The sequence below is a fragment of the Aythya ferina genome (genome assembly GCF_964211825.1).
Source record: "Aythya ferina genome assembly, chromosome: 13".
NCBI classification, from domain to species: Eukaryota; Metazoa; Chordata; class Aves; order Anseriformes; family Anatidae; genus Aythya; species Aythya ferina.
In genome coordinates, this window is record NC_140311.1 from 9,064,420 (window position 1) to 9,134,742 (window position 70,323).

The 70,323-nt window shown below is 38.5% G+C and overlaps 2 protein-coding genes across 9 annotated transcripts in view; both read left to right on the forward strand.

The window, feature by feature from the left end:
• The first annotated feature begins 2,208 nt into the window (after positions 1 to 2,208).
• On the forward strand, positions 2,209 to 38,429 carry LRCH2 (leucine rich repeats and calponin homology domain containing 2). Of its 7 annotated transcripts, none has more exons than XM_084535199.1 (22): positions 2,211 to 2,527; positions 15,396 to 15,540; positions 16,369 to 16,495; positions 17,794 to 17,899; positions 17,987 to 18,123; positions 18,333 to 18,466; positions 19,940 to 20,030; positions 21,094 to 21,205; positions 21,515 to 21,612; positions 21,718 to 21,785; positions 21,985 to 22,089; positions 23,934 to 24,011; positions 26,540 to 26,608; positions 28,392 to 28,440; positions 29,005 to 29,121; positions 31,407 to 31,451; positions 31,898 to 31,948; positions 33,063 to 33,120; positions 34,874 to 34,986; positions 36,143 to 36,280; positions 36,578 to 36,655; positions 37,853 to 38,429. In XM_084535199.1, exons 1-22 carry the CDS (start codon positions 2,242 to 2,244, stop codon positions 37,970 to 37,972), a joined length of 2,325 nt encoding a protein of 774 aa, XP_084391325.1. In that variant the 5' UTR covers positions 2,211 to 2,241; the 3' UTR covers positions 37,973 to 38,429. The 7 variants fall into 7 exon arrangements, with proteins under 7 accessions (XP_084391327.1, XP_084391325.1, XP_084391326.1 ...); XM_084535200.1 differs by having other exon boundaries at positions 19,943 to 20,030; XM_084535201.1 differs by lacking the exon at positions 31,898 to 31,948 and having other exon boundaries at positions 2,209 to 2,527.
• Positions 38,430 to 54,347: 15,918 nt separating this feature from the next.
• IL13RA2 (interleukin 13 receptor subunit alpha 2) overlaps positions 54,348 to 70,323 on the forward strand; it is a 22,091-nt gene continuing 6,115 nt past the window's right edge. Inside the window, exons 1-5 of one of the 2 annotated variants that reach the window (XM_084534191.1) lie at positions 54,352 to 54,665; positions 62,581 to 62,685; positions 63,720 to 63,877; positions 67,401 to 67,552; positions 69,664 to 69,817. In XM_084534191.1, the coding sequence (XP_084390317.1) occupies positions 63,796 to 63,877; positions 67,401 to 67,552; positions 69,664 to 69,817 (388 nt within the window). In that variant the 5' untranslated portion in view covers positions 54,352 to 54,665; positions 62,581 to 62,685; positions 63,720 to 63,795. Of the gene's footprint in view, positions 54,666 to 62,580; positions 62,686 to 63,719; positions 63,878 to 67,400; positions 67,553 to 69,663; positions 69,818 to 70,323 lie in introns of both variants that reach the window. The other variant, XM_084534192.1, reaches the window with a different exon arrangement.

Sequence of the window (70,323 nt, forward strand, 5' to 3'; positions counted from 1 at the left end):
TGCTACGAAAAAGTTTCAGTTGTGGTTTCTGGCCTGTTTTATTGGACACTTTAATGCATTTAAAGGAGTGAGCAAGTGCCTGAAGAAGCTCAGTGAGTTTGGTGTGCTTCTGAGTAGGAACACCTGCAGACACAGTGAATACTGTGTTAAAGATAAAGAGGTCCCTCATAAGCGAGAACTCCAGCATAACTAAATGGTGACTCGAGTTCTCTGACGATTTGTCAGACCCATTTCTTCAAAATGAAACATCCCCTTTCCTCTTCCTGACGTTGCAGAGATCAGTTCGGCTTTAAATAGCAGGCAGCTGTGTGATGTGGCTAAAAGGGAGGACAGCAGAATGGCAAATCTGAGCTGGCCCTGTGCCAAACCATCAGCTTTGCAAACTCAGAGCAGCTATTTCTAACGTTTAGTTGCTGGGGCTGGCTCCTGGCTGATGCTCCGATTCACTCCTGCCAACTGCAGAGCAGAGCCACTGCACCTCCTGCTCCACGTCTGCAGGGAAAACCATCAAACACACTTGGCCCACCATCAGCCACAGGGTTTGTCAACCTCCACCCTCTCTGGTTGGCAACCCGGCTGAATGCAGCAGTCCACAGTTTTTCTACAAGTTTGTCTAACTTTCCTGCTGTGAACCCAGGGAATGATTTGCTTTTTCAGGACAAGAGCAGAGGCTCATCGCAGGCGGACTCATAGGTAGATACTCAGCTGTAAGATTTAATCCCACGCTCCACAAAAGCATCCACATGCTCCACAAAAGCTGAAGGAAGCAGCCAGCCACAATATTTACAGGTGACAATGGGAACCCTTCCCCCGCCACACATTAATTTTGCACAGTGGCCTCTTTTGCTGGAAAACCAATCTATTTGCAGTGACACAGGGATCCCAGAGTCCGTACAATCCTGCACCAAAGAATTAAATCCTTCACTCTTCAGTACCTTCTTCCTGATCCTGGCTAATTCAGTTCATTTGAATTTTGGCCAGATATCGCCCACGGAATATTACAGGGCTGTTCCTCCTTTGACTAATAATGGCTCAGCTGTCTCTCATTGACATATTGCTGACTGAAGGCTATAGTCTCTTCCATCCTGCTTATAAGAGGAATTTCCCTTAGATCCCCAAATTAGTCATGATGCATGCATGCACGAAAAAAAATCCATTTAAGGACTGGCAGGAGGATCAAAGCATAAAAGCTGATTCTGCTTATCAAACCCATAGCAAATGCATTAAAATGCGGGTCTCTGAGCCTTTCTTTACCGTTTCTTAATGATGACTCTAGAGTAATTTCTGACAGATAAATATGCAGCACGTAACGAGCGCAGATCACATGGTAACACAGCTAATTAATCTCCCAGAGTGTTCCAGCAGTCAGGCAGCCCCTCATTAACGTAGCAGGGCCCAGGACACGGCGGCCAGCTCATTTAGGGAAGCCTAAATGCTCTCTGCTCGGCTTCCCCATTTTGAGGCAGGCGCGTGAGGCTCGCAGAAGCGCTCCCCAACCCCTGCGGGGGCCACAACCCTCTCCCCTTTGTTCTGCCATGCCAATTCCTCAGTCATTTTTGTTTTATTTTGTTTTATTTTGCTATTTTATTTTATTTTTTTCTGCATTTTTTTTTCCACGCCACTCCGGCGGACGTGCGGTCACGGCCAGCCTCGCCTCCTTGCTGGCTTCCTCCGCAGATGCTCGGCCCGGCCGGGACGCCCCTTTAACCGGAGGGCGCCATCGGTGACCGCCGGTGCCACAGCCACGACCGGCGCCAAACGGCTCCCGGTACCGAAAGGCTTCCCTGAAAGGGTTCCCGGTACCGAAAGCAGCTGGCCTGACCCAGGACACGGCGCAGCCCCCGCCCCGGGGCCCATCCGGACACCCGAGGCGCCCCCAAACCCGGCCCCGCCGCAGCCCCGCGGGCGGCGGGCCCCGGAGCCCCCCCCCCACACCCCGCGTGCTGCCGCCGCCGCCGCCGCCACTCGCCCCGCCCCCTCGGCCCCTCATTGGCGAGCACCGCCTCGGGGAGCCACGCCCCTCCCCTCCTCGCCGCCGCGGATTGGCGAGGACGGACGAGGAGCGCGGCGAGGCCACGCCCCCCTCTCCAGCCGCCCCCCCCCATCTCCCTCTCCCGCGGCCCCCCCCCCTCCGCTCCTTTCCTTCTACCCCCTGCGGGCCCGCTGGCGCCTGCGCAGTGGCGTGGCGGCGGCGGGCGGCCCCGCTGTTGTTATTGTGGGGCTGGGCTGCGCCGCGCGAAGATGGCGGCCGGGCAGGGGGGCGGCGGCGGCGGCAACGGCAACGGGAACGGGAACGGCAACGGCAACGGGAACGGTCCGGGGGGGCTGGGGATCCCCGCTCACCTCACGCTCTCCTTCTCGGCCGGGCCGCACTGGGGCGCGGCCACCCTGCCGCAGCCGCACACGGTGCGCAGCCTGGACCGGGCCCTGGAGGAGGCGGGCAGCTCGGGCATCCTCTGCCTCAGCGGGAGGAAGCTCCGCGACTTCCCCGGCAGCGGCTACGACCTCAGCGACACCACGCAAGCAGGTGTGGGGCTGGGGGGGGGCGGTGGGGCCGGCTCCTGCCGCGGGGCGGCCCCGTGGTGGTGGCGGCGGGGAGCGGCCTGCGAGGGGTGGGGGCGGCGGTGGTGGTGGTGGGGGGGGTGGGGGCTGCGATCCGTGCTGGGAGCCCCGTGCCCGGCCTGCAGGCAGGGCTCTGAGGGGAGGTGAGCTCGGAGAGGTTTCCCTGCGAGCCGCTGGAGAAGCAGATCTTGCGTGGTTTTTTTTCTTTTTTTTTTTTTCTTTTTTTTTTTTTTTTTCGCAGAGGTTTTGTTGTCAGGTTTTGGCTGGGTTTATGCGCTGCTGGAAAGGCAGCGTTCTGAGTTAACGTGCTAGAGCAAAATGTTAATGAGAGGTCTGGCATCTTTTGTTCAGGAGGAGCGGTGGCTTTCCCGAGCGTTGTCGAGGCGAATCAATGCCTTGCGTGATTTTGTTTGGTTTGTGGGTTTTCTTTCCCCATAGGTTACGAATAGCCGGGTTATTGTTTTGGATACGAGACTGCCTATTGTGGCACCTTATCCATCTCTGACAGTGCTGTGCTCCTGCTCTACCAAATACTCGTTCTGTTGGTCTTTGTTGTGGGCTGCAGTTTGTGCAGAGTTAAATAGCGATGTACTTGCTCTCCTGCGATATATTTGGTTGCGTAGGGTGTAGAATTTGTGATGGACTGATTTATAAAATTCAATTCCCATATCCTGTACCAAGCCTGCTAATGGCTTGTAGGATATTAGTGTTTTATTCTCTCTCTTTTTTTTTTTTTTTTTCCCCCTCTGGCACGTGTGATGCATCCCTACGTGCAGTGCAGAATAGGGATAGGTAAAAGTGTGTTATGTCATAATGGAAGCACCACATTAAATTAAAAACAATTGTTATTTCGTGGAACCTGTTTCCATGTAATAGCATAAAAAATTATGCAGCACCATAGTAGACCGATTCACTGTATAAATATTCAATAGTTAAAGCTTTAAAATCAGATGTTGCATATAGGGAATATTATTAAAAGGAATTTTTATGTAACCTGAAGCAGGTGCATCGAGGATCCATATTTTGTTTGCTTCTTATTAATTCAAGTTGTAACTGTGTTTAATTCTTAGCTTTGTTTTGAATTCCATCACATTTGAGTAAAAGCTGTCTGCAGTGCTATTATCTTTATCTTTTCGAATGTAGTAGAGCCCAGTCACCACCATCAGGATTCGACCTTCATCATGAAAGATGTTGTGTGAAAATGTTTAAAGGCAGCCTCTGACAAAAATAGCCATAGTGCATGTTGTTCTTTAAGCACTTATTTAAATACTTGATGTGTGTCTATGCAAAAACCTTCTCATAATGATGATTTATTATAGTACTTATGAATTAATTAAATGGAATATGAATTTTAGAGGCCTTGCAAAAACTTGCTTGTAAACAAAAGATTTGTAGTCCTTATTTTGACCTTATCTGTGGACTTTTTTTTTTTTTTTTTTTTTTTGGTGAGTGAGTAAATGGTATTCTGTTGGTGAATCTATGGCATCCTTTACAGTGTCAGTATGGCATAGAGCTTTTGATGTAGGATCAACTACTATCTTGTAGGCATTTGTTTACTGGCATTTTTCACAGTTACTGCTGTTTCGTGCCACAATATACCCATGAATAAGGTTATGGATATATGCTGAAACAAGGGGGGATAGGGACCTTGGGTCAAAAAGATTTGCTGTGTTTCACTTTCAGTTCTAAATTGGTGACTCTCTGAAATTCAGTTCTGTGATACTTGAAGCAAACACTAAAAAAAAAAAAAAAGTATATAATATCTCTCACATACAAACCTAGATACAGTTTCTTTTCCATATCACAAGCCTGAATGCAGCAGGTTCTGCAGTGTCACTGTAAATCCAGAATATTCTGCTTTAGCATCAGTAAAATCAACCCTAGAAATAACTTCCTGTTGCTGAAGTAAAAACACTACAGTTTTATATGTATACACACACGCATGCTTCTTAAAGCACAACTGCTGTTATCATCAAAAATACCCTTGGATTGGAGGTGGTTTTTTTCTTTTTTTTTAGGCTTGGCCATATTTTATATCTAACTTATGTAATGGTTTACCAGTACATAATTGGCAAATAATATAATACATTTTTGGCATCGTAATTTATGTGACAAAGCTTACTGCTGAACTAGAAGCATATAAACAGTATCTGTCGGGTTAGCTCTGGCCTTATGTTTGTCATATCTTTTGTTAACTGTGAATTTGCATTGCAACTCTTTGGCAAAAATACTTTTATTTTCTGGTTTGCTAGAATTTTTCATCTGGCTGTTCAAACAAGTCTTGTGCAGCTGTTAAATGAACTTCTTGGGGGAGAAAAAAATCAGTTGCAAGATATCAAGAGGTGTATGAATATTCCAATCACTTTATTAACGTGTGTAATTTTGCTTCTTGCTGTGTGAACAACATTAAGCCCCTGGCAGTTAAGTAATTGAGTAATCACATCAATGTAATCACTGTCTGCTTAGCTGAAGAGATGTGTTTTCTGTTCCGTTTCTTCTTGTAGTTAGGTTCCTGTGCTATATGGCCATCCTAACTCAAGTCAACCAATGCCTTCGGAAATTTCCTTACTTTTTTTGTGAGCAGTTGGCAGTACAAGGTATTGGACTGACAGGAAAAAAAAAATTGCTCTGTGTGAATATACTGGTGCCATCAGGCTTACTCGTGGCTTTGTCACAAGAAACTTGAGTCCCTGTTTTTAATTTTAAGGGAACCTCCAAGCAATTATGAGTAGTTGAGTGATTGCCTGTTACATTAACCTGAAATTTCTTCTTTGTTACCACCTGCCGCCTTTTCATGTAGCTGAGGAGTAACACCAGTATATTCCAAGTCTGACTTGAGAATGAGCCCTCCTGTCACGGTTAATAACAATTTCACCACCATGGACCAAGTTCCCACATTGTGATTCCTCCATGGGTGTGCTGGGGGTATGGTGTAAGGGGAATCATGCTTCTTTATGATGCCATTGCGTATACTAAGGGCATGACTGTTTTTTTACCTTACAAGGGCCAAAAATATGATGTATGCAGTGAATTGTGCAATTACAAGTTTAAAAGCAATAACATTTATAGCTTAACGTTCAATGTGAATTACATGAAAATGTTATTTGTACTACTCTGCTGCTGCCTGAAAGAATAAAGTTATTTTTGTTGGTGGTACCAACCTTGACTCAGGAGACAGCAAGTGATTGAATAGGAACAGCAAATTCAATTTTCAATTGAAGAAACACATATGATGTATATCGTAAGTCTAGATTACATTGTAGAACTCAAACATCTTGAGACATGTAGTTCTTCAGTAATGACTTTTTCATGTTTGAATGGAAACAAACAGGTTATAGGAGACTTTCTGGAGTGGTGTTCATGCTCAGAAGATGCAAAAGCTAAAAGTGACACAGCAGTCGCTTTTTCTTAGATTTCTTAGATTTTTCTTAGATTTTCTTAGATTTTTTTTTTGTTGTTTGTGAAAAGTGTCTTCTCATCTGACTTGTGAAGATTTCTTGGAGCTGACTCAAAAGTGTATACTAATTCTCCTGGCAAGGCTGACACTTAATGCTAGAATATGTCTTTAGCAAAAAAAAAAAAAAAAAAAAAGGCAAAAAACAAAAACAAGGACTGTCTGAAGGCTAAAATTTCACAGAAAATACAGAGTTAGTCAGTATTTTTTATTTGTTGTAAAGGTTCTCCTTGACAATGTGGAGAGGCTTCCAAATTCCTGTTTTTTTGTGGCTGTCCATGGTCTTGTCCAATGGCTTTTGCCATTCTTCGAATGGACCTGGGATTTTTTTTTATTACAGAACTAAGGCCTTTATTGCTTGGGCAGACATGATTATTTCTGATATGTTCCCAAGTGCTTGAAGGGTTCTTTTTGACTGGTGGGCCAACGTATAACTTCTCAACAAAGATGAGTAGTACATGGCTTAAAGGAACTCTGCATCACAGGCCTGTTCATAGCTTGCTAGCCAGCAGATGTAACTTACACAATGAGCAAATCCCTGTCCATCTGTTTGTTAAAACAAGCATCTACTTAAGTTTGTCACTTTATCATTTTGTTTCAGCAGGTGTTGCCAATATGTAGTGGACAAGAACTTATATTAAAGGCTGGAAGGCTACTTTGATTTCAAAGCCAATGTACTGGATCTCAATTCCTCCTCCCCAGCAGAAGTCACCTGTGATAGAAAACCATTGATCTGTTTCGGATACAGAAAAATGTATTTCACATGGAAGAGCTGTGGTTCAATCTGAGGGGATGCCCTTTTGGTTAAGGCCCTAATGTAATAAGAATATATATATTTTAGAAAGGATATTAGGATATTCTTTAGTAGTGCTGTTTGACAAGCCAGGAATGATGAATCTGTAAAGTACGGTTTCTCGTTGCCTGAACAGCCTTTCCTGTGTGCTTTTTGAGTATCTTTAATTATGCGGTCATGTGCGGTTTCTTCCTGTGTCGCTTTCACTGCACAGGCTGTGTAACTAAAATTAGTGATGTGGATAACCATAGAGCAGATATTTTCTAGCTCTTGAATTGTTGGATGTAGAACCCAAACATTACTTCCTATTTCTTTTTACTGTCTTTTTCACAAAATTAAAAGCTATTCTGCACACTGCCAAACATCCAATTCAAAAAAAAAAAAAAAGCTGCGTATAGCAACCCATCGTTTTGGGAGTGTTTTTCTTTCTTTTAAACAGCTCAAAGAAGAAGCAGAAGCGGAGGAATGTAAAATAGAGAAGCAACGTGACAAGGTTGCTAGCTCCTACCTAACATGGAGCAGCCCTGAGCTAAAATTTTTGGTAGTGTTTTGTCAGGAGAAACATGGTCACGTTACCACAGTCCAGTACCTTGTGCTTCGCTTAATAGTATATCAAGAGACGGTGCATGTGTTAGAAAAAGGATTAAATGATTGAATGTGTACCAGAGCTGTTAAACTGGCCATGGTAATTACTTTTTTCATTTGTGTCTAGCTGCTAATAGTGGACATATTGGTGGCTTCCTCTTGTACTTCTCTGAATGTGCTCAGAAGTCCTAAGTCTCTCACCCATGCATGTTGCAATTTTGTGACTGTGTAAAGGCTAAAACGTACTCTTTCTCCTTTCAGTTTCAAAATCTTCTGCCTATTATTCTCCTTACTGTCAAACTACTGTCGTTTGAATTGTGAAGGGTTCTCTTTCTCTTTTCTAATCTTTGACCTAGTAGGTACTTGAAAATAGGTACTGATCTCAATTTATGTGCAGTCTGTGATCCTTAACTGTTCTATATAGGAAAAACATTTTTCTACTATATAAATTGAACTGTATGTATACCAAAGGTCTATCTACTCCAGTATTCTTTATTGAAATAATATTTTTTAACCTGTTAATTGGTAACTTTATTTGCAGCCCAATGTTTCTCTTGAAAATGATGCAAATGGATTTTGTGCCCTCCGTTTTCTATTCCAGGCTGATGAAATCTACTCTGTATAATCTCCTTTTATACTGAAAAATTCTCACACGTCTACCTACATCCTTTGTTGTACCCTATATTTTTTGAGATAAGCCAGGAACTGCATGCAGTCAAGATAAGTGTTTGGAAGGAAAACTCCATTCTCTGCTCTTAGCATTGTTTTGTGCCTTCGGCTTGAGTTATCATTTAAAAAATTGTCAGCTTTACAACTTCAGCATATTCACTTATAAGTTAGAATCATAGAATATCTTGAGTTTGAAGGGACCCACAAGGATCATCGAGTCCAGCTGCTGGCACCACACAGGTCTACCCAGAAATTCAGACCGTATGACTAAGAGCACAGTCCAAATCTTTATTAAACTCCGACAGGCTTGGTGCTGTGACTGTGTCCCTGGGAAGCCTGTTCCAGTGCACAACAACCCTCTCAATGGAGAACCTCTTCCTGATAACCAGCCTGAACCTCCCCTACTGCAGTTTGACACCATTCCATTGGGTCCTATTGCTTGTCACTAAAGAGAATAGATCAGCACCTACCCCTCCACTCCCCCTCGTGAGGAAGCTGTAGACCCTGGTGAGGTTTCCTCTTAGCCTCCTCTTTTCCAGACTGAACAGGCCAAGTGACCTCAGTTGTTCCTCGTACGTCTTCCCCTCTAGGCCCTTCACCATCTTAGTAGCCCTCCTCTGGACACTTTCCAACAGTTTCACATCCTCTTTGTACTGTGGTGTCCAGAACTGCACACAGTATTCAAGGTGAGGCCACACCAGCACAGGGCGGGACAATCACTTTCCTTGATCAACTACCAATGCTGTGCTTGATGCACCCCAGGATACAGTTGCCCCTCCTGGCTGCCAGGGCACACTGCTGGCTCGTGTTCAGCTTTCTATCAACCACAACCCCAAGATCCCTCTCTGCAGGGCTGCTGTCCAGCGTCTTGTTGCCTAGTCTGTATGTATAGCCAGGGTTACCTCATCCCAGATGCAGGACCTGGCAGTTGCTCTTGTTAAACTTCATGGAGTTGGTGATTGCCCAGCTCTCCAATCTGTCCACATCTCTCTGCAAGGCCTTTCCACCCTCAACAGAGTCAACAACTCCTCTAAGTTTAGTATCGTCAGCAAATTTGCTGAGAACATCTTCTAGTCCTACATCCAAATCATTTATAAAAAACATTGAAGAGGACTGGCCCTAAAGTGGAGCGTTGGGGGACCCCACTGGTGACTGGCTGCCAGCCTGATGTGGCCCCATTTACCACAACCCTTTAAGCCCTGCCCGTCAGCCCATTGCTCACCCATTGTATGATGTTTTTGTCTAGCTGTGTGCTGGACATTTTGTCCAGTAGGATCCTATGGGAAACTGTGTCGAAAGCTTTACTGAAATCCAAAAAGATCACATCAACTGGTTTCCCTTGATTGACTAGATGTAATTCAACATATTGAGGCTAGAGAAGGACATGAAAGTGAAATCATCACAAAATCATGCCTAAGACAAATAGAAACAAGACTGGACACAGAGAAGCAGAACTAGCTGTATAAGTAATTCAGCTGAAAAAGCAGTGTGTGTGAAGCTACTGCAATATTAATCACGAAGTGAAGATGAAGTGGCAGGTAATGTAAGTTTATTTAAGTATGAAATTTCCAAATATATGATTTGTTAAAGTAGATCCTTCTGAGCAGGTACTTAAACTTTATTTCTTTAAATGATCTTCTGCTCCTATAGAAACAAAGTGATTTGCTATTCCTGCATATTCATTCCATGCTGAGATTAGAAAGGCTTGCATTGGAAAGCTAGAACAGCCTTTAAAGTTTAATTGGTTATGAGGGAGCTTTTCTATATACAGGTTTTAAAGTTAATATTGCAGGTGTTTTGGAATTAAATTTCAATTATGGTGATGTCATATTAAAAATCGTTTGGCAGATCGTTTAGATGACATTAAATATATACATATATAAAAAATAATCTTCAAGAGCCTATTTTTTTTGAAAATAAAAAAGTCAACCTCAAAGTTAAATACTCAGGCTTGACTTCATAATGACTGGTACCCGTGTGTCGGCTGCTTTAAAAAAAAACACAACAATTGTGCCACTGCTTCCCATTTGTGGGAAGATCGTGCTGCAGAGTGTGACTCCTGGTGTTTGTGACTTCATACAAAATGCTCGCTGGGATTGAGCCACTTCTGATTTTTTTGTCTAATCTTTATCATTTTAGTATGTCAGTTAAAATATGTAGCAACTACAAAGATTAGATGAAGACAGGCTATGCTTCTATTTGACTTCAGAGTATACACACCTGGAAAAAATCAATTTAAATGATATTACATACACTTTTAACAGTAGATTCTAAATGTATTTAAATTTGCTTGTGGCAGGGAAAGTATGCTGATAAGTTTAATTTCCTGAGAGATAAAGTATCTAGCAGGTATGTCAGAGTTTCTTTATTGTGCATAAGAGTTGATAGATGTTCAGTTTAAGTATAGTCCTTTACAATAGCTCTTAATTTAGGAGAGCAAATGTTTCATTTGGATATGAAATGCATAAAGTTATGTGCAAAAATGATTTTCCTGTAATTCTTGAGCATTTTTTGCCAGTAAATTATTTTAAAAAAATAAAATTGTTTTGCAGCTGTAGTAGTTGTTTATATGCAGTCATTCTAAATTCTGGCATATTTAATTGTTCTGCCATTAATTTTGCAACCTAAGTTGAGAGTTCTGATCTTAGTTATGTAAATATCCAGGGTTCTGTTTTTTTGACTTTTCAAGTGGAAATTATAAAACGTTTCTATGTGTAACAACTGTAGTTGTGCCTTAGTGTTAAGAACTCTCAACTTGCGAGTGTGCTGTGTAGTGTTTGAGGAGAATGCTAGAGAGCCTGCCTTTTGGTCTAAGTTTGGCAAGATTTAGAGCTCATTTCTTTTAAGGTTCCTGAAAATAAGCAGGAATCAGTACTTTCCAAAACCTTGTTTTGTACATTGTTTACATTTAATTGGAAAGTGCTAGGTAGCTTATGCAAAGGACTTCTCATCAGAATCCTTGAGAAAAATACTCTTTAGTAGTCTCTCTTCTCTTTCTCCCACCAGATCTAGCTTTCAGTTTCTGACTATTTTTTCTTTTGTTTTCCATCATGCCTGTACTAGCTAATGGCATAGGAGCACAGTGCTTAAAACACAGTTAGAGGAGTGTTCACTTTAATTTTGTCAAACAGGACACATGATACTAATTTTTTAAGGCAGACTTAACACCCACCCCCACCATTTAGCGCCGTTTTTGAAAGCTCCAAGTAAAGACTGTTTTTAAATTAATGCTGCCATCAAAATTCTTGATTGGTACAATTATTAGGTTCCTCTATAGGAGGCAGATCTGTATTTAGGCGTGGTTTTTTAGATGCATCTTTGTTTCGTTATGATAGTAAAGAGGAAAACTGACGTTTTAAATACCCGAACGGTGCTGATTGTTACAGTTGTATAATACAAACAATCAACAATTTTAAATCCGATATTTAAATATGTTTAAAGAGCTTTTCATGGTCATCAAGAAGAGTCACGTGCTTAGAACAAGTCTAGTTAGGTCAGGTTGCTCAGGGTCTTGTCCAGCTGAGTTTTGAGCATCTCTGGTGATATTTCTGTCTTTGTGAAATGTGTTTTCTGGATTATCCTGGAAGCCTATGTTTATTTCAGTCCAGCTGAAGAAAACATTCTTACTTGATTAAATTGGTTTGTTCCTGCTAAGTTCCATTTCTTTGGTTAGTAGTGAAAATCAGATCTTTTATTTTCTTAGTTTCTCACCAAACTTGACAAGGAGTCTTGAGGTTCTACTAGAGAGTGAAACATATATTTTTCTTCCTTTTTTTTTTTTGTGTGTGTGTATGTGACTTTTTTTATTTGTGACTTCACAAATGGGCTAAAAAGACTTTGGTTTAAGGTCAGTAAATTCAAATTTTACCTTTGAATATCTGCTGACTCATTAATCCATTTTTCCCTAATCCTTGAGGATTAAAGCAAGATAGAAAATGAGTATTCTTAGTGATAACATTGAAGACAAATGATATACATGTATTCTTAGATGTAGTTATTTAGTACTGGAATGTCACAACAAAAACTGACAGCTCTGGTTTGCTAGTAAACAACCAGTATATGTACTATTTCCATGAGTTTTGTTATCTTTTCACTTCTCAAAACAGGATCACTAAAATGAGCAAGTAAAAAAACGTATTACTAGTGTGTTGGTGTTCTAGACTGTTTTCTTCTAATGCTTGTAAGCTCTTAGGGCTTTGAGGTCTTGTCAGCTTGGTGCTGGCAGAGTATTAAAATGAAGGATGATATTTTCAGATGCAGATAATTTGAGTTTAATGTTAGCTCATCAGTGGTTCTTTTTAATAACATTTCTGAGCATCTGCATGTAATTATTCCCAGCAAAGAAGATGGCAAGACTAAAGATAATGTGGAAATATGGCTTTTGTGGTATTACAAACGTACCTGAACAGGAGAGGCACAGACTTGGAATGTTTTCACATCTCTGATATCTCAAAAGAGACATGTGAAAACAGGGATATGGACTAAGGTTATTGAATAAACTGTGTCATAAGTCCTATTCAGCACAAATACACAGTTGTGATGGGAATGACAGGATGACAGATTATTGGTGATTTAAACTCAACCAAATCTCATGGTGATAAGCTAATTTACAGCATCGGAGTAGTGTATATAATAAGAGGTCTTGAACTTGGAATTGGGGGGGAGGGGGAGCTCTACATGTTTTGAAACAATTACACAAATTGTAATTCTGTCATAGGTTAGAAGCTGAGTGGTGGTATTGAGGATTCAGGAACTAGAGTTTCAGTAGCACAAACAGAACTATTGAGTACGGGGAGATTTCTCCCTAGCCAGTGGACTAGGGTACGCCTATTTTGAGTTGGTTTAAAAGCCTTAAATATCTACTAGTCTTGATTTGCATGCTATTATTTCATTACAAACACTCATTTAAAATTTGTTTTCTATCAGCATGTTTTTTCTTTCTAACTTTTTTTCTGATGTGGTAGTGAAATCATGTAACATGCATTGTTATTGATGTAAATGCTAGCATGACAGTATTTAGATTGGAAGATGACAGTTTTGTGGAAAAAATTTTGATCTCTGGGAATCACCATATGCAGGTGTTTCTGAAGTGTTTTTTTTCCTTTCCAGAATCATTGCATCTGACAGATCAATAATAAATTGTACCCATGTTCCATGTGTTGTTGATCTCCAAGCCATATTTAGATCAACTAAAAGTATATCTCTAGAATCAGGTCTTGCATGTATGATTTTAATTTTATACATTGACTTCTGACTTTTACATTGACTAATTACTTAAAGTTTCTGTTGTGTGTTGTGCTTTGTAGTTTGTGGGTGTGGTATGTTTTTTTTTTTTTCTTAGACCATACTAAAGCATTACCAAAAAAAATAGGAAATATTTTACATATTGCTGGTTAGTAGAACAGATCTCTTGTCACATTTTTTTCTTTTACCTTCGTGTTTACCTTTGTGATTTCACTTCTAAATACGATTTTGGATCTCTGAGAAGGGGAAAAAGACACAGCAAACAAAACAACATGAATCATCATTTTAAATGAAAATACTGAGGTGAAGTAGTTCAAGTGTAAATTTCTCAGCTAATCTTTGCACAAGATGCATGCTGAATTTAAAATACAAAGTTTGAACATAAATATGATTGCACTGGATCAAATAAAAGTCCCATCTGTTCTAGCAGCATGCCTCTGGTGGTAACTGATATTGAATGCTTAGAGAGAAGTGCAAGAACAAGGCAAACATGATGTTAATTCTGTTTGGTGGCCCTACGCAGTTTAAATGTAATCTAAAAGTAGCATTTTTTTTCCTTCTGATCATGATTTAAACTTGTGAGATACATTCTTACATCTAATGGCTTCCTCTCCAAACTAGCTTTTTTCTCAAACTCTTCTGTTCTGAACTTCTAATATACTGATTTTAAATGGTCTTTGTACAGTCAGTAAAGACTTAGCTGCTGCTTTGTTTCTTTTTAAACAGTTAACTTCTTCATATTTTCGTAGTTCCCCTTTCAAATGTAACCTTTGTAATGTTGTACTTCTCACTTCTGTTTCTGTAGAGATAGCGAATCAAAATACCCTGTGATTCATAAGCGATCATTGATAGCGTCTTTATTTTGGTTTTCACATAACACCCCTCAATTGAATGTTTTCCCATCTAAATCGGTTAAGCAAAGAATTCCTTTTTCTCACTTCTAGAGGGGTTGTCACCTTAAACTGTGTGCAATTCTATACTTAGCAGCTTTCCTTGCTTCTTCAGTCAATTAACCCATGTAAAACCATTCTTGTTTAAAGTGCCAGCAAGCTGCTTCAGTTTTAATTTAGGCAATCTACCCTTTCATCCACTAGCCTGCGCTAGTGTGTGGAGTTGCTCTGCCACAGGTGCACATCTTTGCATTTGCCTTTACTAAACCAGATGAGGTGTGTGCCAGCTGAGGTCGCTCTGGTTGGCCTCCCAACCATCCAGTATGTGAGTTACCCCTTCTATCCCTCTGTCTTGGGGGTGTTCATGTGCTTAGAGCAGATTCCATCTTGCTTTCCAAACAATCTAAACAGTACCGAATCGAATGTTGACCCCTGAGAAATGCCACTGGTAGTTAGTTGGTTTGCTGGTTCAAGCTGTTAAGCTCTCTTCTTTGAACCTGACAGTGACTTTTAGCCACTCTTCCAGGCACTTTCAAATCCACTTCTTTGGTTTAGTAGAACAAAAGAAACTGTTCTGCTGATGATATGATGGGAGCTAAGCAAAAACAGTTATTTTTTGCAAGTTCTTAAAAACTAAGAACTAAAGCCTGAAATAGCAAGAGATCTGCATTGCTGCTTTGTTAAAAGACTCTGTTCAGCATTTTTGAGAAACCACATCCTTTGGAACTATCCTAACTTGGGAACTAGAGTTACATTCAGAAAAAGTAGATGTTCTTTCTAAAGTAAATCTCTTGCTTTCAAGAAGATAGTTACATGAACTTTAATGACACAGGTTTGATGGTTAATTGATAATTTCCAGGATTCAAGGTCATATTCCACTTGAAATTTTTTAGGCTAATAGAAGAGGGACAAACAGTATTTTGTTTCCTTTTAGGTGTTCTTAATTATTGGTAATACATCTTTAATTTCCTGTCATTTTTCTGTTTTCTGTTTAAGTGCATATCAAATAACACTATTTTAGTATTTTAAGTCTTTTTGGTAAATTAATTATATACTGTAGCATCTGATAAAACTGAATTACTTTACGCTTACTTTACACCTTAATTTTTAGGACCATGACAAGAATAACAGTGGGTATTTTAATCTTATTGCACGAAATTTTTGACTTAAAGGATTTTTTTTTTCCTTTTGATTCTAGATCTTTCGAAGAATAGATTTACTGAAATTCCTCCTGATGTCTGGCTGTTTGCACCACTGGAAACTTTAAATTTGTATCATAACTGCATCAAATCCATTCCGGAATCTATAAAAAATCTACAAATGCTTACCTACCTTAACATTAGGTGAGTAATGCTTTTCATTTTTCATCTTTATATAATTCGCCTCATTGGAAAGGTGGCATCCTCCTTCTTTATGATATAAAGTGCCCTTTTGTCCAAATTTGTGCTCTGGTAGTTACAAATTGTTCTGTTTGCCATATGCTTGGTATTTTAGAGCCAGCAGTTCTTGTTGCTTCCTTTATGGGAAGGAACCTACTACATTACAAAATTTCAGTCAATATACTGCAGTAGCTGACATTAAGGAGAGTTTAGGAAGTTTTCTTTGTTTTTAATGTTATGCTGACAGACTTTTTTACTGTTTTTAACAGTAAATGTTAGTAAAGTCAGTCTGTCAGCATAACATCGTACTGTTTTTAACAGTTAGACACAGGTCCGTCATTAGTAACTTGAGCCACAGTAGTTGTGACAAGGTGCAAGATGAGCGGTACCTCTCCATCAAAATAGGGGTGTCAGTGCACAGAGCTTTGAGATTGTGAGTTAGAACTTCCTGTAATACTTGTTTTTGTTTATGGTTGCATTTGCCAGTGGTAGTTATTATTTCTTTTAACATATTTCTCTGTACGTTTTAGCATTAGAAAGTTCAGTTATAGTACATTCTCGTTTATTCAAATGAAATGAGGACCTAAACTCTACATGTGTGATGGAGGCTGTGTCTGGTAAGAAATTTATGATGGAGTTTATAGCTTAAATTTAGGTGAAATTGTGGGAAAAAGGTAGAGAATATCTCCTGGAATAGGACAAAAGTTGTACGATGTGCATCTGAGACTTACCATCAGGCTTAAAGAGAGTATTATAATTTAGCCTTGCTTGTTCATTTTTCTTTTTTTCAAGTCGAAATCTTTTATCAACGTTGCCAAAATACCTGTTTGATCTTCCACTTAAAGTTCTGGTTGTCAGTAATAATAAGCTGGTCTCCATTCCAGAAGAAATAGGGAAGTTGAGAGATCTAATGGAGCTGGTAAGTATAACTATGAACTATTATATTAAGTAAACTTGAACTATAAGGAGTTTATTTACAGTGTGAGAAATATACTAATAACTAATTTTTAAATACAGGAATTCAAAATTAATTCAGTCTTTCATTCAGTGATATGCAATTACAGAAAAAATATATGGGAATAAACACAAATCAGCATGTTAGGTTAACTTTAATCTTAAGTTGTTCATAAATAAAATTGCTTTTCAGATTACTTCATTTTAATCCCTGATAATTTTTTTTCTTTACAGTAATCATGGTTTTATTTATTTTTCTTGTATCTTTTGGAATATTTTAGCTGGAGAGTTCAACTCTATTTACTCCATACTCTTAGTAAAAGTTACACCATTCCATCATTGTTGTCCTGTTCTGTACTTCTAGTGTCTTATACTCTTCTCTTTGAGAAATTCTGTATGCTTGCTTCAGTGTTATGGGACTTCAAGGTGGGATGCACTGCTGTTGTTTACAGAAAGCAAATATTTTTCAGAATTATGGTTATGGTGTTTTTGGCTTGTTTTTTCATAATTGTTACACCAAGAATAGCATGCTTGTTGACAGATTCTGGACATGCCAGAGAATTTCATTCTATTACCTGTATCATACCTCTTTAGAACACAGAACAAGAGGTTTATATAAATTTTTAAAAAATTGACAACCAAGCCACATGCTAGAAAGATGGTTTTAAGAAAGGCATTCCACCTCTTTATTGAGTCAGAAATAGAAAATGTTAGATACTGGTTTTTATTTATATCAATGTGATTGTTGATTCCGTATGGACCAAAACTCAACTACTGGCAGAAGTAGCTGTAGTCTGTGCTCATTTAATGTAGCATTGTCACCCTCTAGTGCTTGAGTCCAAAAAAGTTGGTGAGCTTGCTATTACACTTAGCAAATTTTTAGTTGCATTGGTTCAAGGGTTTTAAGGAAGGAGAATTTTTATGAAAGAAGCAAAATGTAAATCATTTACCTGCAGTAACACAAGAAGTTTGTAGCTGACATGGGAAATACACCCAGATCTTCTTTTTCTTGGGGTACAGTTTAAATCTCAAAACCAGTCTTCTGTTATTTGTTGCTTTAACCTTTTGAAATGAGTTCCTGAAACGTGAATCGCTAATGAAGAAACAGTGAGATCTGCTGTGGTGGTATTTCCCTTTGTGGAGAAAGCACAGGATTTTTTATTTTTTAAAAATAGTTTGTTTTATAGCAGCTCTGATAGCAGTTTTCCTTGGTTTAACTTCATTTAAAATGTTCAGTTAATTTTTTCATTATATTTTACCTAGGATGTCAGCTGTAATGAACTTCAGGTTCTTCCTCAGCAAATAGGAAAACTGCAGTCACTCAGAGAATTAAACATAAGAAGAAATAATCTCCATATGTTGCCAGATGGTAAGCTGTTCATCATATTTTTTTTTGATGTAGATAAATTAGGTAAAGTGTTAATTAGATACCTTATTTTTTTTTTTCCCAATACAGAGTTAGGAGACCTTCCCTTGGTAAAGCTGGATTTTTCTTGTAATAAAATCACAGAAATTCCAATTTGTTACAGAAAGTTACGTCACTTACAAGTAATAGTTTTGGATAACAATCCAATGCAGATACCACCAGCACAGGTTAGTATGAAAACATTCTGCTTCAGTAATTTGCATTAGGATCTTAAGAAAGAGGAAGCTGTTCTAAGTTAATATCAACCAGGTTTTCATTTTCTAGCTGTATTTCTGCTAGTGGGAAATTGTAGGCACAAGCTAATCAGTGTATGAAGTATTTTTTGGGGTGCATTTTCAAGAGACATGCTATGTAATTAAATATTTTTTGTTTCCAGATATGCTTAAAGGGTAAAGTACATATATTTAAATTCCTCAGCATTCAGGCATGCCTCAGAATAGATAAAAAACCAGATTCCTTGGATCTTCCGTCGCTGGGTAAACGAATCCCTTCCCAGCCACTCACAGACAGGTGAGTAATGGATTTTTGTTGTTGTTGTTCAATGGTATTTTAAAATTATTTTTCTTACCATTTATTATGAAGCGATCCTTGGGATGTAAGAAAGAATGTCTTTATTACAGTTTAATAGATGTAACTTCAATGGTTTGCTTATTCTTTAGAAGTTACAGTATTTACTTTTTAAGGTCATTTTACTGGAGTCTAAATTGGCTCATCCAAGTAGCTGTGAAAAATTTTGATTTTACTCAGTTAAGATTTGGAAATCAGGGCAAGGGTATGTTTTAAATTTATTTATTGGAATACTTTTTATTTATTTATTTATTTTTATTTCCCAAACAGATATGTCAAAACAATTAACTTATGTTCTCATAAATATTCTGAATATAGTCTGTTGGATGGAAAGTCTGCCTCCTGAATATGTATTTAGGGAAGCTGTAACTTAAATATCAGTGAAATCCTGAGGATTTTTTGATTGGATTGCTCTTGAGGTCAAAAAGTACAGTATACTTGTTTGGACATATGTACTGTATACCTCTTGACTAATTTATAAATGGGAGAGCTCTTGTATTTTCTGTGTTCGGTTGACTTGCCATTAATGACCGTATGAAACAATATTCTTTTTGTCTATTTGCCTAAAATGTTGTGTGCTACTTGTGGCACTCATTGGGCTCAAGGCCAAAGGAGAGATTAAAATTATTAGTAAAGCTTACACAGAACACGTTGAACTATCAGATTCAGTCCATGGTCTCAGGCAACCGTGCCACTACAGAATCAGTCCACAGTGTCCATGGAATGCTTCTAAATGCCTGTAGAAACCGTGGTCCGCAACTGCTACCTGAAAGCCTGTGCTGCTTAAGACCTACTACTAAAATGTATTGCAAAATGAAAAAGATCAAGAGTATTATTACTGTTCATCACCTTTGTAGCAGTGAGAATTGTTTAATTAAACTTTACAGATGATCTTGATTAAAAGCCAGGCTTCAGTGTGCAGTTAGAAAAACACACCCTGCTCGTGATGATGGCTTTCTGTCTTTAGAGGGCATACATTTGGACAGAATGTTACATAGCTGTTAGTGCAGGTTAAAACCTGTATGACTGTCTAATAGGGAATACATTTGCTACTAATATAATCCATGCCTGCCATTAGGATTAAAAGAATTGCTTTTAACAGCAATAGCTAAATTCTCCAAAAAATACTTCTGAATTAAATAAAACAATTCTAAAATTGCATAGATGTGGAAAGTATGATATTTGTTCTTTCCTCCTTTAACTTTTTTTGAGACTCTTTTTCTTTCTTAAACTCTTGTAGGTTAAAAATTTGTTCTTTACACATTTGGTGTTGTGCAAAAATTCTGTATTGGCAACTGTAGATGGATATATAGAATCTATATATTTTAATGGATGTTTATTTTCCTATAGCAAAGTTAAGCTGGTTTCTTTCATTCCTTTTTTTTTTTTTTATTTTTTAATTTTTATTTTATTAAGCAGCATAGAGGACTTTTATCCCAATAAAAATCACGGACCAGACTCTGGCATTGGAAGTGATAATGGGGACAAAAGATTGTCCACAACAGAAGTAAGTATTTTTTTACTGCTGATTTTGTCTAGCTTGTTTTATAGATTTTTTTTCCTTTTCTATTTCATCTAATTTAAGAAATGTTTAACTAAGTTGCAGTTAACATCCTTTGAAATTCATACAGATGAGTTTAAACCATTGCTACTAATATAATCCATGCCTGCCATTAGAATTAAAAGAATTGCTTTTAACAGCAATAGCTAAATTCTCCAAAAAAAAGGCTGACAATATCAGACATATAATTTATGTATTGTTTTGACTTTTCTGGTTAAATTTCATTCCTGTCCAAATCTTACACATTTCCAAAACTGAATTCTTATCTAAATAATTTTTTGAATCTTTTCATGTGTAATGTGTGTATAATGTGTGTAATTGTGTTGTCCACATGACAAAACTTAATGTTTGCTTTTGTTATTAGTAAAAAGAATATAGTTAGGAAAATTAAAATATATTTTATCTAAACTTAGTAATTAAGGAAACTGTGATTAAATCTGAGTTTTGTATATGTTAATAATCTGTTTTCTTGTTTAAATTTTAATAAGAACTTCTGGATGATCTGCTAGGTCTAAAGTCATAAAAATTCTCACAAATTATCTATTTGTAGAAATGTAGATTAAGCAGCTGTAAATAAATGGTGTCAATACTGAATAGTGAGTGCAGCATATATATATATATTTTACTTTTAGAAAGAATCATTGCAAATGCAGAATGATTGAACTGTACAACAAGGAATATTACAAGTGTTTAAGTGAATTCTAAATGATGGGAAGTGAAGCTGTGATTCTTTTTCAGTAGTCTTACTACTTGGAAGCTTTAGATAGGGAAGCACTTAAGTACAGATTTATTAGCCCACTGACCAGAATTGGACTGGAGCTCTTTGAACAAAATACCGTGTTTCAAAGGAAACTGAAACAATTACTTTAAAAAACAAAAACAGTTGATTTTTTTCTGCCTTGGGAACCATTCCTCATGATAGGGTCTGTTGTATTTGTGATTCATTAGCAAATCATATAATAATGTGATATATATGCAAGTTCTTTATTAAATATGACTGTCTTTGCAGCCATCTGATGATGATACAATCAGCCTTCACTCCCAGGTATCAGAATCAACAAGAGAACAGACGTTGAGGAATGACAATCATGTAATGGGAAGTAAACTTGATCCTCAGAAAGGTAATATCTGTTGTGCATCTGTCCTTTTAGGTAACAGAATTGCTTTTTCAAAGGTAATCTAATTTAAGAAAACTGCACAAAACTATATCGTGGCATACTGGAATTTTGTTTTTATCATTTCAGAAAGCAATGTAATAAAATAATAAATAGAGAAAGGAAGAAAAACATTTCTCTAGATGAAGAAAGGAGACATGATTTAATTGTATTGTCTTTATCTGTCATTTTTCATACGTACTTCTGACTCTGAGTAATGTTTGGTTGATAGAGCTGTTAATATTATCTTTTCTCTTCCTTATCAATCCTCACTAGACCAGGAGGTGTATGATTACATTGATCCAAATGCAGAAGAGGGAGCTGTTCCTGAGCAAGGAGATGTGCAGATCGGACCATTGCTGTCCTATATCAAGGTAGCATAGATTGATTAAAAAACGAACAAACAAAAAACACATACTAATTCAGCAGGCTTTTTTTTCCTCATCTCAAGTCTAATTTTATTTTTCATCCTGTGTAAGGAACGGGGAAAACATCCTGAGAAATCCCAAAAGATAGAACAGAATGAGGACTGGGGAGATGAAAAACGGTAAATCTTTTCAGTCTTTTTTGGGAAGGGTGGTTTTGCTTTTAAACACCATCAAGGAAAGAAGTCTCTTGTTGAGCAGATTTCTCCTTCTTGGATGAAAAAATCAGCATATTGGAAGAGCTTCTTACTTCTTGTCCAAGCAAGTTTCTGTGTCTTGCTTTGCTGAAGTCAGGCAAGTCCCTAATGTTTAATTTTTCAGACTTCAGAAGGAACAGCCGCTGGCTGAAGAAGATGATGAAATCAAGGAAGTGACTGACTTGAGAAAAATAGCAGCTCAGTTACTGCAGCAAGAACAAAAACACAGGTATTAAAAATAATAGTTAACTTGTGTCATAATTAATGTGTTCTTTAGCCTGTCTTATACCCAAAAGCTCCTCATTTGAAGAACATTTTTGTCCGGTTGATGAGATGAAGCAATAGACCTATTCTGTGTTTCTTTTAATAAAATTGCTATGTAGAGAAGCTGTGATGCGCCTTTTATAGAGAGGAAGAGATGAATGTGAAATTCTATTATTATTATTTTTTTTAATTAAGTACCTTAAGCGTGGTCAGTGCTTATATAAGTAGACTATCATTGACATTAAAATGACTTTGTCTTAGTTTGTGTGGTTTTAGAGAACCTTCAAACAGTTTGTGCTACTGTTTATTTGTCTTAAACACAAGGTAATTTAGGTGATGCTTCCTCTGTTCAGCCACATATGAGATATGTTTCCTATTAACCGAAGGGGAAACTTGTTCAAATGTAATTCTGTCAAATGACAGTGTGTGTGTGTGTATAAATAAATAAATATATAATTTGAATAGTGCAAATGCATCCTTATGAGCTGCCTGACTTTCATAACTTCATGTTGGCATTTCAACAGAACAATTCTTGAAAATGATAAGTAAAAAAAGAAGACTACTAAAGTAATGCAACAGAAAAAGCTAGCAACTGTCTTAGGAAGAGAAGGAGGAGTATGTAACCTGGAGTTACATAGGAAGCGAGAAGGAAAGGGTAGGAACTCTGTTGTCTCTGGTTCCTTTACCAAGCAGGCACAATACCAGTGAGGTACATCAGAGACAGTAAGCTCTCTGCTGAAAGATGAAAGTGGTAGTAAATAGCCCATTAACTATAGTAGATCATTACAGTGGTTCATTCTCCCACAGTCATGGCTTCAGCTTCATACTAGCATAAGTACTCTTTTTGTACTCTTGAATTTCTATGCAGAGATTGAGATTCTATGCTGCTGTTTTTAAGATAACTGCAATACGCACAAAGCCTTTAAAGAAATTGATACTGTGAAATGCAGAGCTTTACAAATTCAACAGTGTTGTATAATACTTCAATAGAACAGTAGAAATGTCTTAGGGGGAAAGATGGATGTCTTTCCTGTAACTCCGTATAGTGTACTTAAGAATTTGGCGGGAAGGAAAAAAATAAGAATGAAATCATAATGCTAACATGTTTTTTTATTAACAAAGCTATTAAAAAATGAGGAAGACTTCTGAATTCTTATTAAAAGATAAAAATATTTTTCTTAATTCTGATAGCTATTTATATTGTGTGTGGGTTTTGTCTGGTTAGTTTTAATATTTCTTGGGTATCTAATCATTTGAAATACCAAGCCACTCCTCTTCTGAAGTACTGCAACTTAAATTTTATTTTTGTTATACTTTGTTCTATCTCAACACAGTAATCTTCTTAAAGGTTTTACTTTATGTATATAAAGAGCAATCTTGTTAGTCAAATTTTACTTCTTAGTTTAAAGCTTTCTTACGTATCTTTAAATATATGGGGACAAAATCACCTCTGAGATAAAACTGTAGTTATTTTCAATTAGTAAAATATAATTTAATCCTGATTTTGAATCCATAGCGTGTGGGTTTATAATTCCTTGCCAGGAGTAATTCTGAATTGTACCAATTGTGCCATTTCTGAATTTGTGCAAAATATGTACAGCCTGAGTACACAGAATTCTCAAAGTGAGCATCATTAAATAATCTCTTACTAATCATATTTCTGTTCATTCAGTGTGTTTTCTTTCAATATTATGCAGTGTTTCTTTTCTTTTTGCTTGCTATGCTAATGACTTCCCTGTCCTTTCCCATCAACCTGTCCTGCTTCCTTCTTCCGTCTGTGGCTTTGATGTACATGAAATATGAATGCAGACGAAGGCCATTAAGCTATAGAACTTCATTCAGTGAAAAACTCTTCCAGAGGACAAGGGCAGCAGGACGTGCATCAAGGTATAAAGTGTTTGTAGAGCTTCAGATTTCCTAAGATAAAATGTGGACAAAAGAAACAGTTTAGGCCATTTTTTTTTTTTTTTTGAACGAAAGCAGAAAAAAGGGATTGTCTCAGCCTAAGATTTAGGTACAAAAAATAATTGCAATGCACTCTACTTTTATTTGAAATTAAATACTGTTACAGGAAAATTCTTAATTAGACAGCTGTTCAAAGCACATTTAAATGACTCCAAACTAGAAGATTATTTTCCTGTCCCTTTGGCATGCTTTATCTTCATTCTTTTTGTTTTGTTTTTAAATGTGTAATAGCTCAAATACAGATAAACTTTTTTCTTTTAAAACTTCTGGGTTTTAAAGTCATGCAAGTTCTTATTCAGGGGACTTAGTACGTCCATCAGTATGTCATTTGACTGTTAATCTGTCCAAATGTTTTTTTAATTGGATTTGATAGTGTGTGAATGAACACAATGTCTGGCCTCTTTGCACCATTAGCACCACATTGAAGGGAGCATAATTTCATAATTTAAGCTACTTGAACTTTCATCCTGCCTACTCAATTTTGTACTGTATTTCCTGGAAGAGAGAGAGAGCTTCACAACTGTGCTTATTTTTTCTCAGCTAAACAAATTATTTTGCCAGAAATTCCATAGTCTCTAACTTTCTAAATTCAGATTAATTTGATTTACTTTTTCTTCAACTAAAAACCTTAAGTTCCTTGTTCCATAGGAAACTCAGATTTTCTGATTGGACTAATAACTGCTAGTCTGACAGGTACTGACTTTCCCATCATTATACTTCAGTTTTGAAATGGGAAGAGTCAAAAATGATTGTTTGTATTTGTTTTCTTGTTTTACAAAGTATTAAAATGTATTTAAAATCATAAGAAAACTTAGTTTATTATGATCTCAAACATAAATTATAAATATTTAATAGAAGAAGTTTGGCTGAAGAACATATATGTTTGGCATTACTTTGGATAGGTTTTAATAACACTTCGTTTAATGATCATGAAAGTCAAATAGCCTTTGTTGCATAGAATAAGTGAATTTACATTAACGTCATTTTGGTGAAAGCGTTGTATTAAAGTGCTTGGGTGACTCAAATTTCTAGTTCTTTTAAGCACATTTTGTCTTAATGGCCATATATTACTACAGTTTGTCTGAATTTCTCATTGTCTTCAGCTAAGGAGGTAAGGATAGGTTGAAATTCACTGTAAAAATGACTCTAAACTGGCTGTTTTATGATATTTGATACATCATATGCTCTGAATATTAATTTTTTGTGAGACTTATTTCTGGCAATAGTGTAATTCTGGAAAGTACATTTTAAATTTGTTTATGAAGACAATATAGGGAGCATATGCTGCTGTCCAAATTATGTAGTTGTTTTACAAGCTTAACTTGTCTTAATGCTATTGAGGTTCACACGATCAGATTTAAACTGCAAGTGAGATAACAGAGCTCAAAGTTATGACAATATTCAGAAGTCTGAAAATTAATACGTCATCTAAAGTTCATTGTTTTACTGTCATATCTTATGATAATGAAATATTAAAAGGTGCCTACTGTATTTTACTGTCTTCCATTGAATTGCTGGTTTGCTTCTTGTTCTTCCTGATTCCTAATAATTTCTCTATATAATTCAGTGTAAACATACTTTGATCTCAGTCCTGCACACTGTGAATTCAGTGTTGAAATGTAATGTTGATACTCCCAATAATTCACCATTAATCATTCCAGTTGCTGTTTAACATGATTCTTAATTGAAAATGTGTTCATGATTGGTGTGGTATTTTCAACATTTTAACCATTCATAATAAACACCTCATATCACCTTCCTGTGTGTGCACGTACATGGTGTTTTTTACAGATTTAAAAAAAAATACAAATTTGAATCTATATTTAAGTTTAGGCTTTTTTTTTTTTTTAACTTATTTGGAGTTAAGGAGAATGGAATTTACACTGGTTCATTAGACTTCACTTAGTTCTTAGCTTGCATTTTCCTACTCTTTTTCTCCATTTTCCAACTCTCCTTTTTTCCCCTGACTTTCCTTTGCACTGCCAGTCTTTCTTACTCAGCTACCCTCTTACCTTTTCGTAAGACTGATTTCTTGTGCTGAATCTATTGTTTCCTGTCTGCTTTAGTTTGACCATCTTGTCTCTTCTAATTTTAGTGAACAGTGAGGCCTGTTGGTATATATTTAATAAGAAAATATTAAAAATTAAAAACACATAATGAGAGAAGAGGAGACTTCATTTTGGTTTGGATTATGTGATCAAGTTTTACTTAAAAATCAGAACTTGAAATAATACAAGAGCTGAAAGCTATGTTGCTGATTCGAATGGAAGCAGGATTGGGCTTGGATTTCACATATGTATATACATGCGTATGTATTCCATCTTTATAGAAAATGCCACCTTAATCTTCAAACTTTTTTCTACAGGAGAAGTTATACTGTGAAAGTAATATATATTCAAAGAAAAAGATTTAACTACAGAGCTGTTGAATAAATATTTTTTTCTTTATAGGCTTCTTAATCATTCAGCTTCAGTAAGCGCAAGGAACAGGCCAAAGCAGCCAATGGAATCTGAAAAATGGTATTTATCTACTTCATCACAGCTTTCAGTATTTTATTAAATTAGTTCTGATATCATCTTTTCTCCTAATGTTTTAATAAGATGAGTTAATAAGATGAGTTAAGTTTTTAAGATGAATTTCAAGTTATACAAATTATCTGTTCCAAACTCAATTTGGCTGTGCATCAGGTAGACAAAAGCCATAATTGCTGTTGGTGTTGCCAGAGAGTACTGGAGTGGTAGCTGCTGTCTACCTGTCTACAGTTCTCTGCTGTTCGGGTACAGATCAGATAAACTTTCATTGAAATAGAGAAGGGATACTGTGTAAATCTTCCAGAGTGATGCATCCTATTTTGGCTCTCTTTTCTCCCTGTGGTAGCTGCGTTAGCTGCAGTATTAAGGGGTTTGTTGTTTATGTGTTCTATGGTTATATGAACAGTATAGCAACTACTATATTTGGAGCTTGACAGTCCTCACTTACAATATTGTTCCTGGTTTTTGGGATTCTGTCACCTGTTGTAGTGCACAGCACTGTAAAGCTTCATATTCCAGAATAATCCAGGAAGGGTTGTATTTACCTTTTGCTGTATCCTTCATGAAATAAATAGTTCTGAGACTTTTTTTCTTGGAAAATAAGCAACAATAACAAACCAATTATGAGCTTGTACGCAAGATAAGATAAAAGTCGCAATTTTTTTCTTGTTTTTATTATGCTGATATATGGGAATTTCAGTCCCTTACTGTGAAAGTAACATATAAAGAGAATATAAAGGCTGCCATATCCCTGAAGAATTTATATTTATAGACCAGGTCACAGCTAATAGGTACATACGTATCAAGAGCAGAACTAAATTATTTATTGTAGCAGTTCCTACATTTCTCAGTTGAATAGCATATCAAGCTAATGGACATGATTAGACAAACTTCCTATGCCTAACAGCTTTAAAAAATAGATGTATTGTTTTGAGGCAAACAATGAAGAACAAAGGAAAAAGAATACAAAGTAGCAGAAGCTAAGAAAAGAAGCTTCAATTTCTGTGCCTAGCTGCTTTCTGAATTTCTAGGATTTATCATAATTGCACACAGTGCTGTGTCATTACATTAAATCCCCAGCTGTTAGTCTTGGTGTATAGCTTCTAAGCCTGTTTTCTACCTTAGGTGTCAGAATGTGAATGAAATGGTTGTTGGTACGTTGATAGAAGTGAATTTCACGGAAGGATTTAGTAAGTTTTGAAGTGACACCGAATACAGACTTTTTTGTTTTCCTGAGAACTTTAAATAAGCTCAGGCACTGTTCTTGTTCTAGAGAGTCTGTGAGATTTTGCCATTTCATTTTCCCATGTTAAAATGTTTCTCCTTTCCATTGTTAGTACAAGCCTCTACTTTGCTATAGAGAGCTAACAGTGAAATGAAGGTTGAGTCTTCTAAACACTGAAGAACAGGCATTTTGTCAGCTTTGAACAAATGTTTGGATGGTTGCTTTGAGAAACAAACAATGGAGGTGCATTTCTGAAGATCAATCTACATTGTTAAGAAAGGGCTATATCTGAATAAAGTATTGAATAAAATAATGTGGATGACACGTCAGCGTACTGTAAAGGAGACTGAAGAACAATTTGAGGTTTTACTTGCATAGCTCACACTTTTTAGTCACATCGTGGACATGATTTACAGCCAAAAGAAATGTCGCAGATAAGCTGCATGTTAAGTGATCACTTATTTACTATTTTAAAGTGACTTTGATCTTGAAGTACACAACAGTGTAGTAATAGAATTTCATAATGTCTTTCATTTTAATTTTTAGTGTCTCAACAGATGAAGTCAATTCTCCAGTGTCTCCATACAGCTGGCAGGTAAGTATCTAAACGTAAAAGTGGTAATAGTTTTATTTGCTGTAAGTGGTTGTTTCTTGCGGAAAACTTCTGTGCAAATTTGCTTGCACACATAGTTATTGTATGTGTATAATTGTGGTGGAAAATAAAAAGAAATTCATACACTTCAACATAATTTGACCAGTGTTATGTAATGCAAGCCTTTTTAAGAAGATGTAGTACTAGCTGTAAGTGAATATTCGGATTGAGAAATTAAGATGTGCTATTGGCTTCTGATTGGCTCTTTGAAATTATTTATAGTAGCATTAGATGGCTTCCTAACGTACCTATGAATGTTAGGCTCAGTGCAGAAAAGGACGTTATTTTCTTAAGAATTATTTCACAGTTCGTTTTTCCTGTATGAAATATATTTCAGAAGAAAAGAGCTAAGTGATTTCTAGCAGAATCACCATTAAGGTAACACTTCTGTGTCATAAAGTGAAATGGGAGAGGCCAAGAATTTATAACTGTAGTTTATAATAGTTTGCGATAATGTATGCAAGGTGTATTTACCTTTTACGTAAAAGTGCTTCTGAACTTTTCTAGCCACTGGAAAATCAGAAGGATTCAATGGATGAGCAGCATTGGCCAGAAATACAGCCAGTGATTTGGCAGAGTGAAGAAAGGAGGAGAAGTAAACAAATTAGAAAAGAGTATTTCAAGGTAATGCAGGGTAGGGTAATGGTGGTGACTTTTTTGTCCTGGATGCTTCGGGCTCTTTCTCCTTTACAAGTAATGCAAATTTTTGAGAATGCAAGGAATTATGTAACTAAGTCGAAGCAAGGAAATGTCATAGGTTGTACTGCTTGTAATTTTTATAGTTAAGCTGTAACTTTATTTGAATCTTTTGAGTCAAATAATACGTGTAATGTATTATGTATGAATGTATAATAATAGGGTAATGTGAAAGCACAGGAAAAGAAGGAGAAAGGAGTCCACTGAAGACTGTTTATTAATTATAAGAAAGTAATTTGCAGTTGTCGTCTTTCAAAGCTAGAAACTAATCTTCAGTAATTGGTTCTTTCTCAGTTTGGATCCAGTTTGAGGGATTTTTTTGTAGCCTAAGTCAGCATGGTTAAAAGAATGATTTACGCATTTTGGTTCTCTGCATCAGTTTGCATATAAGAGGTTATTTTCTCTATATTTATTTTGCTGTTTGCAGTGTGTATCATTGGTCACCAGATGTCAGTGTCTGCTTGTTGTAGAACAGATAGGAAGTTAATGCAGCAGCATCAAATAAATTTTTGTAGAATAGAATAATTCTGACCGGTGCTAGGTTGAGTTAAAATTAAATTCAAAAAAATTAAAATTCAAAAAAATTAAAATTAAACTCAAATTTTTATCGTGCTAAATACGTTAACAAACAAACAAAAAACCTTAACCATCTAAGACAATTTTATCAACCAAAACGCATTTTTGCTGGAGGAGTTTGTAGTTGCTTTGGATCCTAGTTCCATCTAAGCTGAAATTCTGGATAGCACATCCACGAATGAAAAGAAGTTACTATGTGCTAGCTTTGGTATGGTTAATTATGGTGGAGAAATCTGAACACCGAACTGTCAAAGGCCTGTATAAAGGCACAGAAAATTAATATTTGGCTTATGAGTTACCAAATCAGTATGTTCCCTTGTAAATAAATAGGAAATAATTAATTTCAAATACACAGGAAATATATCCCAGAAGCACAATACGCAGTCATGGATGTGTATAACATGTCACTACATGACTCCAGGACTGTGCATTCTGTTCATTGTTCCTTTTTTAACAAAAAAAAGACATCAGTCAGTAACTCTCGAAAAGACACATAATTTGTAATGAAAATGAATGGCAGTAGGATTCCTAACAAAGGCTATGTCTGTCCTAGACTTTGATTTTCAAAAGAAACACTTTTTACTGTACACTGACACGTATGCATTATTCAACATGTAGTTCAAAATTTAAAGCTGTTCAGAGTGCTCAGAGTTGTAACTTTGAAGGAGACAGTCATCTTCTATGTCTAACTAATACATATGATTTTCATATAGCAGAATTATGTAAAGTTCCATATTTATTAATGTTAAAGAATGCAGTTGCGAGTCAGCTTTTTCCTTCTGAGAAATTCTTCTATCTTCTAACTAGAATCTGTATGCACCCCTAAAAATCTTTGAAGGAAAGCTATCCTTACAGTTCCAAAGTTATTCTTTTAATATATCCTGTGTTCTAAGTATATAATAAAAACAGGTAATGCATTATGTAAGTGCATAATGCACTTACAGTGTTGTGGAGGTATAACTCTTTCTATGTGCATTTTTTTTAACCTCTGGAGACAATGAAATACGTTTATTTACCTAAATACTGCTTTTATGTATTTCTTGTTTTGATCTCTCCTTCATTCCTACTGACTGTATTTCTCAGGTAATCAGGATGTGGGGCAGAAGCAATGTGCAAAAAATCAGGCAGACCTCTTCTGAAAAAGCAGTGGTCTTAGATAAAAGGATGTGATCAGGCTTTGCAGTTGTAAAGGAAATCTTGCCGTTTTTAACTTTTTTTTTTTCATTTTTTTTTCATTTTTTACTTTGTCAGGTCAATCTAGCCAAGTATAAGCAACCTTAAGAGCTGCTTTTACAGTATGTAACTTTCATGGGTTACACGTTATTTTTTCTAACAAAAAATGCATGAGAGGAACAGTTATTCAGGTCTTTCCGCTTGGGTCAAGTCTCATATGTAGTCAGTTCACATTATAAATGTATTTTTGAAATGTTTTTATTCTTTCAGCATTGTAGTTCTTGAGTAACCTAAGAACTAGATGTTCCTCTTCTGTTTTTTTGTGCTCCTTTTGATTTCTGTAACATGTTTTTTTTACTCAGCAGCTTCACCAGTAATAAGTAACATCTGAGTGATATCAGGCCATTTAGTTTAAATGAAAAACATACTTCCATTTTAAAGTAATAATTGTATGTGTTTTGCAGTATAAGTCTTCCAGAAAGAGTTCAAGTGGAAATGAAAATGATGAGGTAAGAAATAGTAATTGCATAGAATATGTAAGAAAATTGTTTTATTCGTTTATCTTCTATGAACACTTTTGAGCCACAGTCATGGAACAGGTCTGTGCGAACAGACTTTGCATTCCAAAGTCATAGTAAAAATATAGCACGATAAATATTATAGCCTATTTGAAAAAAGCCACCAAGACAGTATACTGGGGAAGAGTAGGGTAGTTACTTGCTTCAGTAATAATGAAGTTAATTGAGCTATCAAGCAAAGGTAATATAAAAGTAATATTCTATATAAGCAGTGAGCAGTTTCCTTGCTTTACATATTTTTAAATTCAGTTGCTACAAGTTTGTGCCATATTTGATAAATGTTGGATGTCTCATGTATGGTGTTTTTCATAATTTTACATTTTCTTGTTAAATCATTATTTTCATTTTATAATTCCATCTCTTTGGTTTCTTTTTAGCAAGACAGTGATAATACTAATGTGTCCCCACAGTCTCCTGTGTCGTCTGAGGTACAAGTTTGTGGTTTCATTTTTCATTCAAGAAACATTTCTTTGTGCACATTACTTGTGTCACCAGGTTTCCCATGCAGATATAAAGCTGGTAGTTTCCTTTGAAACTGGAGTTATGAATATTTCATCATACTAAAAAGGCAAAAGTAGAATCAGAGATGTGTATCATAGCTTATTTTTACCTTTGCAATTATCTGATCTCTCCTGGATTTCTTCTTTTTTTTTTTTTTTTTGGACTGTTGTGAAGAAAGATGCATTGTTTTATTTCCATTATTTTTTTTTAATGAAAATGACCAAGATAAATGAAAATTGGTGTATTTTCTAGTTGTCCCTATATGATAGCTTCTTAAAGGATTTCAAATAAAACTTGTCTTTCAGTGTTCTGTACCTCATCATAAGGAACCCTCATGTACTGACACTGCTTGAGTGGTTTCATCCTTTATGATTGTCTGTCACCTTTGTGATACAGCTTTACAGTTTCGTTCATCGGTTGCTTTCCTTTTTAAGGAATTTCCATTTAGTCTCACTGTGATTGCAGTACTCTAGTAAGCTATAAATAAGGCCTGCTAAAGATTAATGTTTCTGCCAGATGTCAGAAGGGAACCTAAGAGAGTGGAGTGAGTGGAACATCTCATAGAAACAATGGAAGTAGTTGAACTAGGGATAACTCATGTACATACCAGATTACTGAGTGCATCTTCCCTTTGTAGATGGTGACATGAGGAAAACATGATTTTTATAATTGAAAGTAAACATTTCTTAGGAAATTCAGTGCAAGGCATTGGGGAAAATTGTTGTATTTGCTTACATCTGGCTTAGAATTCAGTTCACAGAATGTTTTGTTTGAAATGTTTTAGAATAGATGTTAGTTAATCTTAGAATAGATTTTAGTTAATCTGGTGCTGCTTTGTCTTCCTTGATAAGATAATTTTATCTGCAGTTAGTGAGTTTACTTTGATTCCATTTACTTCATAGTATTCCCTTCAAAGCAGTGTTTTACAGTTAAGCGGAAGAGCTTTATTTTAGGAAAGAATAATTTAAATGCTATTTTGATGAAAACAAATGTTAATTATTGTAATAAATGGAAGAAAATTGACTTTGCCTCTTTTAACAGGATTATGAAAGGACAGATAGTAACGCTCATGGACCATTTGGTCTCAGACCAAGGTCAGGTAAGCTGCTCTTCTCTAAAATAGCATGAGGGAACAGATATTTATTCCCCAGGATGGAATAGATAAGGACAACAGATGCATGAATTGAAATGAATGTGAAGGGAGATCACAGTACAGCATTTCACTCAGTGAACTTAACGTAAGCATAGTACTGGAAAATACATGGTTTGCCAAAGCATATGTCTAATAATTGAAAGTTCCCAAAGCTGCACGGTGATTTTTTTCTTAAATGTCACTAACTTATTTTCTGCATGTTTTGTCACTGTCAAAGAACAGGGAAAGAGCATTCAGTTATTTTTGAAACATGGCTGAGGCAAGAGAGCTTCATGAGAAGTAGGTTTTTTAATTGATCCTATAAAAGGATGCATGGATCAGAGCTTTGAAAGGAGTCATATATATTAGTGCTTTGTGTTGGAGGTATTTTCCAGCCTCAGTGATTCTGTGTTTCTATAAGACTGCCATAGCCTCAGAAGACAGTTGTATCAGACTGGATTGTCTACATGATGCAGATGGCACCGTCTGGGCCCTCAAGTCACTTGTGACTTGTAAGCAGTTGCATGAAACTTCTGTTCCAGAGATAGGTTAGTTGTATATACCAGGACATACCTAGCAGTGCACGTCTAGAGGTTTCTGAGTTACGTGCATCCTGGGCTGCAGGAAGATGTAGAATTGAGAGGACCAAGCAGGCTTGTTGGACATTTCAGCCCATTTCTTTGTGCAGTAGGAGTCATTGCCAGCTCTCAGCACTAAAACAGCAGGACCCATTTGCCTTAGTTCTAAGAGAGTGCTGAAAGGCATTTTTTTTTTTCTTCGTTAGAACACAAGATCCTTGTCGTTTTTAGATGCTTCCAAAGACATTGTAGGTGAGATACAATTGTATTTTTCTGTGTGCAAACTACATAGTCTTGTAAGTAAGGTTAGAGGAGTGGTTCCACAAGAATGTCTTTAAAATTTCTGTGATATTTTTTTGGTTGTTTTATAGATGTCTTGCTAAAATCCAAACTGTTAGAACTGTTAGAAACAGTAAAGTGTGTTTTAAAGATGGAAGTACTGATTTTTTTTTTTTTTTTTTTCTCAAAAGCATAGGGTAAAATACTTGAGGATACAACGGTATTGCTATGGAGGAATTTGTTTGCAAGGATTTTATAAAATACAATTGTTATTTGAAGGGTTTCCAAGAATGATGAATAGTAAAGTGAATGGTAGCTAGAGCATTTAAGACATGCTTTATTAATAAGAGCTCTAAACTTTTGAATAAGACATTCCATGTTTTTCAGTTAGTGCTTTAATAAGCAATTACTTTGTCTCTGTGTATCACATGGACATATGTACATATATTTAAAAAGTATTCAATTTTAAGCTAGATCAGGAAGTCCTGTTCCTTTCTGTAGTTTCCTTAGTCTTTATGCTTGATTAAAAGTAAAACATAATGAAAACACTTTCAAAGCTAGCTTGCAAGATACACTTGCAGAAGTACAAATGGAATCATATACCTTAGATATTTGAATACTGAAGTCTATTATGCCTCTGTTTTCTAGTAAACCAGTTCCACTTAAATAGGATAGTTTGTGGATTTTGTTCAAAAAACAAGTTTCATAGACAGTGTCTTTTACATCGCAATACTGAAATATATTTATTCTGTAAAGTGCCATAGCTTTTTTTACCCACTGTTATCCCTGGAGTTACTCCTCCCCACCATTACTTAAAAAAATAAAACTGAATTCTGAAAACTAACTATGCTAATGTTCAATAGCTTTCAGCCGTGCATCTCGCCAAGACTATGGAGCAATGGATCCTGGATTTACAATGAGAAGGAAAATGGAGCATTTAAGGGAAGAAAGGGAACAAATAAGACAACTTCGCAATGTATGTACAATTGTTTACGATGTGGGTGCAGTGTGTTTAGTTTGTACCACAACTCAAACCTTTGTAATAAAAACCTGCAAATCCTTATGGATATACAAAGGTGTCTCTGTAGTGACATTTCTTTCTAAGTAATGTTATCTAACAGGCTCCATTGTTACTATTTTTTGCTCCAAGCAAAACAGGAACCAGGAACTAAATGTTTTTAGTTTAGGAAAATGAAATGAAAAATTAAAGGCTTTATTTTTTTTAGGTTTTTGAAGTTCTTAGGGAGACCATAGGTCTGCTTGTGCGTGCTGCTATTTGACTTGAGATTTGAAGAAAGAGCTGGTCATAGTCTTCTGAATAGTCAAATGCTTTTTGAGAGTAGATAGTTGCTACAAATTGCATAATACTGAATAGAATCTAGGTGTCAGAATTCTGGTAAGGTAATTTTTTTCTGCCCTATATAGTTCTGTTCTTAAGATACTTAACAACTGTAGTTCACTAAATCTACCATGAATGATAAATACTGTTATAGCAGCTCTGCTTTCAAGGGCAGTACTAACTTCAAGTGTGTCTTCGGAGGCTGTTTCTGCCCTGTCTGGTCCGCTTCCTGAGCAATTAAAGCTTGTTGCTGGAATGGGATAAAACATTTCCTACTTCCTTTCTCTTGCAACACAAGTGTGGGTACTTCTTGGACACCCTTTCCTTAGCTATTTAACTGCTACTTGCATAAATGGCTTTACTTTGGGGTTGTGACTTCATCAGTGGTTGTGTTCCCTCCTCCTAGTAAACTTATATATGATTTCAACCCACAAATTCCTCCCACTAACAGTTGATGAGGGATTTAGCCTAACATTTTGCTCTTAAACTCTGTGCTTTCTTGTGAGTAGTGGGTTCATCATAGGGCTTTGAGAGCTCTGTCATGGTAGTTGCTGGCTGAATGTCTGTCAACATATATGGTTTTTCATTTAAAAAAAAAAAAAAGCAAAGGGAATTATAAGCTCAATGATGCAGCTAACAGTACTGTTGTACTCAGTGAAGTGTGGATTGATTCCATTTACTTCATGTTAATATTAAAACGCCTTTTTAAAACTGCATGCTTTAAAATACAGTCGATTTAAAGTTAATGATTAGGTAATGTTGAAAGTAACTTTACTTACGGGCTTTTTAACAGAATCTTGAGTCAAGGTTAAAAGTAATTTTGCCAGATGATATCGGAGCAGCATTGATGGATGGAGTAGTTCTTTGCCATTTAGCCAATCACATAAGACCACGCTCTGTTGCCAGCATTCATGTACCATCGCCAGCAGTGGTGAGTTGTTTATTTTACTTTTGTTGCATCTTATGTGAAAATAAGTTTTCAAAGTTCAGTGGTAAAAAAATCATGTATCATATTTGCTATACTAACTGGCTACATTCCTCACTTCAACTTTTTTTCAAGAAGCATTAAACAAGGCTCAGTTTAGTTTAGCTATTTTCTTATACTTGAATCTTCATTGAACTTGTTCTAGTTTCTGTTTAAGCAACTGTTACTGAATTTGCAGAAATATACAGTCCTATACAGTCCTTCACAAATATGTGATGAAAATCTAATACCCTGTCTTTACAGCCTAAACTCAGTATGGCAAAGTGCCGAAGAAATGTTGAAAACTTTCTTGATGCTTGTAAAAAATTGGGTGTTCCACAGGTATGCTAATTGTTTTATTGACTAATATATTCACAGAAAGTATGTCAGTGAATACTGCAGTTGATTTTTTTTTTTTTTTTCATGGGGGCAGAAAGGAAGCAGTAGTGATTATTACACTGACCAGGGAACTTAAAGGTATAAAAAGAATTTGTCTCCCTGGTCTTCTGGCCTGTGGTGTGAACTTTGAGGAAACTTTGGGTTTACAATTATTTCCCAATAGCACAAATACTGACTTCCCTTTAAAATAAAATATCGTCTAAACAAAAGAACTGATGTGAGAGGATGATGTTGTAATATTTAAGTCTTTTGTTTAGCAATTCATTTTGGAGTGAATTTCAGTGTCTGCCTAGTAAAAATCAGTTAAATGCAGTTAAAGAAATATATAACCTAACTGTAGTTGCAGCTCACTATTCGTGCTCCTTTTGCCCAACTTCCATACTTTTCCCCTTGCCACACGTCCCTGTGCAAGAGGAAAAACGGAAAGACCAAAACATTTCCTGTATATTATGAGACACACAAAACTCATAGCATTTCACTGGAACAAGAAAAGTAATTAATGGATTTAAAACCCTGGGTTGCTGCTCTGCCACAGCTTCCATCTTGCATGGAATCACAGGACTTTCATAAGTTAGGAATGCAGAGATTCACCGGATACCGAGTTCCATATAGCACCATCTAACTGAGGGGAAGAGTATTTAACTTCTGTTGCAAAAGTCTTTTGAAACTGAAAGATGACTTCCTTGGAGAATGATTCATTAGTGAGGGCCAAAGTCTGTCAGCATTTCTGGGAGGTCCCAAGGGGAAGATTAGTAATATGCTTCCAAAACAGTGAAAAGAAGAAGCAGACCAGCAGTGCCCATCAACCTGATTTTCTTGCTTTACTTTTGTAAAGAATGTCTTTGGTTTTAGGGAATTAGCACAGTACTTATGTGTCTTAGTTTAATATTTTAAGTAAATGTTCTTTTTTTTGCTAGTTTCTGCATTCATAATTAAGTATTTTTTTCACAATTAAACAGTCAGATCTCAGATGTAATTTCTGAGTGTTCTGTTACTGTAGAGAACAACATGCAAAATTTAAAGTCGAAGACATTTTCTATGCAAATGTGTAATGTATGTGTGACTTCAGATAGAATGCTTTTGCTACCTAGCTTGGAAAAAGTGAATCAAGCTTAATACATGCACTACTTTATTTTACAGGAAAGACTTTGCTTGCCTCATCACATTCTGGAGGAAAGAGGCCTTGTAAAAGTTGGCCTCACAGTTCAAGCTCTGCTTGAATTGCCTACACTGAAAGTATCTCAGCTTTCCTCCATGTAACATGACTTCTTGGAAGCCAGGCAGCTTGCCATTTGATCTGTTGGATTGCTCTGGAGCAGTTCAGCTTCCTACATGGGAACATCCAAGCCATCAAAAACTAATATCTGTCCAGATGCTGTAGAGCGCCTTACTCTGAAGTTGGACATGAAAACCTTGGAGTCAGCTGACATTGAAAGACCATAATGATTTTTTGTCTTTTGGATGCACAAAGAGATTTTGGTAGCATCAGGTTCTCTTTCCAGTTCATTTAAGTTAAAACCTGCCATTTATCATCTCAGAGTGTTACAGTTAAATGCTGGATTTCTTTTCTACATGGAAAATGTTGTTTGAATTAGTTTAGAAGTACAAAACCCAATCCCCCCTTGCTTGAATGATTAAAGTCAATCATTTGATTCAAAGGTAAAACAAAAATGTAGCGATGGTATGATGGTAAAAATACAGTGACTGATAATTGTAATCCACTTTCATTCTTTCAGAAAGCTTTATGTGTGTTCTTTATTTTTTTTTTGCACTCCTGATTGTAACTTAACGCACTTCCAACATTGCCAGTATTTAGTCTGAGTGTATGGTGATTACACAAAACAGTATACAATGGGAAAAAGGACACATTGATTTTTTTCCAGTCTTCTAGGTTGGTGCCAAATATTTTTTTCAGTTGTACTGTAGATTGTTTACATGTGAAGTGCCTGTGTAATTGATAACTCTTAATAGTCTTAAACATTTTTGAAATTTCTTTGTTTTAAAATAGATAAAATGGGAATTTTTAAATATTTTAATAGTTTTTTGTAAAATCAATACGTGAAGATTTAAGTAATACTTCACATTTTTGATGTTGGGTGTTTTAAGTTTGTTGCACAATTGATAATTCTGTTGTCTAATAATTAGAAAATACTGTAAATACACTTTATTTATGATATTTAATTTGATAATACCTAATCATTTTTTGGTTTAATGTATTGTTGGATAAACAAAACTGTCTACTTTTCTTTGTTTGAGGCAAACAAATATACATGGTGAGTAAGATGTAAGGACTGGTTATACATACAGAATAATTTAGGACATTTTGATAAAACTGCCCAAATCTCAGGTTTATGCTGTGACTTTCAGGATTTTATGTAATATTGCTCCTGATTTCACTTTACATTTTTACAACAGGTATATCCATAATTTAGTTGAGAAATCAGTGTTTATCTTCATAGCGTTTACAGGATTTATTATGTAATTTACGGAATTGTGTGGCATAACACACACAGATTAGTTTGTACAAATGTCACTGTGCTGAAACATTACTTTTCTGGGCAAATTTAAAAAAGAAATTCCCACTGCGGTGTTCTTTTTGAAACTTTTGAGTTTATGTATTTGCTTACTTCTACAGAGATTCTTGGTGTTTTGAGAACATTCTGAACCAACTCACAGTTGAGTTCCTTTCCAAACAAGTTGCAAATAATTTCAGTAGTAAAACTGTAGTAAAACAGTAGTAAGACTGTTTGAATTAGTTTGTTCTTCATGAATGGGTAGCTCAATTAAAAAAAAAAAAAGTTTTGACTGTCACAGATTTCCTATTTTAGGCTAAGTTAATTTTAATGAAGGTGTATATTTGCCTAGTGTGTAACAGGATTTGATTCTGTTCTTTCCAATTCGTCAAGAAGCCATTTAAGGCTTCACAGCTCATTGAGAAGCCTTAAAACTGTGTTTAAAGGGTGTAAAACTTAATTTGCAAAGTCCTAGATCTAAATCTTAGTTTCTTTAAATAAAATATGTATGCTCTAGGGAACCTGCTTTGGCAGGGGGGGTTGGACCCGATGACCTCTTGAGGTCCCTTCCAACCCCTACAATTCTGTGATTCTGTGTGATTCAGTAATCTATATTGCTTTGACCTTTGAAACATGGTATTTACTGTATCTCTAATTGGGTTTTAAATCATTTACATAATACTTACTTTAACAATTTAAATTATTTTTTACAAGCGGCAATATCTGAAGTCATGCTAAGACTAAAATGAAAAAGTAATATATTAAGCAGACTTCTTGTTACTGTGTGCTACATTTGAAGAACACTTTCAAAATGAGTATTTCATTGTCTTTCAATTCCTTGCTATATGGTATTTGATGGCAATGACAGTAATGAAGTTCTGCTTCAGTATGCTAGCCATAGAATTGATACCTGTAAATTGCCACTTTAAATTATCTAACGTAAACCAATCTACACTACTATTTAATTGCCATTTAAATGTTATCTTAAAGTAACGCTCTTATCCAAACAGAAATAAATTTATGAAGTTATCATATCACAGTGTAAACATTTAAGAATTCCCTTGATGTAGCATGCCAGATCAGTTATTTAATCTTATCATATTATTTCCTAGGTAGCATGAGAACTGGACATGGAACTAATGTACTCACTTTGAATTGTACCTCTGAAATTGAAAACTATGGAAATAGCATTTATTTATTTATTTTTTTAACTATAGAATTCTTCCCCACAGGTTTACTAGGACCAGTCTGGCTTTGCTGCTCTTTGGAAATTATTATGGCCTTCTTAATGCTTATGGGAAAGGATATTCATGGTACTTAGAGGATTCCCTTCTTAGCATTGCAAAGGTTAAGGCCTTCCAATATCCTTAGGAGTAGTCTGAGAAAAGGTCTGCTGTGCCTGGATGAATCTTCTCTCATCTTTCTTTAGGTGCTTCTACAAATAATTCTCTAAAGTAATGATATAATTAGCTGTTACCTTTGTGATTTTTAGAAGCAACTGCAGAAGAGATAATAAAAAAAAAATAATTTGAAGGTAAAATTTTAATTTTAAAGAAGCATATGGGAATTGTTGCTGTCCTCCCTGTACAAGAAGTTGCCTACTATCTTCTCACTTTTTATTTGACTTCTAGCATCTTATTTTTTGTTTTGTTTACTGATTTAGTGACTTCATGTTACTCATTACTGCATGTGACCTCATCCTCCCTCTTTACTTTTTAAAAGTGACTTTTTAACTGTCTTTAGTAATTCTAGAGTCCCTGCTCCAACAATTAACACATAAGAGATATTCTGTCCCTATTTTGTTGACGATGCAATGTCATTACGTAATGTTTGATGCAGCTAATGGGTTGTTAAAATCAGAGGCCTAATTCTTATCATAGTCCCTCATGTTTTTTCTTTTGATGTGAAGAAAAGATAACATGAAAAGCTTTAGGAAACTCTATTACGTTTCCTAAATAAGTCTCCTAATAAATTTAAGTTAACTAGGGTGCTTTTGTTATTGTGGATGCTATACAAAGTTACTGCAATAATGTGATATGAATTGTAAATTACTGACAGGGTTTCTGCCCTTGTGTATTTTTTCTATTTTCTATCTTATTGGATGCAGCATCTGGCACATGAATGATCTTTTTTAAGCAATAATGTCTCAGATATTGTGAGATCTTAGAGCAGTAGCACTGAAATAATTAAAGTGTGGTGACTTCAGACACAGTATCTCAGAAATGCTTCCCATCTATTCTATAACACTGCCAGTCCAGTGTGCTGGTTGGAGTATCGCTGGAGCCCCAGAAACCTGTCTACACACATGTTATGGAAGGCCTTCAGATACATAACCAAAAATTAACATTATCATAAAATAGAGGAGTACATTTGAAACTATAAATAACTGACATGAGTCATAGGAATTTCTAGGTAAAATCCTAGCAATAATGGAGTCAGTGTGAATTTTGCCCTTGACTTCAGTAAAAGATTTTACTGTTAGATTATGGAACACCTGAGGTAGAGGCAGTGGTGAAACATGACTTAAACTTGTTTGAAGTGAGCAAAGCTTTAGTGTCAATTTCTTGACAAAAAATAGTGATCTCTGGTTAGCAATGGGAAGCTGCTAATATTACACATTGATTTATATATTTAATACAAATATTCTGATGTGCCATACAGTATTAAGATGGTAGGAAAAATAACTCTTAAGCACTGCTTTCATACTCTGGAATGTATGTCACCTCAAAAAATTACACGTACCATCAGTTACTTTACTGTGCTAAAACCTTTCTTATTTAAAATATTTGATAATTTAACGACACTCTTCTCAGATATAAATCTGGCCAAATTAAAAAATTAAAAAATAAATTGAAAAGATACCTATTATCCCTGAAAGCAAATTCCCATGTATCCTCAGTATTGAGGAGAAGGACAAGTTTGGTATTATGTCCTTCTGCTAATTTAAAAAATTTTAGTATAAAAGGTAACTCTTGTATGTAATGCAGCAGTCTCCCTGTTTGTCTCTGGATAGGGCTGTATACCAATGCAGAAGTCAGGTACTTTAATAATGTACCAAAATGTTAGTCAAGTAGTAAGCAAAACCTTATTCAATGTTAAATCAATATATATTAGTGTCAGGATAGTGGATTTCAATGGAATGCAAAGTAAGCGTGAATTTTTGAAGGAGTTTTTGCACTTTCTGTGGATTGGAAATGATTTTGTACCGGTAAACAAAATTCCTCTTTTTTTCCCTCACGAAGTCAGGCTAATGTCTGTTTCTTTTGAGAAGTACATCAGATTAAACAGTGACCCTTACAACATAAGAGCTGATGAAATATTTCCAGCTTACAGATAACCCTTTTAAATTATTTTAAAAGAGAAAATGCCACTATGGCCAGGAATTGGAAACAATATAGCTGTCCAAGGAGAGGTTGCTCTGAGTTGCAACATGAGTGTATGTTAAATTACTTCAGAAGAAAAAGGTTTTTTGGAAAGAATTAGCAGAGGAAGAAATGTTTTTGAAACTACTTCATGTTGAGGGACACTGGGGTCTGACCAGTTCCTGGTCCATCTTTAACTTGGACCTTTCTGTAGAGGTTACAGTAATGAGAAGATTGGCATCTTTGTTTTCCCAGAAAGATTGTTTGATTTTGGATAACTATGCTGGTTCTGCAGGATTCATTGTGTTAATTGTGCAGAGAGCACTATCCATCCCCAAGCACAGGCACCTCGGTGATGCCACGTGCCTTCCCTCTGGCCTTCTAATCAGGCGAGGAGCTACAGTGGGCATGGGTGTCAAGGCTTGTCTGGGCGATGCACCTTCTGAAGTCATCATCTCCTTGCTTTGTGCTGCCGCCTCCTTCCCCACTAGCTGGCATTCTTTTAAATAGATGGTTGCAATCTGAACAAAAAAAAATATAAGGAAAGTGATAATATCTAAGAGTAATAGAAAAATAGATGTTTGATAATATTTACCTTCTACCAGTAAAGACGTGAGATGGAGAAAGCTTGTTCTAGAAACCAGACAACTACACTTGCTGAAAACTGCACCATGACTCTAGCAGGTTAGGGTCACTTGTCCTCTTGAATTAATAAAAATGATACAGTTTCCTCTTCAACGTGCAGAACACGCTCTGGGATATATGTAATTTAAACGTGAGGGAAAAGCCAACTTTTTAATCAGTGATTTTGTCAGATCTTTTAGGTTACCTAATTTGAAAGCATAAAATTATCTTCCTATCAAGAAAGCACCTTCTGCTGATCTTGTTTGTTAAAATAGAATGTGACGAGCTGAATTCCAGTTTAATCTTGCCACTACAGGAGCTCCTGGCTCTGGCTCCTGTGTTTTTTACACAATAAACTGCTGCTTTGCTTTATTTGTCTTCACGTATTTCACATCCTACAATCCTGACATTATGTACAGTAAAACTGTAGTTTTATGCTGTATTTGTTCCATTGCTGTTTTTGACTTTTCCAATATGGCAAGCAAAGGGGATTGCTATAAACTACATTATGAATTTCTGTGGAAGGAATAGAAGTTATTGTAAAAATGACATCAGACATTTCATAGCCAACTACAGTTTTTAAGGACTTTTGAATTTTTTTCCTCATGCATACACATTTTAGAATCCTGATCTTGAAACAGACAAACCAGCTTCAGTACGTCTTTAAACAACGTGCTTAGTCCCTTAATAAGTCCCTTTCCATTAATGGAAAAGAATGGCTTGAACTGTGACAGCATATTAAATTGTTTTGGGAGACTTTCAGTTGATTTCAGTGAGATCAGAACTTCCCTCAATAGTTTTGGAAGTGAGTTAAAACATGAAGTCAGTAATTTAAAATGAATTTGAGGCATTAACAAGGATTTCCTCACTTCATTCAAAATTGTGTGAAATAAGGCAAACATGACGCTTATTTCCCAGTTCTAAGGGCAGATTGTGAAATAGCTACAATTTGGAAATAACCACAATGATACTTTTTCTTTTGTTTTTAAATACAAGTGAACTGATGAAATCTTTCCAGAATTGCTGTATTCATTTAGATTTGGTTGTGCCATTCCTGGCGTGAGAACTCCCACTGTTCAGTATTAAAACCCTTTCTAGAGCATGTGCAAGATTATGCTTTTTAAATGAAAATGTTAACACATTTGAGGTTACTGAGTTGATGCGATTTGGTAAGCATTGCTGCGACTCTGGGATTTCCTAGTTGCAACAATTAATGTCTGTTGTACCAGCAGGTAAATTTTTGATGCTTGTGAGGGGCTTGTGGAGTCATTGCAAAAGGGTTGGTTAGTGGATTATGTTGGAAATGTGAATACTCTTTTACTATTGTGTAATGTGTAGAACAGGGAAAATGTGATCGCTTTATAGTTATCACTTGGTATTCAGTTATTTTTTTTTATAATTTGTGGTTATAAAACTCAGAAAATACAACATAGCCAAATGATCGGTATATAAATGTGTGCAGAACATGACAGAAGTAGTTCTGAGGCACAGTTGGAGAGTGATCATTTAAAAATAGATGCTTAAGTTGTGTATATACTTGTAACATCTATTTGATAGTGCAATTCATTTTGCATTTCATGTTCTTGTAAAGTGCATTTTCCACACTTCTGAAGTTTGTCTACCTGTACAATACTGTATTAAGTCTTTTTTTTCAGGACTTCCATTATTGCTGGAGCTTCCAACATGTATATGTTTTTTTTTTTTTTTGGAAAAAATGTTCCTACTGTTATTTTTTGTAAATAGTTTTTGTATTAAATTTGCATGGATAAAACCCACATTTCCAAAACCAGTGTACATACTATGTGTATAAAATACAAACTGTTTCATAACTCATGTAGTCAATTTATTCAATTTGATTTCACCTCAGTTTTTACATATACTTCAGTTGGTACATATTCATGGTAAATAATGAGAATTTGTATGTCCTTTCAAATGTATATATTGCCATTTTGATATGCAATTAGGCAAGTCACTTATCTCTCTAAAGAAATGTTGACTCCTATGCCATGGAAATAGATGATACTTCTACATGTGAAGTATGTTAGATTTTCTGGTTGAACAACAGAAAAATCAATGGTGAGAATAAGCAACGACAAATACACATTCACTTGTATCAGCGTATTTATTCATTTGCAAGCTTTTCCTGTCTTGCACAACATGAAAGCTACCTGATGTCTTCTTATAGCACATGCGTTTGGCACAACATAGGGTTTTTAAAGTAGGATCTGCTTTCCTTCCACACCCTGGGCTAGAGGTAGTAATAGTACAGACCACCTTTTGCTTGTTTTGCAGTCATTAATTCCAGTGCTAGGGAAACAGAACTGCCAGGTTTTGCCAGTAGGTATAGTTACTTTATGTAGGTTGAAATATACCATTTAACAAAACTGATTGTTACTTTTAATTTCTTAGTGAAATTCTTCAAATATTTAAACAATGCCAACCTGAATTTAGGTAGTGAAAGATCTTTGAGATGTGTTTTCCCTGTGAGACTTTTTGTTCTCCACCTGCACCACCCACTTGTTCTTCATTTGTTGATGAAGCACAATTTGGGACTTTTAAAAGCAGAAATTGAGGAACAGCATTACTAGAAGTGAGCATCCCTCAACAAATGCATCTGGACAGTTGGACCTTTTTTTTTTTCCAGTTAGTGCTGAACTGTTTGTGAGTGTTTGTTCCAAGTCTGTTCAGTTTCCAGCTCTAAAGAAAGCTTTACTCTTCCAAAAAAACTTTCTGAGTCTACAAGAGGAATGGCTGCACATGCCTCTGTTTGAGGCTGAAACAACGAACCAAGTTAGTCCTTCGCCATCTGCATGAGGAAAGTCACTGTTGAAGAAGGGAAGTGTTGTAAGCAAAATAAAAATAAAGGCAATTTCCACAAGACTTCTTGAGAGGAATTGCAGATTCATGAAGTCTTTCAGTGTAATTAAGTTTAATTTGTTAGATTTGATCAGGGTGCCACAAACAAGTAAGTTGCTTCATAATTTGGTTATTAGCTGCCTTGGTAAAGGTGTCTGCTGCTGGCAGACTGCATGCATTCAAACAGTGTTTGAGAACTAGTAAATGAGTACATTTTACAGAACGCAGTGTTTTCACCCCTCAGTGATTCTCCAGGTAGTTGCTCTTGGTTTCTTACAGGCTATTCTGACTGCACTTTCCTTTCACACATGGCCACACTCCACTTCTGTTTCCTAAAGCAAAATGCGAAACACAACTTATCTTTTCACAGTTGAAATCTGTGTTTCCTACCGTAATCTATCAGATACCTGCAATGTACTCATGGCATTCCTGTTCATATACCCTTTTTTTTTTTTTTTTTTTTTCCAATTTCTAGAGCTGCTCTTATGCGCTGTTTAAGGCTCATTGTTAACAGCTGTAGCCTTTTAACTTTTCTGTCTGATTAAGGTAGGTCTACACTCATGATGGATGTAATTACAGTGCTCCAGGCCAGCATTGCTATGCTGGTACTCCTAGACTGTGGAAGCTACTTGAGGGCTTAAAATAAATAAATCAACTCCTCATCCCTGGATTTGCAGAAGTTTACTGTTTGAGACTGTATTCAAACACATTAATCAGTTACTCTGACTACAAACATCATTCAAATGGCTGTATTCTTTCCAAGAATATTTTTCAAAAGTATAAAGTTTAATGTTGCAATAACTTTAGCACATTAAACCAATTTGCAAAATGTGTATATAATTGTTTGTCTTTTTAATTAGTTATGCCTCATTAGTAATGGGATCTCATACTTAATAATGTTCTAATTATATAGCCAAAGAGTAGACTATAATACAACCAGCTGGTTTTCAGTTATAACACATTGCCTTCAGAACTGAGGGATGCATAACTCAGTGCAATAGCTTACAGCTAATGGTAAGAAGAATTAAACTTTTCCGAAATTCACAAGTGATTGTTAAAGGTTTGACTTTGTATCATCTTACCATAGCTTTCATAACAGTGGGGAAATGGAACAACTAGATTGTGTACAACTGTAGCTTTTTTTTTTTGCTAATATTTGCATATGACAAACTTATTCTAATATTTGTATTTTTCAGCAACTTAATAAATATCTTCTTAGAGTATCATAATTATGGGTATTGAATTTATTTCATTATCAAAATTCGTTAAAATTTTTGTATATAAAAAAAAATAATAAAATGGGTGTCCATGTGATCTTTGGCTCAATAACTGCAAATTGGAAAAATGACAAGTGATTTTGCCAGGTAAAACTAACACAGGTTTTGTGTTAGCTGGTCCTGGAAGATCTTTGTTATATACCCATTTCTGATGTGTTGTGTGCCAATGAAGAATCACCTCTCCTACTAGAGCCACAGGAAGAGAAATACCTAGGTTGGTAACTAAGAATGCACCTGTGGGATTATATATATGGAACCATATATTGTTGCCACCACCCTAGCATACAAATGAGAGCTTACACTCGTGCAGGGGACTGCAGAGCCTACCACTTCTTGCACTCTTAACACCTTTTTGCATTTTGACACCTTTCCTTCCTGCTTGCACGTGGTATCACATCTCCCTGTTTATGAGAAAGTGAGTTGCAGGTGGGGTTGTCATAGGGCTCACTGCTTGCTGAGTTGAAGGTGCAAACCTTCCAGAGGACCCTCTTCTCGCTTACCTTTGTCCTTTCATTGGAAATCAATGATAAGTTGTCTCATTAAATGACATGCTGCCATTTTTATCTTCCATAAACTGTTTGTTAGGTAGAGCTATATTACATTTCACACTCTTCAATGTCTCAGAGAGGTTTGTTGGTTTTACTCCTAAGGCACTTACAGTCATCTTTTTGCTCCAAGGTTATTGTTTATTTAAAGTTCTTTTGCAGCTTATTTAAAGGAGAAACTGATATCTTAAATGTAAACATTAATTTATGTTAAGACTTTGATGTTCCAGGTGGGTATGACTTCATAAGCTGAGAAGACATGGTTCTTTTCAGCCTCCTGCTTTTGATACTTTTCTTCTCTAATCAGAAGAGAAGAGGAAAAAAAAAAAAAACAAACAACAACAAAAAAAAAAACAGCAAGCAATATTCTTCATGTTATAAACTTTCAAGAGCATGAGTTTCTGAAAAGTATTTGTTGAGGGATACCATCCCAAGCTCCATTTATTCTCCAGTCCCAAAGATATTCAAGCAAAAGAAACAGGAATGAAGTCTGAGAAGTTGTAGCAGTATCATTTAGAAATGGGTAAGTGGTACTGAATTCAGTCACAAATAATATTTATTTTAAAGCTATTCTGCTTCACTAATTGGTGGGCGATATGTCTAGCTTGCGTGTTCTGCTATGTACTGAAATGTTAAGTTCATTCTGTGTTTTGTCCTGTAAGACATTTATACAATGATGAAACTGAGATACTTCAGCCAACACTGATAATTTTGTGATTTTGGCTTGAGCAACATAAACTTCTGTTTCCTGGGAATATCAGTTAAATGATGATTATATTGTTTCTGGTGAAATGGCAGGGCAATTATCAAACTATTTCCTTCCTTTTGTCTTTGCAAACTAAGGATTGCAAAAGAAGAGATTTAGTAGGTAAAATCACTATTCTTGGATTCCTCCCTGTCTCCTCTTCTCCCCCTAACTCCCCCAATTACTCAAGCCTCATTTGTTACTCAATATTCTTGCTGTTCTGTGTGCCTTTCCATGCTTTGTGCTTTCCTGTATACCCGTTATTGTAGTATTGCCTGTATGTGGCATCATCAGGCCTTGCTTGTGCATTTGGGGACTTCAGAACTCCCTCTACCAATTTTTAGCTTTTGCTAGTGACTTAGAAAAAGCTTTTAATGTATGGGCTCAGTTTGACAAGGGCTCTTTTGTATTACTTGCATTAACATTTTGTTTGATGTTCCTTCATTGTGAATTTGATAGTTCCGTTTGATACAGTAATGGCCAGTCTTGTTGTATTTAGAGCAAAGTACTTGATTCTTTCAGCATTTACATGCCCTGAAACTAGTGTTCCATTTCATTTGTTTAGAACACTAGGCCTTTCAGATATCAATGAGAACAAAACATGAAATTCTGCTTTAACTAAAACCAAACTCGGAGCTGCTGCAGTCTCTTTGGAAGGCCAAGCACAACAGATCTTATCACTTCTAGCTGTTCCCGTAGGTACAGATGGAGAAAGAAACCTTTCTCAAGGCTTTTCTCACTTGGACTTTTAAATAAACCAAGAAAGCATTATGTCCAGAAAGTTAAATTTAGTTTCTCTTAACTGGATTTTTGTCTAAATCGACTGGTTGCTCTTAGCATAGAAACTGGTAAAAGTATGCAGATATTTTTAACTTTTTGATGGTCTATGTGTTTGGCTATTGTAACTTGCATTTCCCTTTGATCACTTCTGAGTACAGGATGTGTTCTTCTTACAGAGATTGAGCCCCATGCTTCTGTTGTAAAGTTCTGCTTCAGCACTCTGACCTCCAGGAGTACAGAGCATTCTGCTCTTTGTCAGCTTCAGCATGTCTATACAAAACACCCGTATCTGACAACACCGAAGTTATTACCTCTTGCAAGTGTATAAACTTCAAAAACAAGCAGTTGAGGTGAAAACAAAATGCAGTTAAAAATATGCATCCGAATAGGGGGCAGGGCCACCTAAAGGGGTTTTGGTTCTCCATTACCTGTCAGTAGTGTCTCCAGGTGTCACTCCAGCTGCAACATCCCTTCACCTGACCCCCAGTGTAGATGAGCTCCATACCCGCCTCCTCTATAACCCTTGTCTCAATGAAGTCTAGGGCTAAATTCTGTCTTATTTTGCCTGGACTTTCTCAGGTCCCTTCCAGCCTCAGCTTTCTGGTCGGGCTGGTAGGCACCTGCTCACATTGCAGCTGTGATCATCCTTCTGCTCTGCAACAGCCACAGTTTCACTGCCTGTCTGCCTGCCCTGTAGGCTCTTCAGGATGCTTCCTCAGGAAGCCACCATACTTTGGGCAGCTGTGGAGGGTGGCTTGTGCCAAATCCAGTTAATTTATTAGGGAATTGGATGGGGAGCACCCATGCATTCCTTGTCAGCTGACAGAACAGAGGGTGGGATGTTTTTCAACAAGTGAGCATGCTCTGACATTTCCAACACAAACAGCTGGACTGATATGGAAATGTACGTTTATTGCTAGTTAATTTGTCATTTATTGCTAGTTAATTTGTCATGTACGCTGTGATTTTGATGAAACAAATGAGTCTAAAGGCATTCACTACACTGTTCAGTTTAGCTCATGGTCTTGAGTGTGAAGTTCATGCTAGATGATCCTTTGGAAGGCACCCACAAAAAGTGTAATTTAACAAGAGTAGGGAAGGTCTCTCCTCTCTCCTCCCTCTTCTCCTTCACAGGAAGAAGACAGTGGCTAACTCATTATTCTTTTCAGCAGTCCATCCTGGCTGGGAGGAATTCCTGACCTCTGATGGATATTTTCTGTCCCAGACATTCACAAAGACAAAAACCTAAAAGTATAGAATCATAGAATATCCCGAGTTGGAAGGGACCCATAAGGATCAAGTCCAACTCCTAGGGGAAAGTTTTTTTCTAGGCTTGAAATTCTCAAAGTATAAAATTGAGCCAAAGAGAGACAGATGATATGGGCTGGAAGATCAGCCAAGGCAGCTTGCCTTGTGAGCTCATTTACTTTCTCTGCAGCAAGCTCCTCGTTGTTCTGGGCAGTTCCCTTTCCCCTGCCTCCAGCCCCTTCTGCTTTCCCCCAGCACTCCCACAACCCCTCTAGTATCTCCAGTGCTCTTCCCTTTCCCGTGACCAGCCTGAGCTAAGACAGGGTGGGCACAGGGGTGAGCCAGCAGCTCTTGGCCCAGCAGAGCCAGCAGTAACCTCTGTCCAATGCTACCTCCAGTTATAGGCACTGTGCTGCAGTTGTAATGTTCTGGAGAAGTGAGGGCATGGCCTTTTCAGTGGCTGAATGCCCCTGGGGATCTTTCCTACTTCTGCATTGTACCTTTATTATCCTTTGTAGAAGTTACCAATGTGAAATACCTTCACTGATATTTCTAGGCTCTTGTAGAGCAGAAGAAAAATATTTTTGTTTTCTTTCCTGTGGTGGGAGTGGTCAGTAAGGGGAATGTTTGTATTACTGAGCTGCTGAGTGCGAGTGAAGGTCGGGCATCCTGTTCCTGACAATACATGGGTTTTCTTCAAGTCCTATTTAAATCTATAATTAACTGTATCATATAATGTTTCAGGCTGAGCCAATGCATGACTGGAGGGACTTACTGGGAACTATGACTTCATTAAGAAAGCATCAGAGCATGCCTGTGCTCCTGTGGCATGGCCCCAGGGGCTCTGCAGGGACAGGTGGTGCAAGACTGGGAGATGCTTTAGAAGTCAACTCGTCAAAGTTAATGGTTATAATGGGATTAAAAGTGCATTGTAAATTTGCTGCTTGGTCAATTTGAGTGGAATTTAGAAGACCATAACTCATTTTTAGAAGAATACACACTGCTGCACTTACAGGGTTAAGGAATGTCTTTTACAAAAGTAGACAAACTAGCAAGGTTATTTCATTGAAATAAATACTTTTCCTCCTTTTAAGAGTAATCCTCTCCCCACAGCTGAAATCCATCTTACAAGTGGCAATTGATTAACATATTGATGAAAGACTGTTAATATATTTCTTAATGTCTGTTTGAAATATTTATTTTTTACACCTCATTATAGCATTACTTAGGTATTACTCAAATGTACCAAGTTATATCTTCATAATGCAGGGCAAGCCTCAATTACAGAGCATAACACCAGTGAAAGCTGGAAAAGGGAACAAACAGGAAACAGCACGATGATCTTTGGGCTTAATCCGTCACACCCACAAGGATTTCTGCCTTTCTCAAGCATTAGACTTAAGATATTAGGTGTTACCTAAGGTAATAGCTAATATTTTTATGTGCAATGTGCCTAAACAGTCTTTAAAGTAGTTGAGCCCCACCTGTAAGGTGAAACTGTGGCAAATGCTAGTTGCCTCCTAATAATAATTGATCTGATATTAAGCTATCTAAGGGTTTAGTTTGGAAGGCAGCATTGCCTTTTAACAGTGACTGAGCATGAGAAATGCTGGAGCAGAACTTCTTTTTTATTTTTAATAAGAACCACGCTTTTTGTATGTGGGCACAACCTTTATCACAGAAATGTGACAGTCTGTTTTACTGGAAGTAGACTGTGAATTCATCGTGCAGCCTGGCCAGTTGAGAATAACTCCTACGGCGAGGTGCTGTGCTCTGGTCTCCTGTGGAGAGCTGGAAGTGTGGGGCTTTCCAAAACTCTGGCTTGCAACTTCCCCATAACCTGTCATTACACACAAGGGACTTCAGGCACTGTTACCTGCCAAGTGTGTGCTTCAGAACCCAAATCTACATCCAACCATTGCAGGGATTGAACTCTTTCTTACTCAAGCAAATGTGGATGCTGGGACAGCCTTGACTTTCAGTTACAGAAATCCTTGGAGGAGGTAGCTTGTTGGGTGAGGAGCCCTGCTTGCTCAGCAGATGCTGAATGGAAAACCAGGCATTTCTTTTGCTTTTAGGCTTTTGCAGTAATGTCTCTGTGAGGACTAAACCAATAAATCACTGTTTTATAGCTCTTCAGTAGTGTTTCAATTCATCTTTGTGCTGGACTGCTAGCCGTGCATTCTCCATTACATCAGATTTTGGCTCTGGCAGCATAGCATGCCTTTATCCATGGCAAATCAAACAGTGTTGATTTATGTCAGAGATGATGTACTACTATCTTACCTTTTCACCCCAAGCTAAAAGGCTGTGGTCAGTGCAAATGCTGTTCTGTGAGCTTCTCCAAAGGGCAAATCTAGCCAAGCTGCAACTGCAAAGGATCATGAGGGCACTTGTGTGGGAAGGGACCAGCTGGAGCTGTGGATTTTTAAAGCCACTGTGCTTTAGTAGATCTCTGAGTAGTGTTACCCTCAGGTCCAGTCACACAGACCCACTTCTTTGTCAGTATTAAAAATAATTGCTAAATGATCTGGCAAAAACTTTTGTCTCCCACATTCCATGGCCACCTCTGGCTAGAATCAGTCTCTCTCACTAGCAGGGTGGCAGGAAACAGTTACTGCTCCTCTCCTTTTTGCTTCACTATTATCTAATGCTTGCATGCTCCTGGGCATGTACAGGGATTTCAAAACTTCCACAAGAGGCTGGTTTGCTCTTTTCCCCAATTCAAATTCCCTGTTGCTGAAACAACCTATGTAAGAACATCCCTAAATCAAATAATATTGTTGAAATTTAACTCTTCCTGATGTCAATGTCCAGTAACTTGAAAACGCCAGTGCATACTGGGGAAGACCAACCAGGTGTACCTGTAGCATAGTGGGGAGCTGTCCTACTAGCATTTCCTCATTTAAAGCCATAATTTATAGCTGAACTGCCAGCATCTTCTCTCAGGACATGAAGTCCGACTTCTCAGATACTGCATCGGCTCCATCCCACCAGTGTCACTTCTGCCTGTAACTGCTTGGGGCAGTTTTTTTTCCTCTGTTGCATTTATGAGAGCAGCAGCCATCTGATCAGGACCTGAGTCAAAACATATTTTATGGGAAATAACAACGGAGAGAAGTTATTCTTCGGTGAGGAGGAGCCTCACACAGTTTGAAAGGTCCCAGGGGAAACAAAATCCAAAATTTCCCATTGAATAAAAAGTTAAAGCGTATAATTTCATGCCTTTTTTTTTTTTTTTTTTTTTTTTTCCCTTCTTTCTCGTTCCCACAAATGAAGTGGTTCAGCTGTCATCTGCCTGTGGAGACTTGCCCACCCATTCCTGGGATGATGAGTCCTAGTTCAGGAAGTGCGGAGCTCCAGCAGTCCTCACGTTGCAGGTTATGGGAGTTGGCAGATCTGCAACCTTTGAGACCAGCTGGGATTTTCAAGGCTTTTCCCAGAGAGCCCCCAGCCCTGACCTTGGATGAGGGTGCCCGTGGCATTTGCCTGTGATGCTGTCCCCACGCCAGGATCACTGCATTACCAGCAGCCTCGCCGCAAACTGGCTGGCAGCCAAGCAGGAGTCCGCCAGAAGTTAGCTGGAACCAGTGGATTTCCACAAAACACTTCAGTTTGCATAAATCAGGGTTCTCTGATCAAAATACATCTTGTGACAGGAAAATCCCTCAAATGCTGGTGTGGGACTGTTTACTATATCCCACGTGCACAATGTGCTTACTTTGCTGTCTGGGAGGGGATATTGAGCCAGACTTCTGCCGTGGGCAGTGAGCAGTTGTCGTCTTCCCTTCCCTATTTCTTCATGTGTATCCTATACACTAAACTCTTCCAGGCTGGCTGTTCAGATGCAGCTGCTTGAAACTTGTTCTCTAGAAACAGGAATATATGCAGGACTTTTTATTCATTTTTGCTGTTCCAGTTTTTTATTTTATTTTTTTTACAGCTAGTGAATATTTTCATCTTGCACATTACCTGGCTCAAAGGAAAATCCAGAACTGTTACGGTAAGCTGTAACTATGTGATCAGCATTAAATCCCAGCAGCTCATTCTCTGCTGCATTTAGACAAATGGGAGTGGGAGAATTTGTCTGCTTTATATTGTAATTATATTCTGTTGTGTATTTTTGAAACTCAGCACACCTTTACAGGTGTAATACAGAATATTGATTTGTGCTTACTGGCATTTCTATATGAATTTGAAATAGTTTTCCATCAGTACTTCTTTCTTTTTTAAGGGTAATGGTGTTTGTGTTCTTGAAATAACTTTGGCTGCTTAGAGAGTTGAAGGTGATGATTGAATTGCAAGTTTACAGACTTACAGACAGACATAATTACGTGCCTTTTTTTTTTTTTTTTTTTTTTTTGTATTTACTGTTGGTGCAACTGATACCTGTTCCATACCCTGCAAGCCACATTCGAGCTGTTTTGAAATTCTTTCTGTAGTCACTTCTAACATAAATGTAAATGTATAAAATCTCATATTTTTCCTTTTATGGACATATTTAAATAGATTTTAATATAACAGTATCTAGGCTTGTCTTAAATCAGCATGGACTTATTAATAAAAATGTCAGTAGATATTGTTGCAGTCTAAGTGTTCTGGGCCAAGCCGTTTCTCTGGTATAATGCTTGCTCTTTTAGTGGGGGGAAGGGAGGTGAAATTCAAATTATTTGCAGAGGAAAAAAATCCTTTTGCAGAGGAAAAATCAATTCAGCATTTTTTTACTTTTATTTTTTAGCTTAAAGAACTTCTTTTTGGTTTGTTTGTCATTGGACCAAACATTGTACCATTGATAAAAGCATCCAGCAATGCACCTTTCAACACCTGTAAGATCTTTATGTAAGAGACACAGAGGCTGGGGCGGGGGTTTTTTGCATTGGTCATCCTGAGCCACTGTATGGGACATGCAAGGCACAGGAGCATGGGCCGGCATTGCTGTCCACTCCAAAGGCACCCTGTGCTGTAGAAAAACCATCTCCCCCAAGGGTAAATACTGTTTCATATCCAGGATTGCAGCTCAGAGATCAAAGGCTGGTCCGTGATAATGATCTAGAGACTTTGCCCTTTCTCCAGTGTTTGCCAGCTGGCCTGCCAGGCACAGAGACTTCATGCAATGTCAGCTCATCCGGCTGACTCCAATTGCCAGATCCCACTCATGGGGAGGCACAAATGAAGCGAGTGGAAATTGCCAGATCCTCTGGCACCAAGGTTAGGGCAGTACACTGTACAGAATATCCGTCTTTTACACTTACTGCTCCCACTGCACAGTGATCACACCAGAAGGACCTCTGCCAACATCTCTGCTAAACTTTCCAGTACAAGACATTGAATAGAGTTTAAAGAAGGAAAGGGAAACTTATTTTGCTTGTCCCAAGGGCTCAGAAGCTTGTGAAGGAAAATTCAAATTTAAAAAATGATGCAAAAGCCTTGAGGTTACTGTTATTTTAAGGTGGTCTGAAAGCTGAGGTGGAGCTCTGGCTCCTGTGGCTCTCAGCGCTGGATCCAGCCATGCACTGTACCCTGGGCAGGCTGCAGGGAAGTGCTTGTGGGGCTGATTTGCAGTGGTCTGCACACTGCCAGGCTTGCTTTCCCAGTTTCTGTGAGAGCACTCAGCATGAAAAGGTCTGCTTTCGTAGCAACTTTTAATTTGTTTATTTAATTCTGGAGCAACTTGAAAATGATCTTGGAACTACTTACTGTTGTTCTGTGAAACCTAGTGGTTTAAACCAGAAAGATTAAAGCACACAGGCAGAGCACACATCTACTCTTGGGGGTAAACACTGCTGGGAAAAAATATTGGCAGGAAGCCGGGTAGGCGGCTGGAGAGGAGCGGGAGCTTGGTGAGACCGACCAGCTGCTTTCATGGGCAAAAGGCGGAACGTGGCCCTCACAGGGTTCAGCCATCCTTAGCAGGGGAGCCCAAGTTTGGGGCAGGACGGGATGTTCCCTCTCCCTAGTATTTGGCACTGAAGTAGCTATTGAAAGCCTGGCTGCTGATTGTCACATAGGGCTAGTGAGCAAGTGGAGAGAGGATTTTATGGAAAGGCACCAGCTTCACGCTGGGAACCAGGCTGGCCAATCCTGCTGCACAGGTAGAAAGTTGTAAATGTCTGTCAGGAAGCTGCCTACTCTTTAACACTAGGCTGGGGTCCATTCTGCATGTTTTTTTTTTTTTTTTCTTCCAACATAAATTACTGGTCAGTTGTGAATAACTAGGTAAAATCCAATTGCCTAGGATAAAGAAGTCAAGTGCGAAAAGCTCATATTCTCACCTGGTCTGCAAATGTCCTCCAGTGCATCTGCAGAGAACTGGCCTGGAGGAGACAGGAGCCCAACTTAGTTTTTACTCTTCATTTCGATTTCTGAAGATGTAACATCTGAGGGTCTTAGCACTGGGCTAGACTCTCACATTTTTCCACAGCAGCCAGCAAAGGGAACCTGCTCCTGACAGTTACAATAACTGCTGCTTGAGCTGGATTCAGCTCCATCAGTATTGTGTGAAGATTTAAGAGGTGTGCCATTCCTCATAAACTCACTAGATCACCTGGGTTCAAAGCCACATGGTGGGAAGGCTTCGGTCTTCCCTAAGGCAGCCTCAGGGCCAGCTGGGGGCTTGCAGATGCACTTGTGGAGTGGAGGTGGACTTGGTGGGAGGAACTGTGCAGCATTTGTTCTGCAGCTCTTCATGGACAGCTCCTTGTTCAGTCTTGTACCCAGTATTTGTGGTGCTGGGGCCAGACATGTCTGTCACAAGCACCCCATTGCCCAGCTGGGTCAGCAAGCATATGTGGGTTGGCTGTTTGTCCCTTCTGCTCCTGCTGAGAGATATTTCAGAGCTTTCCTGTTCCAGAGATAATCTGTAGTTTCTTTTGCATTTGGTTTCTTTTTTCATTTCTGCCTGGATATATTTGTGACCAGCTTATTAGCACTTGTTGCTATGCTGGCTTTCTGTCTTTATTTCAGTGCCTCTCATTAATCCATGATGTATTTATGGGCAAAGTCTGGGCTCTGGCATGCCAGGCTCTGCTCCCAGTCCCCTTCCAGCATGCCTGTCCCCGGCATTCCCTCATCCTCTCAGCACTCCCCTCTTTCCTTTGCACTGAAAGCAAAAATTTCAGTGGTCAGCCGTGCCAGCTCCACAGCAGCTGCCTAGTTGGCTTGCATAATGCAGGCACATTCAAACAGCTGCTGTCCCTTCCTTGAGATGTCCAAGCCAGGGTTAGTCCCCAATAATACTCATCAGCAGACACAGAGGGAAAACTGAGGACTCCACTCACCACAAGAATAAATATTGACACTGGGCACTGCTGAAGAATCTGGATTCCCTTTATTACTTCCTGGAGTCCCATGGAAGCCATGAGTGTTTAATTTATTAATGCAAAGAAAGGATTTTTCTTGCAACAATCAGTCTGTCGCCACTGCATCATGCTCCTCTTTCCAGCACGTCTCCTGGCATTGATGTACCCTTCTCTGTGCAATTCATATTACTACGCTGGAGGCAACAGGTCTGTTTTGAATTGCTGATTCTCTTATTCCGGCGCCCTGGAAAGAGCTTGTTTAATGCAAGTTGTATAAAAGAGACTTGCCTCCCTGAAACATGAGGCAATTAAGAGGCTTTTATAAGTCATTGATTTTTCTTCCCACTGGCAATAGAAAAACCATCACTTTGGATCAAACGAAACATGCTGTTCAATACCCAAATGTTCTGTTCATAGCTGCAACCTTTTATTTTTTATTTCACAGAATAGGAAGCTACTTCTTAACATGAAGCTGGATTGTAAAGTGGAAAGCTTTTATTCTGAACTATCAAATCCCAATATTTTTACATAGGAGGGCAGTGGATTGTTTGACAAAACCAATTTGGCACAAGAGAGATGAACAATAGCAAACATATTTTAACCAGAAAGGATTTGGCCCATCTTTTTTGACTTGGCTCCAGCAATGATACCTTTACCATACTCTTAGCAGTTTGCAAGGAGAAGCTTTATCAAAGATGTTTCTCTCTGTTTATTTCCTCAAAATCAAAGTGAATTTTTACATATACACTTTTACATTTCTGGATGCACCTGCTCAGTGAATCTGACAGAGGCCAAGGACTATGCCCAGGGACTTCTCTGCTCTTCAACATTTCCTATTCAGCCTGGAGATGCCTTTACAAGTTTGCCTTCCCAAGTTTTTGCCTCTTTTGCTAATCTTGCCCCTGTAGAGCAACTGCAGTGCCCTGGGACTTGGCCAGGCTCCTGGAGGAACAGTAACTCCTGTTCTGCAAGGAAAGCTCCCTTGAGAAGTTCATGAGCACAAAGTGACTCCAGCAGTTACTCACCGACCTAACACACCTCCCAGAATCTCAATCAAGAAATAAATGAATGTGAATGTGCTGGCGGCACTTCCAAATACATCCATCACAGTCTTCATGGCAAAGGCAGCCACATCAGGGAGATGAACAGAAAAAAACCCCTGCCAATTCACCCACTGCAGGGCACACGTGTGTCTTGCCACAAACACCAGAAAGCTCTGAGGAGAGGTGGGTGCAGGTCACAGCCGTGGGGAACTGATCCCAACCACAGCACTAAGGCCCTTTGCCAGAACACCTTCCCAGATGTGTTCAGGGACAGCAGGGGACCCACGGAGTCCTTACTGTCACTCAGGAGATTTCTTCTTCCGTGAGCTTTTCACAATTTAACCTCATTTGCAGAATGCTTAGTAAGATGCAAATCACCTGCTTGTCCCTGCCCTGAGCTCAGGGCATGAGGCTCTGTTCAGGCACATGAAGGGCTATGCCCTGTGTTTCCCTCAGCTTGCCAGGGCATTGCTCTATCTGAGGAGCATGGCACTGAAAAAATCAGTGTTAGCCAAGGTATGAGCACACAGTGTTACAGAGGTGTGCAGAGCCACCTCCCACTTGCTGTGTGGGTTGTGCTTTGGCTCCACATAGCTGGAAAAGGGCAGGGATCGTCCCCAGCTTGTCCTCAGATGGCCTCCTCCAGCATCAGTCTGGGGATTGCATTAGCACCGTCTGTGGGAGGAACATGGTGTGAGCATCAGGTACCAGTGCCACAACACATGGAGAGGAAAAGAAAGATGCCTTCAGTTTGCAAGGGGAGCTGTTTGAGCAGGTGGGGCTGTGAATGTGCAGAAGATTTTCAACACTACTGTGAGCTCGTTGTTCCTCCCTGTGTGCTCCGGTGCTGCCAAGCATAGGCCAAGGCGTCGGCCAAGGCTTTGAGCCTTGTTATTGCAAAGCCCAACTGTGCTTTTTTCCAACCTAATTTTCTCAGGAACTGACCCAGTTCTAGCACTTGGGAACTGGCATTCACCCTACTGGCAAATGTTTCTCATCTGTTTTAAATGATCTGGCCAATGTGACCTTTTCTTCTAAAATAGCTTACACAATGAAAATACATCAATGTTAAAACCTCATCTTGCATAACTCTGACAGCAAGGACATACATTTACCAGCAACAAGGAACTTTTCCCCCTTATGTTGTATAAAGCAAGGAAGAAACAACCAGAGATGTGTAATTTCAATGAAGGGAGAACAGACCCATAACCTCCTTTCCCCCTTGAAAAAAAAAAAAAATCAAGGGATGCTCTAGGCAGCAGGGTCTGTACTACCCATTTCTGCTGCTTGTTGCTTCAGAAAGAAGAAGAGCAGTCATTCACATGGTGATCAATCATGAGCAAAGTTCTCAAGGTCTTCTGGGCTGTTTTCCAGCTATGTGCCACCCCAGGTCAGGACAGCAGTGGGTCACTCGCTTCCTGGTCGCCACTTCAGAGTTCCCCTTTTGCCAGAGCCCAACAGAACCCAGTGGTCCTCTTTCTTGCTCTTGCATCTCTGCCTTCAAAGCTGTGCACACACAGTTGGTGTCTCTTCTGGGAGGTAGTTGTTATAACAAGATACATGGGATCACTTTTTTTCCTTAGCATTGCTGGTTGATATACCTTGTCCGACTGTGTATGTCTGTGTGTGTGTGTTCCCAGTGGAATCGTGAAGATAACTGGCAGGTAGAAAAGGGCTTGATCCTACCTTTGCTGCTTTGAACATTCTCATTGACTCCAGCTGGGGAGCAATAACACATTCTTTTGGGCATCAGTTCAAACACCAATACAACATGTCCTGTACAGGTGCTTTTAGAGCTGTTTTCTTCCTGACAAGAAGTGCTCCTTCTGTTCCTGAAACTGTTGCTCATGTTCCTTAGCATGTCATCACCATTTCTCAATATTTCTAAATTTGGCAGAGGGAAGATGCGTGCAGCCTCAGCCACAGCCCATTACTTGTCAGGGCACGCGCACTGCAGCTCCACTTTCCAAAACACCATTTACTGTCCCACCTGCAAGGGAATTGCTGCAATCAATTTCCCTCACCTCACATAAGGCAGTAGGGAGACAAACTATTTTTATTTATTTATTTATTTATTTATTTATTTATTTTGCATAAAGGACAGCAATTTGTGTTGGGTAGTAGAGCTTTAAGTGGGGTCAAACCAGGTGTGGCTGAAGTCCTTGCAAAGGATGCTGTGGGCTGAACCTAAGTCAGGGCTCAAGCAAGGTGCAGGAGGGGCTGGGAGGTGGGATAGCTCACTGGATGATGCTGGGAAGGAGGGATAAAGTAAACAGGGCCATGAAATGCTCTATGAAGTTTATGGTGACCAGCTGTGCCGATATACCTACAATGCAGAAAAGGATGGAGCGGATGGATGATTTTATATATTTCCCGTAGATCCCTGAGAGGCAGGAACAGCTGTCTGTGCTGTGGGTGAGCAGAGCCAGAGAGCTGCAGGAGAGGCCGTGGGATAGCCCAGTCCAGGGCTGTCCCTGTGGGACCAGAGCTGGGGTGCATAGGCCAAGGTGCTGCATGGGGATGGTGCTCTCAGGTTTTGGGGACAGCTGGGCCTCAGCACCGCAGGGGTTCAGGCAGCCTCTGGCAAGCAGCCTGTGCCGGTTACACTATTTGTTTTTCATTTTAATGAATTATTAAAATATTTGAAACATACCTTTGACCTACTGAGCACAGTTATGGCAACAATTCACACCAACAGATCATAAATCCTGACATTGTCCTCCCTAGTGGCTAAGCTGCTAGCTTAATAAAGCTTCTGACTGTGTGGCAAGTGCCGTAACATTGCAGTGTGATATCTGATCCCTGAAGAGAACAGACAGAGGTCTTTAAAAACCTCTGAAGTTGTAAGAAATACAAAGTTTTTAGCAGAGCAGCCACAAGGCTGTGGAGGAGCTCAGCCCTCCAGAGGCAGAGGGGCTTTATTGTACTTAGCAGAGGTCCAGGTAAGAGCTCTTCACTGGTTTTAAATCTTTCTGTGTAAACCTTTGCTTATTTTTATTTGCCTTGTGAACCTATGCAAATATGTTAAAACTAACCATAATTGGAAATGGAGACAATCTTCTTCCATTAAGATTCATGCTCAATCCTTGGGTGCTGTTATTCATCAGATGTGAGTTATATCCGCTGCTTTCACAGCTCTTTAAGCCCACTCTTTTATCACAGATTCTTTGTACTGAATTATGAGATCTTTCTGAAAGAAAGACTTATACACACATCCCATCTGATAGGTTTTAGAGACACAAGCTTTATGTCCTGTTTAACATGTTACAAACTAATTCTACTCATTTATTCAGACTGGAATTTTCCCTTCTCATTCTACAGTAAAACCAAAAAATTACCAGTATTTTTTACACTCATGTGGAGCACTTGGGAGGATCTGAGGTTGGTTTTAATTGAAAATTAGCTTCTGAAATAGCATGTTTTTCATCACAGCCATGTGTTGCCAGTTAGGATTTCTGGTTAATTCATACTCCCTCCCTCATCCCCCCCCCCGCCCGAGCAAACTGATGCCCTTCTCCTTGTTCAGTGGGATGGGGTCTTTGTTGGTTCAGCCCTCTGATTTCCCAAACTCTGCCAGTTTTGTATTGTCACACAGCAGCTGGGTGTTTGAAGAGTAGGCATGCCTGAGTACCACCCAGGAGCCAACCTTTATATCCAAGGATGTGGAGCAACAAAATACCAGGTCTGTAATCTGAAATAAGCTCAGGGATGCATTGTGTGTTCCCATAGGTGCCATTGTAATTTTACACAAGCAGAACTTAAACACTATACAGACATACATCTCTATCTATAGCTAATCTATATGTAAAAGTTAAAGAAATATGTTATATAATATACTTAATTTTATATATATATATATACATATGTATATGTATATATATATATATGTAACCTGTAATGCATGTGCTTTCTGCCATAGGGAGGCTGGCTGAGCTGGTGTGTTCATGGGCAGTGGTTCCTGCCCTCTCCAGCATGAAGTCTGAAGGAAGGAGGACACCCCCCCAAAAAAAAAAAACTGCTCCATACTCCCTCTCATGCCCCGTCTTTCCTCCAGCAGACCTGCTTTGAAGATAAATCTGTTCACTTCAAAATTTGTTTTACCAAAGAAGACTTTTCACAGAGATTGCTAACATCGCTTTTTTGTTGTTGTTGAAGGATGAATTAGAAAGGAAACCCTCTCTCTGATTTTTTTTTCTTTTTACTGACCAAATCCTGAAACAGGAAAGCTCTGCTGGTGACAGTTCAGTAAACTGCATTTGTTTATTGGATAAAGAAAGTCTCAAGCATTCTGATTTGGAGTTTTCTAATAAAAATATCACTCTTTGGAGGCACTCCCTCCAGAAGGAGGGATGGCTGACTGGCTGCCTCACTCTTTCCGTAGAAGATGTGCTGCAGACAGCTTGATGATTGCAGACTGACTTTCATTTGGAGAATGTGCTTAGCTAGCCAGAAACTATTTTGAATGAAGCTAAAGTCATCCATGTGTTGCTGTCCCCAAAATTTAAAAATGAAAAAAACAACAACAAAAAAAAACAACAAAAAAAAAAACAAAAAAAAAACAAAAAAAAAACACAGAACCACAACTCCTTTGGGAAATGATTAATCTGTCTTGGTAAACGAGTGAAAAGACAATTGTTGCTTGTGCACACCCTGCAGAGGGAATTCCAGAGCCCCACCACCGTGTTAAAGCCTTTCAACTCTGCTTCATTTTTCCAGCCTTCCTATCTGTGCGTCGAAGGACAGCTTTTCCAACACTGCATACCTGCTGCCCCGAACATTTGAAGTCCTTCTGATGGCTCTCCAGAGGCTTTACCTTTTCACCCTGGCACTGGTGTGGGGCTGCATGGCCTCCTCCTCCTCCCAGCAGACGGCAGGTAACTACAGCACCCACGCTGGGCTCCTGCTCACACGTGCGTTGCATTAGCGCGGGCTCTTTGCAGAGGTAGATCTTCAGCCATGGCTTGTTTTGTTGTAGCAAGGGGCAGATTTATAAATATGCAACCAATTGCGTAAATGTATTGTGTGTTTAGTGGAAACTTCAAAGGGAGCAGAAATTGCCTTTCTTGTGCAGTGAATATATCGTTTGATATATAGGGCTGGCTTTTATAAACACCACCTAGGTACATAAATGCTCCTGAGTGTGATTGCAGCTGTACAGACTGTGCATGGTGTAAGAAACAGAGAAGTAATTCATAATCTGAGAATAATAATTTATTCTTGTAAGAAATATTGCTCTGAAAGCTGTTGACCACGGCAGTGGCACCTGAAACTCTCTTGTACTGCTCTGCTGCGTTACGGTCACTGGTGGGTGCAGTGGAAGCTGGGACTTCACTTCCAGATGCTCTCCCTCTTTAGAGGGCCATTTAGCAGGACTGACCCTGCCCTCCACAGCCAGTGTGCACTGGAGAGGTGAAAACATGGCTGGGAGGGCATCGAGGGGCTCCCCATTCTGCCAGCCAGCATGCACAGGAAGCTGCCAGCAAACATGATGCTGCCACTCCAGGCGAGCAAGTGTTGCCCTTAAAACGTGCTTCTCAAAATGTTAGTCACCTGCACCCCTACTCCGGAGCTGACCAAACCAAGAAATGCAGATATAAAAGAGCAGGGGGTAGCTCGTAGGCTGCCATTTTCCATTTTACACTGCTTGTAAAGCAGGTGGAAAAATTACAAAACCCTCCTGCCCCTTTCACCATTCGCATAGTGCATGGTGGCGGCAGGAGGCAGCTGTCTCGCACACCTTTGGTAAGAATGTACTGGCGATTGGTCATCAAAGCAGTGATGCTGGAGCAAAAGTGCACAGAACTGGGGGTGGGATGGCCTGGGGGCTGCAGCTGTCATCCAGCACACTGGGAGATGAGTCACTGCAGCGCAAGTCGCACAGAGAAGGAGGTAGTTCTTTCAAGAAACACTCAGTAGCAGCTTTCCTTCAAGGCTGGATGACAAAAAAGAGTGCTTTTAGTCCTGTGTTCTGCATGAATGATGTGAGTGAGATTTGTATGTCCTGTAAGAACGTAAAACTGAGAAACTGCAAGAGGCAGTGTTGACATCTATAAAACAATTGAATTCCAGAATGCAAGTGACATTCTAAAACAAAGATTTTCCATTCCCACTGAACTTTAATTTTGTTTGAAATTTATTTTGCAATAATTACTGTTTACAGTTGCTATTGTTAGAAAAAAATGTTGCTTATGGAAAAAAAATCAGGATGGAAACAAATTTCAGAGTGTTATTGTTTCCAGAGAAACAGAAATTCCACTTTGGCCTAACCTACTGCTCTCTTGCAAGTCTCATATGAGACTCACAAACAAAAGCTAGTAGCTTTTTGCTTGTTTGTATACAGGCAAGGCTCAACCTTCATTCCTGCAAGAGAAGGCTCCCAGTCCTGCTTTTAGCCCTGCCTGCAGAGCTTGGCCAGCTGTCTGCTCACACATGGTGTGCTGGGGCTGTGGGAGTCCTCCCTCGCAGCAGCTCTGGCAGCTCTCAGCGTGGGCTGGCCGGTGTGTGATGAACATCCCTGTTCCTCTGTTTCCCTCATTCCTGTGACCATAAATGGCCTTTCTGGACATGCATTCATTCATTTTTTAGCAGCTGTGCCTCTTTAAGCTCTGTTCTCTGTTAATTGCTGGTGCCGCTTCTCCCTTTCTTGGAGTTTTGGCAGGTTTGCAAAGAACCAGAAAATGCCCTCACCTTGCCCTCTGTCCCAGCTCTGATACTCACCCAGAGCCCAGCTTGGGCACTCTGCACCAGTAGAGCTGCCTATGCCCCTACTCTCCCCTCCTCTGCCCATGTTGGTAAATCTGTGCCTGCCATAGCGTAGTGATACCTCCCCCTGGCCTTCTGAGGGGATGTGGGAATGAGCAGGACAGCCCTGGTTAGAAGGGGCTGCACGTGCAGGGCCATGCCCCATTGCCTCTGGAGCTGGATCAAGCCCACAGCCACCCTCTGAACCCAGGCTGCATTCACGGGACTCATAGCTGGTGGGAGGCAAGGTGTTTTACTTCTTACACAGAAAAATACATAAAAGCTCATTTATTTCTCCTCCAGATTGTTATAATCTATTGTTCCTTGCCCCAGCACCTCCCTAAATACATTGCCATGATATCCTACTTTGACATCTAACATAACAACCAGTCTCCCAGGGAGCTTTACATGCTGGGAAATGTGGAACCTGAAGACTGCTGCCTGTGAAGTGTTTCATTTAGGAGGGCTTCCTCAGGAGAAATACATCTTTCAGTAGTGTTCTCTGTAGACTTTCTAAAGAGCACATTAAAGTCTGATTTATATCAATGTGTTCCACATAAAGGTATTCTCAGGGTTTTCCTTTGTAATGGATTTATATAAAAAAAATAATAAAATAAATTTAAATCCTAAGACAAAAAAGGGAGGCAAAAAAGGGGGCAGAGAAGCCAGTGCCCTGGACACCACACTCAGAGACGTGGCAGCAATGCAAGACTGCCACTGCCGGGAGATGGACTACAAGTCACCAAGATAAGCATGCATCATGCAATGAATATGTAGAAACCCAAATGGATAATATCACTGCTAGACAGCATACATGGAGAAAAATGACCTGTTACAAAAATTGACTTTGTTTGAACTAATAAAATAGAATGATCTGAACAGCTTGGTCATGTGAACAGCATTCTCAATACAGAGCTCAGCTTTTAGGAAGCATGACTTACTCTGAAATTCATCCAAAATATACTGATTTATGAACACATGGTACCAACTTACAATATTGTAATAAAAGCTATATTGACTGTAAAAGCACTTTTATTTTTTATTTTTTGTTTATACCTGACAGATGTCCAAAATAAGAATGATTCTACCTCTTTGGTTTTGTGCTTCTGTATGGTTTTATCTTGTTTCTTTCATTAATCTTCAATAAGCTTGAAAAGAGTATTTAAAGCAAGATGGGTGATTTGTCTCTGTTACACTTAAGGAATATACATTTCTCTGACAGCATGATGTGATCTGTCATCCTATGTTGGTATACATGCTGAATGCAATGCCAGCAAGGATTGTCCTCATACTTGTCCTCACAGCTCTTGGTGAATACCAAAAGTTATAAGTGAGCAACTAGAGGGCTTGAAAGTTCACCCCAGGACAGCAATTCTGTTTATAACAGTTTGAAAGGGAGTGTCAAAGATATTGTGGCATTTTTGTCCCTCTTCAGTGGTTCTTGACTGCTTTTTTTTGAGTATCAGCAAGAACTGTTTGTTTTTGCGTAGGCAGGAGGTGAGGTTGTGTGTGTTTGTTCAGCGAAGGCTATTAAACTTCCACCCAGCTTCCCTCCGCACCCAGCAGCTGCATTTTTCATTTCACCAAATTTAATGACTTTCTCTTTTTTCTTTACATCAACAACCTGTTTTACCCTGTGCTTTGTTTTCAATTTAGTTGCTCCCCCACAAGACCTTCAGATCACTGATCCTGGGCTTTTAGGTTCTCTCGATATAGAGTGGAAACCTCCACCCAACGTACAAACCTTCAATGAGTGCACAGTAAAATACAAATTTGAATACCGTAACACTGGTGACAGAGAATGGAAGGTAAGAGAACGCAGTTTACTCCTCTTATATTGCTGTTCTGCCTTTATTTCTTGTGCAGGTTTGTGTTTGCCTTTAAGGGAGCAGCAGGACAGTGGCAAAACATCAGTTCCAACTTCCCATGGAAAAGGCAGACTTCGTTCCATAGGGCCAGTGCTTTGAAACCTTTGCCAGACAGGAATGGGTTTTGAAACTTCACAACAGCAGTAGTGAGAGTTAGAAAAGTGGCTATTTGTATCAAAGGGTGTGGCCCTTACTGACAAAAGTAATAAAGTGATATCCAGTACCATTCCTCATTGTAAAAGACACTATACTTTTTAGAGAGTCTTTACAGGCATTTGAACTGGAACTCAGGCAATATCAACATATCCTTAGGGTTGCAGCATGGTAAATAATTAACAAATTACATTTCATTAATTATCCTAATGCTTTAACATTGCTTTCATTCAGAAGAGTGCTTTTAATTGACATTTACTTCTGTTTTTTAGATATGTTTGACTGCAGCTCAACTCTGATAAAAATAAAAAAATGATAAAACTGTCAGTCTTATCTCATTGATGTGTAGCAGGGCAACAGCAAACAGACACAGTACAGGAAGGATTGTTGAAATATTTGTGGGATTCTTTAGAAGAGGGAAATGGAGCAGGGCAAGGGGAAACCCAGTGGCAGGCTGCTTGGTTGGTGCACAATACTGAGGAGTACCAAAAAATTCCTTTCATTTTCCTGAAAGGGAAGATTTTGCACAACCATAATGCAGGAGTGCTAGAAAGCTCATCGGGTCAGGAGACTAGAGAGAGAGAAGAAGCAGGCATACCAGGTTAGCTGTACTGTGGACCCTGGCCTTTTTCTGTGAATAGTTTCTGCAGGTCCTATGTGAGCTGTTTGTCTGCTTCATCCACCCAAGGCATCAAAGCCAAGGCTGCCAGGCTGTGTTCAGCCACCAACCAAAGGCTTTGAGCCCAGCCATCCCTTGGAGCTTGAATGAGGGGAAGAGCACGGAGCCTCCCTCCCTGTTTCAGTAGGATATTGCAGTTGCCAGGGCATGGGAAGTTGCTCTTTATGCGCAAGTCATGCTTTGAGCCATGCAGCAGCAAGCAGCTGTGCTGATTTTTCCAAGATGTTTTTAACTGACATTTAAAAAGTGCAATAAAAATAATTAAAAAAAGCAGTTAAAAAGACCGTGTAAGAATTCCCTAAATCACAAGTAATAAAAGTGTTTACAAAGCAGATCCAAAAGAGAGAAATATGTCACCTCTGACACCGTGCCAAAATCTGGGTGCCAGATAAGGTCATACAGAAAAGTTGGTTTAAAAAAAAATAAAATCTATGAGAACATCAGAGAAAGCAAGAGTGAGCAATGTCTGATAGAAACACGTGGCTCAACAGGGCTCTTAAGCTCTGTGACTGCTGACAAAAGTCCAACTGGGGGCTCTACCACTGCACCAAATTCCTGTTGCAGCAAGCATATTCACTTTACAGGCCGTTACTCTTTGGGTCAATATGACTCCTTCTCCCTCTTGCTGCAGTTCTTTCCAACATACTTTTTCCCGTTTAGGGGAAGGGTGAGTAATCCTGAGGCAAAAAGAAAAACCTTTAGAGGGAATGCTCATAAAGCTGTCTCACAAAGGGCTAACCCTGGGAGTGCAGCATCACCTGGCTCCTGCACCACAACAGGATACTGGACCAGCCCTGCTGGCTGTGGTTGCACTTTCCTATGTAAACCATCACTCACAAGAACAAATTCCTCATGATACAGCTTGCTTCTGTTTCTGATTACCTCACTTCCCAAAAATATGATTTTCATCTGGATTTATGTCAGTGTCCTTGTCAGACCTTCCTGGGTGCTCCTGGCTGGTGGAAATGCCTAAATGTCTGATCTTCTTTGTCATTGGGGTGGAGGGACTCAAAGACAGTGAGGATGGGCAGCAGAAGCCACAACAGAGTTGGTTGTACAAGAGTGCCCAAAAAGCACTAGGTAGGAAAAGCAGGGTTAAAACGAAATGAAACATTAAAACTAACGCGTGAGCCTACTATCAGGTAGAGAGTTAGCAATGGTAGGTAATTCTGCAGCTCAGTGACAAAAGAGGTGCTTATAAAGTCTGTCTTTCAACCAGGTTATTTTTACTAGGAAACTAAAATTCAGAGTTGGATTTGACCTCAGCAGGACTGCTGAAGTGAAGGTACAAACCCTGCTTGAAGGACGGTGTACCAATGATGTGGAGGTGCAGAGTGAATGGATTTATGCTACCTTTCAGGTCCCATTGCAAGGTTAGGAGCAGCCTTCTGTACCTGGTGCGGCTTCACACTTTGCATGAGCCTGTTGCATGAAGCACTGTTGGCCTGAGGGTTGCTGGATGGCTAAGCCATTGTAGGGCTTGCTGAGGTATAAGACATCTCACTGCTGTCCGTGGCTGTGGTTGTGCTTACTGGATACTTGGGGCTCATTTCTCAAGGTACCGCAATGAGTCCCCTGCCATCAGGTGTTAACAGGCTATGGGAAGAGGTAGAATCAGAACCAGCATCTCCTGCCTCTTTCTCTTTGCTGCAAGACTCTGTCCTTACCCTGTTTCTGCTGGGTTTCCCTGCAACAGCTCCACTGCTGAATGATAGGGTCAGTTACACATATTTCTGCTCTAACCACAGCAAACTGAGCTTTATGTGAAATAGAGCACTTGGCAGCAAAACTATCTGATGATTGTGACTGGCCTTCTTTGTCTTTTGACTGCAGCACACAATTGTTCAAAGTTGTAAAATTGTATTTCTGACTGGTGTTT

What these genes read in the sequence shown, in the direction of transcription:
- LRCH2 (XM_084535199.1), top strand. Translation starts at nt 2,242, where the DNA reads ATGGCGGCCGGGCAGGGGGGCGGCGGCGGCGGCAACGGCAACGGGAAC. An exon ending in TGTCTCCATACAGCTGGCAG is followed by an intron (nt 28,441 to 29,004) that starts GTAAGTATCTAA and finishes GAACTTTTCTAG; the next exon opens with CCACTGGAAAATCAGAAGGA. An exon ending in TTAGAAAAGAGTATTTCAAG is followed by an intron (nt 29,122 to 31,406) that starts GTAATGCAGGGT and finishes TGTGTTTTGCAG; the next exon opens with TATAAGTCTTCCAGAAAGAG.